The sequence below is a fragment of the Melopsittacus undulatus genome, chromosome 13, assembly GCF_012275295.1.
Source record: "Melopsittacus undulatus isolate bMelUnd1 chromosome 13, bMelUnd1.mat.Z, whole genome shotgun sequence".
NCBI classification, from domain to species: domain Eukaryota; kingdom Metazoa; phylum Chordata; class Aves; order Psittaciformes; family Psittaculidae; genus Melopsittacus; species Melopsittacus undulatus.
In genome coordinates this window covers 11,531,001-11,602,287 of record NC_047539.1, presented here as the reverse complement: position 1 = coordinate 11,602,287, position 71,287 = coordinate 11,531,001, and the positions used below count along the sequence as shown (strand labels likewise).

General features: G+C 48.6%; 2 protein-coding genes across 2 annotated transcripts; both read right to left on the bottom strand.

Annotated features, from left to right (window-relative positions):
- Positions 1 to 43,636: 43,636 nt before the first annotated feature.
- On the bottom strand, positions 43,637 to 66,890 carry LOC117436921 (serine/threonine-protein kinase pim-1-like). Its single transcript, XM_034068995.1, is given in 8 exon segments — positions 43,637 to 43,700; positions 43,702 to 43,792; positions 44,034 to 44,210; positions 44,417 to 44,783; positions 45,093 to 45,143; positions 45,224 to 45,276; positions 45,279 to 45,812; positions 66,881 to 66,890. Coding segments are annotated over 8 exon segments (1,347 nt in total).
- A 1,147-nt stretch (positions 66,891 to 68,037) lies between these two features.
- LOC117436920 (serine/threonine-protein kinase pim-1-like) lies at positions 68,038 to 69,827 on the bottom strand. The gene is given in 6 exon segments (XM_034068994.1): positions 68,038 to 68,103; positions 68,105 to 68,193; positions 68,435 to 68,611; positions 68,818 to 69,184; positions 69,500 to 69,550; positions 69,630 to 69,827. Coding segments are annotated over 6 exon segments (948 nt in total).
- Positions 69,828 to 71,287: the final 1,460 nt, after the last annotated feature.

The following is a 71,287-nucleotide window of genomic DNA, read 5'->3' as shown; positions in this document are numbered from 1 at the left end:
ATCTCTAAGGTGTTTCTATGGTGTCTCTATGGTGCATTATTAGTATCTCTGTGGTGTCTCTACGGTGTCACTATGGTATCTCTATGCGGTCTCTATGGTATCTCTATGGTGTCTCTATAGTGTCTCTATGGTATCTCTATGGTATCCCTATGGTGTCTCTATGGATTCTCTATGGGGTCTTTATGTTGACTCTATGGTATCTCTATGGTGTCTCTATCGCGCCTCTATGGTGTCTCTATGGTGTCACTATGGTATCTGTATGGTGTCTCTAGGATGTCATTATGGTATCGCTATCGTGTCTGTATGGTATCTCTATGGTCTGTCTATGGTGTCTCTATGGTGTCTCTATGGTATCTCTGTGTTGTCTCTATAGGGTCTCTATGGTATCTCTATGATGTCTCTCTGGTGCCTGTACGGTGTCTCTATGATGTCTCTATGGTGTCAGTATGGTATCTCTATGGTGTCTCTATGGTATCGCTATGGTGTCACTATTGTATATCTATGGTGTCTCTATGGAGTCTCTATTCTGTCACTATGAGGTCTCTATGGTGTCTCTATGGTACCTCTATGGTTGTCTCTCTTGTGCCTCTACAGTGTCTCTATGATGCCTCTATGGTGTCTCTATGGTATCTCTATGGTGTCTCTATGGTATCTCTACAGTATCTCTATGGTGTCTCTAAGGTATCTCTATGATGTCTCTATGGTGTCTCTATGGTATCTCTATGGTATATCGATGGTGTCTCTATGCTGCCTCTATGGTGTCCCTATGGTGCCTCTGTTGTGCCTCTATGATGCCTCTATGGTGTCTCTATGGTGTCTCTATGGTGTCTCTATGTTGCCTCTATGGTGTCTCTACGGTGTCATGGTATCACTATGGTGTCTCTATCGGTTCTCTATGGTGTCTCTATGGTGCCTCTATGGTGTCACTATGGTGTCTCTATGGTGTCACTATGGTGTCTCTATGGTATCTCTCTATGGTGTCTCTATGGTGTCTCTCTAGTGCCTCTACGGTGCCTCTATGATATCTGTATGTTGTCAGTATGGTGTCTCTATGGTGTATCTGTGGAGTCTCTATGCTGTCACGATTGTCCATCTATGGTGTCCCTATGGTGTCTCTATGGTGTCTCTATGGTATCTCTCTATGGTGTCTCTATGGTGTCTCTCTGGTGCCTCTACGGTGCCTCTATGATGTCTGTATGGTGTCAGTATGGTGTCTCTATGGTGTCTCTATGGAGTCTCTATACAGTCTCTATGGTATCTCTATGGTGCCTCTATCGTGCCTCTATGGTGTCTCTATGGTATCTCTATGGTGTCTCTATGGTATCTCTCTATGGTGTCTCTATGGTATCTCTATGGTGTCTCTATCTTATGTCTATAGCGTCTCTTTGGTGCCTCTATAGTATCTCTATGGCGTCTCTATGGTGTCTCTATGGTGTCCCTATCGTATCTGTATGGTGTCTCTATGATGTCATTATGGTATCGCTATGGTGTCTGTATGGTATCTCTATGGTGTCTCTACAGTGCCTCTATGATGTCTCTACGGTGTCTCCATGGTGTCTCTAGTGTGTCTCTATTGTGTCTCTATGGTGTCTGTATGGTGCCTCTATGGAGTCTCTATGGTATCTCTATGGTTTCTCTATCGGGTCTCTATGGTGTCTCTATGGGGTCTTTATGGTCTCTCTATGGGGTCTCGATGGTGTCTCAATGCTGTCTATATGTGCTCTCTTTGGGGTCTCTATGGTGTCTCTATGGGGTCTTTGTGGTGTCTGTATGGTGTCTCTATGGTGTCTCTATGGTGCCTCAATAGTATCTCTATGGTGTCACTATGGTATCTCTATGCGGTCTCTATGGTATCTCTATGGGGTCTCTATGGTGTCTCTATGGTATCTCTATGGTATCGCTATGTTGTCTCTATGGTGTCTCTATGGAGTCTCTATGCGGTCCTTATGGTGTCTCTATGGGTTCTCTAGGTGGTCTTTACGGTGTCTCTATGGAGTCTCTATGGTATCCCTATGGTATCTCTATGGTGTCTCTATGGTGCCTCTATGGTGTCTCTATTGTGTCTCTATGGTGTCACTATGGTATCTATATGGTGTCTCTATGATGTCATTATGGTATCGCTATGGTGTCAGTATTGTATCTCTATGGTGTCTCTATGGTGTCTCCATGGTGTCTCTAGTGTGTCTCTATTGTGTCTCTTTGGTGTCTCTATGGTGTCTCTATTGTGCCTCTATATATCTCTATGGTGTCTCTATCGGGTCTCTATGGTGTCTCTATGGTGCCTCAATAGTATCTCTATGGTGTCTCTATGGTGTCACTATGGTATCTCTATGGTGTCTCTATGGTGCTTGTATGGTATCTCTATGGTGTCTCTATCGGGTATCTATGGTGTCCCTATGGGGTCTTTATGGGCTCTATATGGGGTCTTTATGGTGTCTCTATGTTGTCTATATGTGGTCTCTAAGGGGTTTCTATGGTGTCTCTATGGTGTCTCTATGGTATCTCCATGGTGTCTCTATGGTGTCTCTATGATATCTCTATGGTGTCACTATTGTATATCTATGGTGTCTCTATGGAGTCTCTATTGTGTCTGTATGAGGTCTCTATAGTGTCTCTATGGTATGTCTATGGTGCCTCTATTGTATCTCTATGGTGTCTCTATCGGGTCTCTATGGTGCCTCAGTAGTATCTCTATGGTGTCTCTATGGTGTCAGTATGGTATCTCTATGCCGTCTCTATGGTATCTCTATGGTGTCTCTATACTGTCTCTATGGGGTCACTATGGTGTCTCTATCGTATCTCTATGGTGTCACTATTGTATATCTATGGTGTCTCTATGGAGTCTCTATTGTGTCTCTATGGTGTCTCTATGGTATCTCTATGGTGTCTCTCTGGTGCCTCTACGGTGCCTCTATGATGTCTCTATTATGTCTCTATGGTATCTCTATGGTGTCTCTATGGTGTCTCTATGCTGCCTGTATGGTGTCTCTATGGTATCTGTATGGTGTCTCTGTGGTATCTCTACGGTGTCTCTACGGTGCGCCTATAGTATCTCTATGGTGTCTCAATCGGGTCTCAATGGTGTCTCTATGGGGTCTTTATGGTCTCTCTATTGGGTCTCTATGGTGTATCTATGCTGTCTATATATGGTCTCTGTGCGGTTCCTATGGTGTCTCTATGGGGTCTTTGTGGTGTTTGCATGGTGTCTCTATGGTGTCACTATGGTGTCTCTATGGTGCCTAAATAGTATCTCTATGGTGTCTCTATGATGTCACTATTATATCTCTATGCGATCTCTATGGTATCTCTATGGTGTCTCTATGGTGTCTCTATGGTATCTCTCTATGGTGTCTCTATGGTATCTCTATGGTGTCTCTATGCTGCCTCTATGGTGTCTCTATGATGCCTCTATGGTGTCTCTATGGTATCTCTACGGTGTCTCTAAGGTGTCTCTATGGTGTCTCCATAGTATCTCTATCGTGTCTCTATGGTGCCTCTATAGTGGTTCTATGGTGTCTCCATGGTGTCTCTAAAGGATCTCTATGGTGTCTCTATCGTGTCGCTATGCCGTCTCCCTGGGGTCTTTATGGTGTCTCTATTGGGTCTTTATGGTGTCTGTATGGTATCTCTATGGTGTCTCTATGGTGTCTCTATAGTGTCTCTATGGTATCTCTGTTGGGTCTCTATGGGGTCTCAATGGTGTCACTATTGTATGTCTATGGTGTCTGTATGGTGTCTCTGTGGTATCTCTATGGTGTCTCTATGATGTCATTATGGTATCGCTATGGTGTCTGTATGGTATCTCTATGGTGTCTCTATAGCGTCTCTATGGTATCTCTATGAGGTTTCTATGGTGTCACTATTGTATATCTATGGTATCTCTATAGTGTCTCTATGGTTTCTCTATGGTGCCTCTACGGTGCCTCTATGGTCTCTCTATGCAGTCTCTATGGTGTCTCTATGGTTTCTCTATTGTGTCTCTATGGTATCACACTATGCTGTCTCTATGGTGTCTCTCTGATGCCTTTACGGTGCCTCAATGTCGTCTGTATGGTGTCAGTATGGTGATCTCTCTATGGTGTTTCTATAGAGTCTCTATGGTGTCACGATTGTACATCTATGGTATCCCTATGGTGTGTCTATGGAGTCTCTATGGTATCTCTCTATGGTGTCTCTATGGTATCCCTATGGTATCTCTATGTTATGTCTATGGTGTCTCAATGGTGCCTCTATGGTATCTCTGTGGCGTCTCTATGTTGTCTCTATTATGCCTCTATAGTATCTCTATGTTGTCTCTATGTTGCCTCTATGGTTCCTCTATGGTGTCTCTATGTTGCCTCTATGGTGCCTCTATGGTGCCTCTAAGGTGTCTCTATGGTATCTCTATGGTGTCTCTATCGGGTCTCTATGTTGTCTCTATGGGGTCTTTTTGGTCTCTCTATGCGATCTCTATGGTGACTCTATGCTGTCTATATGTGGTCTCTCGGGTCGCTATGGGGTCTCTATGGGGTCTTTTTTGTGTCTGTATGGTGTCTCTATGTTGTCTCTATGGTGCCTCAATTGTATCTCTATGGTGTCTCTATGGTATCACTATGGTATCTCTATGCGGTCTCTATGGTATCTCTATGGTGTCTGTATGGTGTCTCTATGGTATCTCTATGGTATTGCTATGTTGTCTCTATGGTGTCTCTATGGAGTCTCTATGGGGACTGTATGTGGTCTTTATGGTGTCTCTATGGTGCCTGTAAGGTGTCTCTATGGTGCCTCCATGGTGTCTCTATGGTATCTCTACTGTATCTCTATGGTGTCTCTATGGTGTCACTATGGTATCTGTATGGTGTCTCTATGGTGCCTCTAAGGTGTCTCTATGATGTCATTATGGTATCGCTATGGTGTCTTTATGGTATCTCTATGGTGTCTCTATAGCGTCTCTATGGTATCTCTATGGGGTTTCTATGGTGTCACTATTGTATATCTATGGAATCTCTATAGTGTCTCTATGTTTTCTCTATGGTGCCTTTATGGTGACTCTATGGTGTCTCTATGCAGTTTCTATGGGGTCTCTATGGTGTCTCTATGGTATCTCTATGGTGTCACTATTGTATATCTATGGTGTCTCTATGGAGTCTCTATTGTGTCTCTATGAGGTCTCTATGGTGTCTCTATGAGGTCTCTATGGTGTCTCTATGGTATCCCTATAGTGTCTCTCTGGTGTCTCTATGGAGTCTCTATTGTGTCTCTATGGTATCTCTATGGTGTCTCTCTGGTGCGTCTACGGTGCCTCTATGATGTCTCTATGGTGTCACTATGGTATCACTATGGTGTCTCTATGGTGTCTCTATGGTGCCTCTATGGTATCTCTATGGCGCCTCTATAGTATCTCTATGGTGTCTCTATGGTATCTCTATGGTGTCTCTATGGTATCTCTCTATGGTGTCTCTATGTTATGTCTATGGTGTCTCTATGTTATGTCTATGGTGTCTCTATGGTGCATCTATGGTTCCTCTATGGTGTCTCTATGTTGCCTCTATGGTGCCTCTATGGTTCCTCTATGGTGTCTCTATGGTATCTCTATCTTGTCTCAATGGTGCCTCTATGGTGTCTCTATGGTATCTCTATGGCGTCTCTATGGTGTCTCTATGGTGCCTCTATAGTATCTCTATGGTATCTCTATCTTGTCTCTATGGTGCCTATATTTTGTCTCTATGGTGCCTCTATGATGTCTCTATGGTGTCTCCATGGTCTCTCTATTGTGTCTCTATTGTGTCTCTATGCTGTCTCTATGGTGCCTCTAAGGTGTCTCTATGGTATCACTATGGTGTCTCTATGGTATCTCTATTGTGTCTCTATGGTGCATCTATGGTATCTCTATGGTGTCTCTATCGGGTCTCTATGGTTCTCTATGGGGTCTTTTTGCTCTCTCTATGGGGTCTCTATGGTGTCTCTATGCTGTCTATATGTGGTCTCTATGGGGTCTTTGTCGTGTCTGTATGGTGTCTCTATGGTGTCTCTATGCTGCCTCAATAGTATCTCTATGGTGTCTCTATGGTATCACTATGGTATCTCTCTGCGGTCTCTATGGTATCTCTATGGTGTCTGTATGGTGTCTCTATGGTATCTCTATCGTATCCCTATGGTGTCTCTATGGAGTCTCTATGGGGTCCTTATGGTGTCTCTATGGGGTCTCTATGTGGTCTTTATGGTGTCCCTATGGTATCTCTATGGTGTCTCTATGGTGCCTCTAAGGTGTCTCTATGGTGTCACTATGGTATCTTTATGGTGTCTCTATGGTGCCTCTAAGGTGTCTCTATGATGTCATTATGGTATCGCTATGGTGTCTGTATGGTATCTCTATGGTATCTTTGGTGGCTCTATAGCGTCTCTATGGTATCTCTATGGGGTTTCTATGGTGTCACTATTGTATATCTATGGTATATCTATAGTGTCTCTATGGTTTCTCTATGGTGCCTCTATGGTGTCTCTATGGTCTCTATATGCAGTCTCTATGGGGTCTCTATGGTGTCTCTATGGTGCCTCTATGGTGTCTCTAAGGAGTATCTATGGTGTCACAATTGTATATCTATGGTGACTCTATAGTGTCTCTTATGTGTCTCTATGGTATATCTCTATGGTGTCTCTATTTTGTCTCTCTAGTGCCTATACGGTTCCTCTATGATGTCTGTATGACGTCAGTATGGTGTCTCTATGGTATCTCTATGGAGTCTCTATGGTGTCACGAATGTACATCTATGGTGTCCCTATGGTGTCTCTATGGTGTCTCTATGCTATCTCACTATGTTGTCTCTATGGTGTCTCTCTGGGGCCTCTACGGTGCCTCAATGATGTCTGTATGGTGTCAGTATGCTGATGTCTCTATTGTGTCTCTATGGAGTCTCTATGGTGTCACGATTGTACATCTATGGTGTCCCTATGGTATCTCTATGGTGTCTCTATGGTATTTCTCTATGGTGTGTCTATGGTATCTCTATGGTGTCTCTATGGTATCTCTCTATGGTGTCTCTATGGTATCTCTATGGTGTCTCTATGTTATGTCTATGGTGTCTCTATGGTGACTCTATGGTATCTCTATGGCGTCTCTATGTTGTCTCTATTGTGCCTTTATAGTATCTCTATGTTGTCTCTATGGTGCCTCTATGGTTCCTCTATGGTGACTCTATGTTGCCTCTATGGTGCCTCTATGGTTCCTCTATGGTGTCTCTATGGTATCTCTATCTTGTCTCAATCGTGTCCCTATCGTGTCTCTATGGTGACTCTATGGTATCTCTATGGCGTCTCTATGGTGTCTCTATGGTGCCTCTATAGTATGTCTTTAGTGTCTCTATGGTGTCTCTATGGTGCGTCTATGGTGTCTCTATCTTGTCTCTATGGTGCCTTTATGGTGCCTCTATGGTGTCTCTATGGTGTCACTATGGTATCTGTATGGTGTTTCTATGGTGTCTCTAAGGTGTCTCTATGATGTCATTATCGTATCGCTATGGTGTATGTATGGTATCTCTATGGTGTCTCTATGGTGTCTCTATGGAGTCTCTATGGGGTCTTTATTGTGTCTCTATGGGGTCTGTATGGGGTCTTTATGGTGTCTCTATTGTGCCTCTATTGTGTCTCTATGGTGTCTCTATGGTATCTCTACGGTGTCTCAAAGGTGTCTATATGGTGTCTCCATAGTATCTCTATCGTGTCTCTATGGTGCCTCTATGGTGTCTCTATGATGTCATTATGGTATCGCTATGGTGTCTGCATAGTATCTCTATGGTGTCTCTATTGTATCTCCTTAGTGTCTCTATGGTATCTCTATGGGATCTCTATGGGGTCTCTATGGTGTCATTATTGTATATCTATGGTGTCTCTATGGTGTTTCTATTGTATCTCTCTATGGTGTCTCTATGGTATCTCTATGGTGTCTCTATGTTATGTCTATGGTATCTCTATGGTGTCTGTATGGGGTCTTTAAGGTCTCTCTATGTTGTCTCTATGGTGTCTCTATGCTGTCTATATGTGGTCTCTATGGGATCTCTATGGTGTCTCTATGGGGTCTTTCTTGTGCCTGTATGGTCTCTCTATGGTGTCTCTACGGTGCCCAAATAGTATCTCTATGCTGTCTCTATAGTGTCACTGTGGTATCTCTATGCGGTATCTAAGGTATTTCTATGGTGTCTCTATGGTGTCTATCTGGTGCCTCTACAGTGCCTCTATGATGTCTGTATGGTGTCAGTATGGTGTTTCTATGGGGTCTCTATGGTGTCACGATTGTACATCTATAGTGTCCCTATGGTGTCTCTATGGTGTCTCTATGGTATCTCTCTATGGTGTCTCTATGGTGTCTCTCTGGTGCCTCTACGGTGTCTCTATGGTGTCTCTATGGGGTCTCTATGGGGTCTTTATGGTGTCTCTATGGTATCTCTATAGAGTCTCTTTGGTGCCTCTATGGTTCCTCTATGGTGTCTCTATGGTATGTCTATCTTGTCTCGATGGTGTCTCTATGGTGTCTCTTTGGTGTCTCTATGGTATCTCTATGGCGTCTCTATGGTGTCTCTATGGTGCCTCTATAGTATCTCTATGGTGTCTATTTGGTGTCTCGATGTTGTCTTTTTGGTGCCTCTATGATTCCTCTATGGTTTCTCTATGATATCTCTATCTTGTCTCTATGGTGCCTCTATTGTGTCTCTATGGTGCCTCTATGATGTCTCTATGGTGTCTCCATTGTGTTTCTATTGTGTCTCTATGCTGTCTCTATGGTGCCTCTAAGGCGTCTCTGTGGTATCTCTATGGTGTCTCTATGGTGCCTCTATGGTACCTCTATGGTGTCTCTATAGTGTCTCTCTGGTGTCTCTATGGGGTCTTTATGGTCTCTCTATGGGGTCTCTATGCTGTCTATATGTGGTCTCTATGGGGTCTCTATGGTGTCTCTATGGGGTCTTTGTCGTGTCTGTATTGTGTCTCTATGGTGTCTCTATGGTGCCTCAATAGTATCTCTATGGTGTCTCTATGGTATCACTATGGTATCTCTATGCGGTCTCTATGGTATCTCTATGGTGTCTGTATGGTGTCTCTATGGTATCTCTATGGTATCCCTATGGTGTCTCTATGGTGTCTCTATGTAGTCTCTATGGGGTCCTTATGGTGTCTCTATGGGGTCTCTATGTGGTCTTTATGGTGTCTCTGTGTTATCTCTATGGTGTCTCTATGGTGCCTCTAAGGTGTCTCTATGGTGCCTCTATGGTGCTTCTAAGGTGTCTCTATGGTGCCTCCGTGGTGTCTCTATGGTATCTCTACGGTGTCTCTATGGTGTCTCCATAGCATCTCTATCGTGTCTCTATGGTGACTCTATGGTATCTCTATGGCGTCTCTATGGTGTCTCTATGGTGCCTCTATAGTATCTCTTTGGTGTCTCTATGGTGTCTCTATGGTGCGTCTATGGTGTCTCGATTTTGCCTCTTTGGTGCCTCTATGATTCCTCTATGGTGTCTCTATGGTATCTCTATCTTGTCTCTATGGTGCCTCTATTGTGTCTCTATGGTGCCTCTATGATGCCTCTATGGTGTCTCCATTGTGTCTCTATTGTGTCTCTATTGTGTCTCTATGCTGTCTCTATGGTGCCTCTAAGGTGTCTCTATGGTATCACTATGGTGTCTCTATGGTATCTCTATGGTGTCTCTATGGTGCCTCTATTGTATCTCTATGGTGTCTCTATCGGGTCTCTATGGTGTCTCTATGGGGTCTTTTTGGTCTCTCTATGGGGTTTCTACGGTGTCTCTATGCTGTCTATATGTGGTCTCTATGGGGTCTCTATGGTGTCTCTATGGGGTCTTTGTTGTGTCTGTATTGTGTCTCTATGGTGTCTCTATGGTGCCTCAATAGTATCTCTATGGTGTCTCTATGGTATCACTATGGTATCTCTATGCGGTCTCTATGGTATCTCTATGGTATCTCTATGGTATCCCTATGGTGTCTCTATGGTGTCTCTATGTAGTCTCTATGGGGTCCTTATGGTGTCTCTATGGGGTCTCTATGTGGTCTTTATGGTGTCTCTGTGTTATCTCTATGGTGTCTCTATGGTGCCTCTATGGTGCCTCTAAGGTTTCTCTGTGGTTCCTCCGTGGTGTCTCTATGGTCTCTCTACGGTGTCTCTATGGTGTCTCTATGGTGTCTCCATAGCATCTCTATCGTGTCTCTATGGTGACTCTATGGTATCTCTATGGCGTCTCTATGGTGTCTCTATGGTGCCTGTATAGTATCTCTTTGGTGTCTCTATGGTGTCTCTATGGTGCGTCTATGGTGTCTCGATTTTGCCTCTTTGGTGCCTCTATGATTCCTCTATGGTGTCTCTATGGTATCTCTATCTTGTCTCTATGGTGCCTCTATTGTGTCTCTATGGTGCCTCTATGATGTCTCTATGGTGTCTCCATTGTGTCTCTGTTGTGTCTCTATGCTGTCTCTATGGTGCCTGTATAGTATCTCTTTGGTGTCTCTATGGTGTCTCTATGGTGCGTCTATGGTGTCTCGATTTTGCCTCTTTGGTGCCTCTATGATTCCTCTATGGTGTCTCTATGGTATCACTATGGTGTCTCTATGGTATCTCTATGGTGTCTCTATGGTGCCTCTATGGTGTCTCTATGGTGTCTCTATCTGGTATCTATGGTGTCTCTATGGGGTCTTTTTGGTCTCTCTATGGGGTTTCTACGGTGTCTCTATGCTGTCTATATGTGGTCTCTATGGGGTCTCTATGGTGTCTCTATGGGGTCTTTGTCGTATCTGTATGGTGTCTCTTTGGTGCCTCAATAGTATCTCTATGGTGTCTCTATGGTATCACTATGGTATCTCTATGGTGTCTGTATGGTGTCTCTATGGTATCTCTGTAATATCGCTATGTTGTCTCTATGGTGTCTGTATGGAGTCTCTATGGGGTCTCTATGTGGTCTTTATGGTGTCTCTATGGTATCTCTATGGTGTCTCTATGGTGCCTCAAAGGTGTCTCTATGGTGCCTCCACGGTGTCTCTATGATATCTTTACAGTGTCTCTATGGTGTCTCCATTGCATCTCTATCTTGTCTCTATGGTGCCTTTATGGTGCCTCTATGGTGTCTCTATGGTGTCACTATGGTATCTGTATGGTGTTTCTATGGTGCCTCTAAGGTGTCTCTATGATGTCATTATCGTATCGCTATGGTGTATGTATGGTATCTCTATGGTGTCTCTATGGTGTCTCTATGGAGTCTCTATGGGGTCTTTATGGTGTCTCTATGGGGTCTCTATGGGGTCTTTATGGTGTCTCTATGGGGTCTGTATGGGGTCTTTATGGTGTCTCTATTGTACCTCTATTGTGTCTCTATGGTGTCTCTATGGTATCTCTGCGGTGTCACAAAGGTGTCTCTATGGTATCTCTGCGGTGTCTCAAAGGTGTCTCTATGGTGTCTCCATAGTATCTCTATCGTGTCTCTATGGTGCCTCTATGGTGTCTCTATGGTGTCTCTATAGTATCTCTATGGCGCCTCTATAGTATCTCTATGGTGTCTCTATGGTGCCTCTATGGTGTCTCTATGATGTCATTATGGTATCGCTATGGTGTCTGCATAGTATCTCTATGGTGTCTCTATTGTATCTCCATAGTGTCTCTATGGTATCTCTATGGGGTCTCTATGGTGTCATTATTGTATATCTATGGTGTCTCTATGGTGTTTCTATGGTATCTCTCTATCGTGTCTCTATGCTATCTCTATGGTGTCTCTATGTTATGTCTATGGTATCTCTATGGTGTCTGTATGGGGTCTTTAAGGTCTCTCTATGTTGTCTCTATGGTGTCTCTATGCTGTCTATATGTGGTCTCTATGGGATCTCTATGGTGTCTCTATGGGGTCTTTCTGGTGCCTGTATGGTGTCTCTATGTTGTCTCTACGGTGCCTAAATAGTATCTCTATGCTGTCTCTATGGTGTCACTGTGGTATCTCTATGCGGTATCTAAGGTATTTCTTTGGTGTCTCTATGGTGTCTATCTGGTGCCTCTACGGTGCCTCTATGATGTCTGTATGGTGTCAGTATGGTGTCTCTATGGTGTCACGATTGTACATCTATAGTGTCCCTATGGTGTCTCTATGGTGTCTCTATGGTATCTCTCTATGGTGTCTCTATGGTGTCTCTCTGGTGCCTCTACGGTGCCTCTATGGTATCTGTATGTTGTCTCTATGGTGTCTCTATGGGGTCTCTATGGGGTCTTTATGGTGTCTCTATGGTATCTCTATAGAGTCTCTTTGGTGCCTTTATGGTGTCTCTATGTTGCCTCTATGGTTCCTCTATGGTGTCTCTATGGTATCTCTATCTTGTCTCAATGGTGCCTCTATGGTGTCTCTTTGGTGTCTCTGTGGTATCTCTATGGCGTCTCTATGGTGTCTCTATTGTGCCTCTATAGTATCTCTATGGTGTCTCTTTGGTGTCTCGATGTTGCCTCTTTGGTGCCTCTATGATTCCTCTATGGTGTCTCTATGGTGCCTCTATTGTGTCTCTATGGTGCCTCTATGATGTCTCCATTGTGTCTCTATTGTGTCTCTATGCTGTCTCTATGGTGCCTCTAAGGTGTCTCTATGGTATCTCTATGGTGTCTCTATGGTATCTCTATTGTGTCTCTATGGTGCCTCTATGGTACCTCTATGGTGTCTCTATGGGGTCTTTATGGTGTCTCTATGGTATCTCAATGGTGTCACTATGGTATCTCTATAGTGTCTCTATGGTGTCACTACTGTATATCTATGGTGTATCCAAAGCGTCTCTATGGTGTCTCTATTGTGCCTCTACGGCGTCTGTATGGTATATCTATGGTGTTTCTATGGTATCTCTCGATGATGTCACTATGGTATCTCTATGGTGTCTCTATGGTATCTCTATGCTGTCTCTATGGTGCCTCTATGTTATCTCTATTGAATCTCTATGCTGTCTCTATGGTGTCTCTATGGAGTCCCTATGGTGTCTCTATGGTGTCACTATTGTATATCTATGGTGTCTCCCAGGCGTCTCTATGGTATCTCTATGGTGTCTCTATGGTGTCTCTGTGGTGCCTCTACGGCGTCTCTACGGTATCTCTATGGTGTCTCTATGGTATCTCTCTATGATGTCATTATGGTATCTCTATGGTTCCTCTACGGTATCTCTATGGAATCTCTATGGTGTCTCTATGGTTTCTCTATGGAGTCTCTATGGGGTCTTTATCGTGTCTCTATGGGGTCTCTATGGGATCTCTATCGTGTCTCTATGGTGCCTCTATGGTGTCTCTATGGTGGCACTATGGTATATCTATTGTGTCTCTATGGTGCCTCTACGGTGTGTATATGGTGTCATTCTGGTATCGCTATGGTGTCGCTATGGCATCTCTAATGTGTCTCTATGGTGTCTCTATGGTGTTTCTCAGGTGCCTCTACGGTGCCTTTATAATGTCTCTATGGTGTCAGTATGGAATCTCTATGGTGTCTCAATGTATCTCTATGGTGTCTCTATGGTTGTCTCTATGGTATCTCTATGGTGTCTCTATGGTGTCAGTATTGTATATCTATGGTGCCTTTATCGTCTCTCTATGGTATGTCTATGGTTTCTCTATGGTATCACTACGGTGTCTCTCTGGTATCTATGATATCCCTATGCTATGTCTATTGTGTCTCTATGGTATCTCTATGGTGTCTGTATGGTGTCCCTATATCTCTATGGTGTTCTATGTTATCTCTATGGTGTCTCTATGGTGCCTCTATGGTGCCTCTAGGTTATCTCTATGGTGCCTCTATGGTGTCTCTCTGGTGCCTCTATGGTTCTTCTATGGTGCCTCTATGGTGTCTCTATGGTATCTCTATGGTGTCTCTATGGTGTCTCTATGGAGCCTCTATGGTGTCTCTATGCTGTCTCTATGGTATCTCTATGGTGCCTCTATGGTGTCTCTATGGTATCTCTATGGTGTCTCTATGGTATCTCTATGCTGTCTCTATGGTGCCTCTATGGTATCTCTATGGTATCTCTATGTTGTCTCTATGGTATCTCTATGCTGTCTCTATGGTGCCTCTATGGTATCTCTATGGTATCTCTATGTTGTCTCTATGGTGTTTCTATGGGGTCTTTATGGCATCTCTATGGTGTCTCTATAGTGTTGAGGGAAGGACGGCGGAGGGAAAACTGCACCCTCATGTAAGGTTGGCAGAGTTCCGTTTATTTATAAGCATACACATGTTTTTATAATATACTTAATTAGCTCATACATATTGCAAAAGCTGAGCTCCTGATTGGTTAAGCACAGGTGTGAGAACTTGACCTCGTACGCTTGCCAACAGTTCACAGTCCCAGCACTCTGTGAATCCCCAGATTCTTTTTTTCCTGCTTACTGAACATTTTCTCTCTGCTGATCTTGCTAGTAACATTCTTCCAAGGACACCATGTCCTCAATTCCGCGTTCTGCAAGCCACTGCTGAATATGTGGCTCCACATTTCCCCCGTTTTCTTGTGGTACAGCAACCCCTGCTATTTTCGTGATTTGCTTGTTAATACATGTCATAACAATTTTAAAGCCAACAATCATAATAATGATAACAAATAACAAGCGTAATCCTTCTTTAAGCAGTCCTTGAAGCCACCCCGAGATTCAGAAACCTCGTAAAAGAGCAGAAATATCCCATCCATTTTGTTCCTTCAAATCATTTAGATGGTTTCTCAATTCATTAATGTGAGCATATATAGATTGAGAGTGATTGCTCAATTCCATACAGCACATACCTTCAAATTCTTCACACCCATGGCCCTGTGCTAAAAGCAAAAAATCTATGGCAGCTCTATTCTGCAGTACAGCATGTTGCGTGCTAACTGAATCTTGAGATAATAAATCTAAAACTTCTGAAGTTTGATTGATTTCATTTTTTGTCCAACAAGCCATCTGTTTTGCTAAATACAATGCTTTTTGAGCTGCGGCTCTCGGAAGAAGCACCGCAGTTGCTACACTTCGAAATTCTGACCAAAAGACAGGATCGCCTATGCCCTCACATTCCAGGTCATGTAAATCACGTTTGTTTCTTTTGCGAGCCCAATTTTGTAGCATACTTATATTGGGGTGAAATAATACCAATTTCGCTAGATAACATGGTCCTCCCTGTAAATTGCTGGGCACTCCGTTCCAAGCTCTGTCTCCACAAATCAAAAATATTCCTGGTGGCAGAGCATGTGGTCGGGTAATGTTGGTGGCATTACAATTTGAGTATAAAGCTTGATTAACATCGTCCAAGGTTAGAAAAGAATTTAAGGTATGAGGTGTGTTCCATTGATTGTCATTTTTTGATATAAAACTGAACCATCCACCTCCTTGTGTACTATTGGTGGTGTTTAAACTGCCAAAAAGTTCTAATTCCTGTGGTTCCTCATACAATGTTTTGTTCAGATTTAACACTATTTGACATTGCCAGCCACCGTCTTGTTTTGCAGCCGTGTTAGCAGCTGGAGGTAAAAAGGCCTTCACTGTGGTGAAATCGAGGACAGATACATTACTTGCAAACGCTTTAAACTCATTGGGCTCCCATGTAGGGGTCCCTATCAGACAAGTGCGGAATGGAGATGTCACAGACCCTAAGGCTAAACAGATAGATGATTGTCTGGTTACATTAGCTATCGTTACCCAAATGTTTTCCCTGGGGGGCTTCAGAAACAACGGATTCGACATCATTCCCGTCATGAGTGTCATCATCATTCCGATTCTGAACACTGTCACTTTTAGGTGTTGTGGCATGGCTAATCTTGACCCACTTGGCCGGAATCCACCTTGGTCCTGTGGGGGTAGAGACAGCAACATAACCTCGGCCCCAATATAATACTGGAACTGGTCCCTCCCACAGTCCTGTTTTGGGATTCTTATATTGAACTAAAGGTTGTTCAACCTGCTTCTCTTTAGGTTCTTGATGAAAATGTATAACAGCTGGAGGGGTCATTGCATCCCCAGATACACACAAATGGTTCATAACAAACAGAGTTCGTGCTAATTTCTCATAAACATCCTCAACGTCCTGTTTCCTGACATAACTTTTCAATATTTGATGCGCTCTTTCTACAATAGCCTGTCCTGTTGGAGAGTGAGGTATACCTGTAACATGCTTCACTCCCCACTGTTTCAAAAATCTCTGCACCTTCATTCCTACATACGCTGGTCCATTATCCGACTTAATCTGTTGCGGTACTCCCATAACAGCAAAAGCACTTGTCAAGTGTCTAATCACATGCAAAGCCCGTTCTCCAGTTTGTGCAGTTGCCCAAAGAAACTTACTATAAGTACCTATGGTAACATGCACGTATTTTAGTCTCCCAAATTCTGAAATGTGTGTAACATCCATCTGCCAGATTTGGTTTGAGGCTAACCCTCTAGAATTAACTCCTATTCCTATGCCCACGCCATTATTATGCAGACTACATCGTGGACATGCGCGGACAATATTTTCTGCTTCTGTTCTAGAGATGCCAAATTCATATTTTAACCCTTTTGCATTCTGATGGAACAATTCATGTGCTAGTCTTGCTTCCTGAAAGGGGTCTTTTGGTGTCAATGCAGGTAGAGAAACAAGATTATCTGCTTTTCGATTCCCATAACCTAGTCCCCCTATGTTTTGATGACTTCTGATGTGCATAATAAAATAGTCAGCTGTCCTGTTTTGAACTGTTGATCGCAATTGTAAAAACAACATTCCCAACATTTCATTCTTAACTTCCTTGATACACGCATTTTCAATTCTCTGTACCACTCCTACTACATACAATGAGTCAGTAACAATATTAACAGCCTCAACAAATTCACTTAATACCCAAACAACTGCTCTTAGTTCCAACGTTTGAAGGATATCCCCAAAGTGTTAAACTGCTACCCGTTAAAACTTTTACATAAACCTGACAACAAAAAATACACAGAACACTGTCTGTCCTCATCACACACACACACAGACACACACATATATGCACATATGGGATCCCACAAGCACACTCCACACAACTACAATATTTGAAACACAAAATCCATACAATTATTACTCCCTCTATACAGTCTCACATAGAGAGCATAACACAAGGACCTTGTGAAGAGTATCAGGAAATCAGCTCCGAGAAGCATCATTGCAGTGTGGGGTGGCAGGCTCAACCTTAGCAGGCGTCCCCACAGAGGCTCTGCCTCCCTCACATCACATGAGGCTTGGGCTTTTATACTGACTAAAATGCACACTCATTCCGACACAGGTGGCCAGCCTATGTTGGAAGAAGTTGCCTGCAATATCTATAAAGGTCTGCAAGGGTCAATAGAAACATGGACATACTTATATTTACCAACTTCAAGTACATGAGTATCACAGAGAGACTGTATCAAAAGAATTGTATATATGGGAAGCACACACACCACGGGAAACCGTGCAATACATCCACATCCCCCACCCATCTCACTTCTCCCTTTACAGCTACCCATTTATCATGAGGATATGGGGGATATAAATCAGGCTTCTTTTCCGGATGAATAGGCTCCAGGTCAAGAGCACCATCCAGGTCAGCATCAGCATTATCAGGTGTCAGGATCTCAGGAGCAGCAACAGCAAACTGATGAACGTGCACAGGCTCCTTCTCAGGGTCAATAGGGCTCAGGTCGAAAGGATCGTTTTCATCCCCGTCCTCAGTCTTCGCTGCTGCAGCGGCAACCGGTGGAGATTCGGGGGGTGTGCTGGTCTCCATGATCTCATTCTTTGACTTTAACGTCTCTAAAACAGTTCTCCAAATGACTAACAAACTTTTCACAGCATCATTGCCTTTCGTGGCTGCATTCCACAGCTTAACTCCTGCCCCATTCCACAAGGATATCTCAAATCCGGTATACTCATAAATCTCTGCGTAACGTGTCTTCGACCATTTCAACATTAACTTTAAGTCTGTCTCTTTAAGGGTTGCTGCCTTCATCTTAAGAAGGACTGAAAACATCCATAAATCAGAGTTAATCTCTGTAACTCCTCGTTGTTTTAAAAACTGAGTTAGCAGCGTCAGTGCCGCCTGTCGCTCCATCTACCTCAGTACTAATATAAATCTAAATCTACACAAAAGAGTCTTTCAAACCTTGACGCGGCTATCAAGTCTTCTGGCCACGGCATAAATCGCTCGTGGGGTCCGGCACCCGATCAACAAGTGCTTTGACCGACCCCTAGCCAAATTCCAGCTTCAGGGACCCAGGGAACACAAAAAACCGCAAACCTTGATTAGTGTTGTCGGAGGTTACTCCTCTGCAATCAACGGCTGATCAAGTCTTCCGGCCACGGCGTAAGGAGCTCGTGGGGTCTGGCACTCGAAAGTGCTTTGACCGACCCCTAGCCTGATTCCAGCTTCAGGGACCCAGGGACCACAAAGAATTCCACTTTACTTCCTTGTAATTCGAAACCGTCCTGCGGATCACGTCGGGTGCACCATTTGTTGAAGGGAAGGACGGCGGAGGGAAAACTGCATCCCCATATAAGGTCGGCAGAGTTCCGTTTATTGATAAGCATACACATGTTTTTATAATATACTTAATTAGCTCATACATATTGCAAAAGCTGAGCTCACGATTGGTTAAGCACAGGTGTGAGAACTTGACCTCGTACGCTTGCCAACAGTTCACAGTTCCCAGCACTCCGTGAATCCCCAAATTCTTTTTGTCCTGCTTACTGAACATTTTTCTCTCTGCTGATCTTGCTAGTAACATTCTTCCAAGGACACCATGTCCTCAATTCCGCGTTCTGCAAGCCACTGCTGAATATGTGGCTCCACATCTTTCAGTTCTTATCTAATGGAAACGTGACAGCTATTAGCTCCATCTCTTTCCACAAATGCCAGGGACAAGGATTGCCCATAAAGCAGTTAACAGTAAACTAAAGCTGTAAACAAGGAAGATAAACAACTAAATACTAAAAACACCTTTACCTTCTGTTACTTACAGGTTTTGATTTTAATAAAACATGTTCTGTTTTAGCTTTCAAAAGGTGAATACCAGAGCAAGCACAAGCCCCATCCTATGAACTAGCTGGCAAGACAAAAGAGCTCAAAGAATCACCTCCATGTCCTCCCACTCAGCCACTTTCACCTCACTGCTGTTGGTTTTGCTGAGTGTCTCTCACCAGCCCCATCCTGCGCTCTCCCAGCCTGGCAACATCCTCCCTTGGCAGCCCAGTGAGTAAGCACCACTGGAGCTGCTCACCGCTCCCAGCCAGGCAGAGCTCATTGCCTTTAGAGAACTAACAAAGTCATTCCTCTGAGCACTGGGCTCACTTTACTGACTAGAATGGAAAGTCATTTATTAGATACTGCTTTAGGAAGGCAACAGGTACCAAGTCATCACTTGTCCCTCACTGAGATTGCAACTGAATTGGTGGGGATGAAGGTACCTCAAGTCAGAAAAGCTTCTGACTGTCCAATTTCAAACCAAAGATGCTCATGTTGCTTTGCACCTTGGTGGCTTTGCACAAGATGGGTCAGCCCATGTTCTCTAGAGCCCCAGCTGATACCGGGGTTACCAATGTACAGGGGGTTAATACAGAGAAATTGTACAAGGGGGTTAAAGGAATTCATTTGCTTAAACAAAAGTATTGTCTGTCCTAAGTACCTAACATGCCAAGGCATCGACTACTGATGAGGGGGAGAAGCAGATGCTTAGTTCTACTGATGAGGGACAAAAGCAGATGCTCAGCTCTACTGGTCAGGGACAAAAGCAGATGCTCAGCTCTACTGGTAAGACACAAAAGCAGATGTTCAGCTCTACTGGTCAGGGACAAAAGCAGATGCTCAGCTCTACTGGTAAGGGACAAAAGCAGATGCTCAGCTCTACTGGTAAGACACAAAAGCAGATGCTCAGCTCTACTGGTAAGGGACAAAAGCAGATGCTCAGCTCTACTGGTAAGACACAAAAGCAGATGCTCAGCTCTACTGGTAAGGGACAAAAGCAGATGCTCAGCTCTACTGGTAAGGGACATTCAGATGCTCAGCTCTACTGGTAAGGGACACAAGCAGATGCTCAGCTCTACTGGTAAGGGACAAAAGCAGATGCTCAGCTCTACTGGTAAGGGACAAAAGCAGATGCTCAGCTCTACTGGTAAGGGACATTCAGATGCGCAGCTCTACTGGTAAGGGACACAAGCAGATGCTCAGCTCTACTGGTAAGACACAAAAGCAGATGCTCAGCTCTACTGGTCAGGGACAAAAGCAGATGCTCAGCTCTGCTGGTAAGGGACAAAAGCAGATGCTCAGCTCTACTGGTAAGGGACAAAAGCAGATGCTCAGCTCTACTGGTAAGACACAAAAGCAGATGCTCAGCTCTACTGGTAAGGGACATTCAGATGCTCAGCTCTACTGGTAAGGGACACAAGCAGATGCTCAGCTCTACTGGTAAGACACAAAAGCAGATGCTCAGCTCTGCTGGTAAGGGACAAAAGCAGATGCTCAGCTCTACTGGTAAGGGACATTCAGATGCTCAGCTTTACTGGTAAGGGACACAAGCAGATGCTCAGCTCTACTGGTAAGGGACACAAGCAGATGCTCAGCTCTACTGGTAAGGGACAAAAGCAGATGCTCAGCTCTACTGGTAAGGGACAAAAGCAGATGCTCAGCTCTGCTGGTAAGGGACAAAAGCAGATGCTCAGCTCTACTGGTAAGGGACACAAGCAGATGTTTGGTTGTGCTGACAAGTGGGGCAGAAGCAGACGGGACATGGACCAACCCCAGCACAGCCCCAGCCCACAGGTGAGCTCCTCACCTCTCCGGCTCCTGCCCTTCTCCTGCTCCCTCTGGCCTATGGCCAGGGGACGGTGGCCCAGCAGGGCCTGGTAGCAGGAGGAGCGCCCCGGGGCATGCTGGGAGCTGTAGTGCTGGGGCTGCCGGCGGCCATGTTGGTGCTGGGGCTTGCAGGTTGTGCTGAGGGGAGGGCCGGGGCCAGCGCTGAGGTGAGCGAGCCCCTGGGGAGATGGAGACAGCCCCGCTGTGGGCACAGGCACCGGGCACCCCGACTGCCAGAGCGCCGAGAGCTGCCCCAGCCCGGCCTGCGGCCTGCAGCTGGCCCTGGGCCTGCACAGGAGGAAAGGGGAGAGCACAGAGAGGCAGAGAAAGAAGGGCCTGGGCTGAAGAGGTTCCCTGGCAGGACGGAGAGCGGGAGCTGTGGTGAGTGCCCGGCCCTTGGGGCCGTGTCTGCCTCTCATCTCTCCAAGCTCCCGCTCCCTTTCCCCTTGCTGTCATTGTCTCCCTTCCCCAGACCTCTCTTCTATTCCTGTGCTGTCCTCCACGTCCCTCTCTTCTCCAAGTCCTTCTTTCTCTGTCTCTCTACCAGCCCCTTCTCCTGCTTGCAGCTCATTCTGTATCCCACCGTCTCTGTCTTTCTCCCTGCCTACTTCTCCTCTCTCTGGCTGTGTCTGCTGCTCCCAGACCCTTCCTCCATCACTCTGCAGGGCTTCTGATGCTTCTCTTTCTTTCTCGGTCCCTCTGAGCTGCTCCTTGCTCCTGCACTTCTCTTTCTCTTAGTTGTTAGTCTTGTTTGTTGCTGTGGTTTTAGAATCCTAGAATAGTTAGGGTTGGAAAGGACGTTCAGATCATCCAGTTCCAAGCCTGTGCCATGGGCAGGAACACCTCACATTAAACCATGTCACCCAAGGCTCTGTCCAGGCTGGCCTTGAACACTGCCAGGGATGGAGCATTCCCAAGTTCCTTTGGCAGCCTGTGCCAGCCCCTCACCGCCCTCACAGGGAAGAACTTCTTCCTTATATCTAACCTAAACTTCCCCTATTTCAGCTTGAACCCATCACCCCTTATCCTGTCACTCTGGTCCCTGATGAAGAGTTGCTCTCCCACATCCTTATAGACCCCTTCAGACACTGGAAGCTGCTCTGAGGTCTCCATGCAGCCTTCTCTTCTCCAGGCTGAAGACCCCAGTGTTCTCAGCCTGTCTCCATACAGGAGCTGCTCCAGCCCCTGATCGTTCTCGTGTCCTGCTCTGGACTTGTTCCAACAGCTCCGTGTCCTTTTTATGTTGGGAACACCAGAACTGCACCCAGTGCTGCAAGTGGGGTCTCAGAAGAGCAGAGCAGAGGGGCAGGATCACCTCCTTTACCCTGCTGGTCACACTCCTTTTGGTGCAGCCCAGGACACGGTTGCTTTCTGGGCTGTGAGCACACACTCATGTTCATTTTCTCCTTGACTGACACCCTCAAGTCCTTCTGGACAGGGCTGCTCTGAGTCTCCTCTCCGCCCAACCTGTAGCTGGGATTGCTGGGATTGCTCTGACGCAGGTGTAGGAGCTTGCATTTGGCTTGGTTGAACTTCATGAGGTTGGCATTGGCCACCTCTCAGGCGTGTCAGGGTCCCTCTGGATGGCATTCCTTCCCTCCAGTGTATCGACCGAACCACACAGTTTGGTGTTGCTAGCAAGCACTCCCTGCCCCTATTTGGTTTCTACCCACTCGCCTTTCCTCTACCCACCACGTCTTTTGATGATCTCTGTCAATCCCGTAGTCCTTACTTCTCTCTGCCCTGCTCCCTCTCCCACTGTTTGCCTCTCTTCCTCTTTCCCTGCTGCTTCTTTCTCCATCTTTGTGCAGATCCCTACCCTTTTATTCTTCTCATGTCCTTCTTTCCCTTTTTCCTGTCTTTCTTTCTTTCTTTCTCTGTCCCATCCTTTCCTGCTCAGCCTCTCTGTCCAGCTGGCTGTGCCTTCTTTCACTCTGGCTCTGGAATTTTTCTTTCTCCCTCTCTTGACCTGATGCCCAGCAGTTGGTTTTGTCCTCCAGTGCTGCCCTGCTCTCTCTTCCTTCTCTCTCTGTCATTCTGACCTGCTCTCCCCATTTTTTTCATTCCTTCATCTTGAGCCTGAAGCCCATCAGGATTTTCTGTTCCATCACTTTGTCTTGCATTCTGTCCCTGCTCTTTTCTCTCTTTCCCTTAGTTCTGCTGCCTTTCTCTTCTTTCCTTTCTTTCTCCACCTCTGCCCTGCTCCATCCCTCTCATTTTCTCTCTGTTTCTGTCCTGCTCCCTGTCTTTGCCCTGTCCCCCCCATTTTTCTGTCTTACTTCCTCTTAGGGCTCCCCACCACCACTACCCTGTCCTGCTCTCTGTCACTCTTATTTCTCAGTCACAGCACAGTGTGGTTTTTTTCCTTCCATCTCTCTGTCCTCCTGCCCAGCCCTGGCTTTCTTACCTCCAGCTCTGTCCTGCTCCCCATCTCTTATTTTTGCCTGTCTTTGCCTTTGTCCTGCCTTCCTGTCCCATTTTCCCCCTCTCTCACCTGTCCTGCTGCCTTTGTTTTTCTTGGAGAATCGGTGTCCTGCTCCCTTTCCTCATCTTTCCCTCTCTGTCCCCTGCCCAGGGGTGGCGTTGGGATCTGGAGGGTTGCCTGGGACCTGCTGTGAATCGCAGTCAATGTGAAATGGAACGTACCTGAGCTTGAATGAAATCGGACCGATTGCATCTGGTTTTCTTCCCGTTTCCAATTCCAACTGACTTTGTTGGTGCTGATGATCATGAGACCCTGATCTGCAAGCACACTGATGGCATCACTCACTTTGGTAATGGGGCAGGTGGTCTGTGATAAGGATGTATACTTGCATGCTGGTGCTTTCATGAACGTTCTCTGGTCTTGCCACTTCAAAGCTCTTCATCCCTTTCTAGAAACTTGAAAGACTTTGTTTGTTATTCTGGGGTTCACAAGGGAGTTGGACTGAACGTGTGGTAGAATGGGCTCTGTCAAATGGGAGAGAGAGCCCTGCTTTTTTGTTGTTTTCCAGTGTTCTGTGAGCTTCGGTAAGCAAATGGAAGAGTGGTAAAGAGTATTTTGAGAGTAACTTGTTCCTATAGCGTGCCTGTCTTCACCTTCTGGTGAACAGTTCTTTACTATAGTTTATACACAAAGAAGATGAGCTGTCTGTAAGGGAAACTTCACCAGAAGTAAGGCTAATTTTTCTAAATTTGGTACTCTGTTGCAACTGAGAGATGGTTTGGTGGTATTGACATCCCAGCTGTGTGCCAGTGTGTTAACACAGGCCATCAGGGTCTTTTCAGCAGTACTGCTGGACTGCAGGTGATGTGTGTGGGTGGTACCCAGACCCTAGGTGAAGCAGCTCTGCTGGCTGTTAAAGCTCAGAGGATGTGACAGAATGGAAACCATCTTTGTAGTAGACCCTGAACATCAAAGGTGCGGATGTGCTGGCGATATCCCACCAGCCTGGAGATGTGGGGACTTCAGTGAGAGCCCAGTAAGGATCCCGTTTTGTGCTCCGGTAGAGGCTGTTTGTGCACACTGTCCCAGGAGGCATATTAGCATGGCTGCTTCTTTGAGATCTCAGAAGAGACGCTGCAGGATGCAGAGACTGTGGTAGCATTGCTTGTTTAAGGAGTTTGGTGTTACCTTTTGCCCCTTGCCTTCCTGTCCCACAGTACAATGTGCCCTTTCATGCCAGTGCAACTACCTGGAGCAGCACAGTGAGCAGTGAATGTCTTAATCAGGGTGTTAGCACATTCCCATTGCCCTCTGTGGGCTTTTCTGTAGCTCAGGGTGTAAGTGGAGGAGGTTTGTAGTTGCACAGTTTTCTAAAACCTGGATGGAGGTAGTGAGCTGCCTTAGAGCATTTGCAACATGCACTGAAAATAGGTGGCCAGGTCCACAAGTCAGAAGTTCTTGGGCTTGTTGCTGAAGCCTCTGTCTCCTTAAATGATGCATCTGAGGATGCAGTTGATTTTTTTGGGGGAGAAGCCGGAGGGTTCCCTTGTGCACGGGGATGCTTTTGTTAACTGTGTGTTTCTGCTTTAGGCCTCATCACGCAGGCAGATGTTTTGCTGGAAAATGGGCTGTTTTTCTTCTGTATTCATAGTGAATTCCTGAGTTGCAGTACTGTATGGTAACTCAAGTGACAGTCTTCACCCCCACAGTAGTAACTTTATTATCCCAGTGGCAAATAAATGGCAAATGAAGTAGTGCTCTCTTACTTTGATGGCAGCCTCTCTACTTTGTTCCCTTTATTACCGCAATGGAAATCGTCTGGTTTGTAACTTACAAAAATGAGCCTAGAATCAACTTTACACAAACATGGCAAATTTCCATGTATATTTTGATGTTCCATTCCCTTTTTACGGGGCAGATTGGAATATTGAGCTAATAATGAGAATTCCTTACAAGTTCATCATCTCCCAGTAGAAGGCAAAGGGAAAGAGTGAGGCGGATACAGCTGCTGGGGAGGTGACAATCCATAATTCCAGAGTGTTAAGAAGGCTGAAGCTTAGATCAGTGGCAGCAGGAAGAGGGTTTCTGCTCAGTCAGGAAGGGGCTTTGCTGATGGGAAGTTTGAGTGACATGACAGCCAATGCAGCAGCAGACAGCAGTGTACACGAGTCCAGCCACAAGGCACTAAAACTCTTTCTGTTGGCTTTTTTTCCCATTTTTTTTGAAGAGTGCATATATGTATTTCCTAAATTTATATATTATATATTATATTGAATATATAATTACCTATAATGTATATTTAAAGAATGATCTTTCTTTTGGAAGGTGTTTTCAGGGTTTTGAAATGCAGAGCAAGTGAGCAATAGGAGCTACTGTGCTTAGGAGGGGTTAACCACCTGTAGAAGCAGAGGTTGAGGAAAACTGCTTTTCTGCTTTGGGGTTGTAGGTTTGTGGGTTTTTTTCATTTCTATAGAAGTGGGCTTTATTGCTGGCTTATTTCCCTTTGCAGTTCACTTCCTGTGCTTCCGTGAATGAGGGAAACACTGTTTCAGGATGAGTTGTCAGAGGTGTAGCTTGTGGGATGTGCAAATCCTGCTGTGCTGGGTATTGTCCACTTTTGTATGCTGAGTTTCGTAAAAAATGGGAGAGTCCAGAGCAGAGCAAGAATATTCTAGCACCTTGAAAACACAACCTGTGGCCAAGCTCATAGAATCATAGAATAGTTAGGGTTGGAAAGGACCTCATCTTGTTCCAAGCCCCCTGCCATGGGCAGGGACACCTCACACTAAACCATATCTCCCAAGGCTTCATCCAGCCTGGCCTTGAACACTACCAGGGATGGAGCATTCACCATCTCTCTGGGCAACCCATTCCAGTGCCTCACCACCCTAACAGTAAAGAATTTCTTCCTTATATCCAATCTAAACGTCTGCTGTTTGAGTTTCAAGCCGTTACCCCTTGTCCTATCACTGCAGTCCCTAATGAATAAACTTGGCCTTTTTGATGCAGAGAAGAGATTCGTATTTGCAAATAGACAAAAGATGGCTGCAAGGAGGAGTAAAGTAAGTTGTTATCAAATTTGTGGTGGATAGAAAGAGAAATGAGTAGTTTACATTGCAGCAGAGCAGCCTCATGGTATAGAGTGAGTGAGATAAATTCAGCTGCTGAAGGGCTGGTGGAGCTCTGGGCTGCCTCAGTGTGCTGAGGAATTAAACCTAGGGAGATCTGGAGCAGGAGTATGTCAGCAATGACAACAGGGATGTAACTGAGCTTTTCTGGGAGATGGATTAGCTGACCTTTGAGGTTCATGCCAGCCATGTGATTCTGCTGTTACATTGATGATGCTCTTGAGAAAGATGCTGATTTTGTTTTTTCCTGGCACTTATTTTTTATTTATTGCTTAAAATACAGTTTGAGCAATTGAACTGCCTTTTCCCACAACATGGAGTGGAATGATGTTAAGAGTAACAAAACTAAACCCTTAGGCTTCTGCTAACTTGTACTTGAACTGCCATAGGTAAAGTAGTAGTGTAGTGTGTAATAGTCTCTTGCTAATCTCACTTAGGCACAGTGAAAGGATGGTGTTTTGAGCTCTTAGAATTCATTTCACAGCTAGGCAATTGTGAGAGCAAAGCAGGGGTTCATAGAGCGATTGTATCCCAGAAAACAGTCACATCTGTTTCATTCTGAAGGTGTGTGAAGTGCCAGATGCTGTGCTTTGGGGACCTGTAATAGCTCAGCTCAGCATCTGGCTGTGGAGGTCACCTAGTTGTGGTTAAGAAGTAGTGCTTGATAATTATGTAGCGGGCAAAAACAGCAGGAAAAGACTCCTAAAAGGAAAGTGCTGGCTACCTAAGAATCTTCTCTGTGCAGGCCTGGGTTGTGTTTGGTGCTTTTAATGGTTTGGGGCTCTTTTAGGTAAGTGTGCTTCCACTTGGGAAGAAAAGTTGAAGTGTACTGAAACAGCTCAAAACATTTTACTTGTGTGTGCAGTTCTGCATTGGAACGTCCCCATTCTTCAGCTTTAATGTCCTCTTTCTATCACTATTTGATGGAGGGGTTTGGGATGATGGTCGTGGGTGTTTCTCCTTGGATGTTGATCTGTAATTTGATTTAGATTTCAGCTCTCATAGCTGAAGGTGTTGGGAGCTTCTGTAAACTGACAGCCTGAAAAAGTTGGAAGGGGTGAACAGGAATGTTCAGCTGAAGTTCCCAACCACATTTACTTTGCCAACAGCAAATGAACAAGGGCACTCCTGGCATTTGGGAATCTGGCAAAAGGTACTTCAGAAACCCTTTCAAACTGACAATAATCAAAATTTAGAATATTTCACTCTTCTGTCTTTATTTGAAGAATTTTTACAGTTTGGTCTTTGGCATAATGTTGAAGCTTAACAAATGCTGGCATTTGAAAGCAGCCTGTTCCGTGCTCTAATTCTGATAACTACCTACCTGACGTGCTTTCCTTTTCCCATTCCAGGAAAACAGAGGGAAGGGTGTTATATCTAAACCCTTGAATTTCCTGTAAAAAATGCTCAGTAGGGATAAATGAGTGTCTGATTAACCAGTGTAACTTGGTTTTGTCTTCCATAGAACACTTATCTCTGAACTGTGGCAGTATCTCTGTACCAAGATTGTCCTGTCTCCTTGAAAAGTGCAAACCTAGAGTCACATGGCACATGAAAACTGGGTACAATGGAGCAGCCAAACTTTAAAACCTCACCGCTAAACCTAACTCAAACCTGTAATCATAAAATTCATTCTACACCTAACCCTAAAACTCAACCTAAACGAAAACCTAATCCCTAAGTCTAACCTTAACACAAACCGCTAAGCCTATCCCTAACTCCTAAACTTAATCCTAACCAGAACACTAAACATAACCTGAACCCCTGAGACTAAATCTAACACTAACCCAATCCCTGCCCTTAACCCGAGCACTAAACATTACCCCTAAGCCTAAGGCTAAAGCTACCCCTGACCGTAGCCCTACCACCTAACCCAAACCCTAAGCCTAAACCTAACTCTAAAGCCCCTAACCTTAACACTAACTCTAACACTAACCCTAAACTTAACCCCTATCCCTAATGCTAACCCTAACCCAAAATTGCTCGTGTACTGGGACGAGCAGGTTTTAATCCACCTCTATCAGCTGCTGCAGCTGCCTGAGGAGTGGCCACTCAGTCAAGTCCCAGAGAAACTCTTCCTTTATGCACTGGGACCTGCCTGAAACGTCAGGAGCCGATCCACTACCCCTGGAGAGCATCGTGGCCTGACCATTCTTGCTCACTCAGCCTCAGCTTTTCACGGTCCTTTCCCCTTACCCGTTCTCAACGCGCGCCCCTTCTGCTTGGGACATGACTGCTCCTCAAAGCCCACCAACCACTGCTCCTCCCTTGCAGGACTCCTGCTGCTGCTCCTGCCTGCAGCACATTGTGAAGCACAGCTCACATCGGCTGCAAGGGGACACTGAGGAAGAGGCAGCGAGAAAATTTCACACAAACATCATCTCAATGAGAACCGCTCTAGAAAGGATCAAACTTGCTCCTCGTAGGAGTGGACAAAGAGGAGGTTTCTTGCTGCTTACTGCAGAGAGAAATAGCACAAAAAATAGGATCTTTTATTCCTGAACTTCCGTTGAAAATGCTGCAGCAACTCATCACCAATGTGCCACATGATGCTGTCAAATCACACTGGGAACAATTCAGTATTAAATTCACTCCTTTACCAAAGGCTCGAGAACTTTGGGCAGAACTTCAGTTAAACCCCTGAAATCCGTTACCAGTTTAACTGCTTCACTAAGGCAAGAGACTTGAACCCTACCTCTTTGCCTAGGTCCTTCCATTTCTATTCCTAACAAGTATCAGCCTGCTTTTGGGTGGCAGGAAGATGTCCAAGGAGGACATCCTTATTCTTTTCTCACCTATGAGTGTGTCCCCTCCGCTTCTTTTCTCCCACTTATCTGTGCCTATTATCAACATTGTGCAGCAGAATCTTTCCTTAACCACCCATCGCTGCAGCACCAAGCATGAAGCCCCAGGAGACACACAGGCAAGCAGGGTAGCTGTGCAGGACCAGCACTTCCCAATCACCACAGAGGCAAGGCCAGCAAAGTACAACTTGTGTTTTTAAAACCTGATCATTTTTATCTGTTAGATGTGCAGAGATCAAACCTCTCCGTAACTCTTACCAGCAGTGACTCATATCAGCTGCAGTGCCAGCTTGTCTCCGTCTCAATACAGATGAATGCATCTGGATGGTTTGTCAGGCAGGGTGAAAATATGGGCCCTGTGCTCCTTCACACTCCTCTGCAAGCAAGAGCAAAGAACAAATGTTAACAGCACACACCTGAGCGGCTCGTACACCCCATGCCACCACTCTGCTCTGTGCTGTGGCTCCTCTGTCCAGTGCAGAGGATCCTGAGCAGCTCTGACAGTGCTCCAGGTACCTTCAGAAGTGACGGAGCTTTACATTCACTCCAAGGAACAGGAAGCCAGGCCATGCTGCAGGTCAGGCAGAGAGAGGCTGAGATAACTGTAGGTTCTTCATGCCTACAACACAGCTGTCAGCTCCTTCCTCTCACCTCTGAGACCAAGAGACAGAAAAGCCCCTGAACTCTTCAGGAATAGTCTCAGCTCAAAGGTGTTGAGTACATGTCAGCAAACACCCATATGGCTCAACAGCAGGAAGGGTCCCTTTGGGAAAGAAGATGGTCAGTGGTGTCCAAAGGGGTTGGTGGCCCTCTCCCTCAGCGCTCTGGGCAGTGCAGTTGTTCCCCCATGATGGGAACAGGTTCTTACACCAAGCACATGCCACACACTTCCCTCCTACCAGCTCACCATCAGCACCCTGAGAGCTGAGCTCAGGACCAGGCTATGGTGCAGGAAGGGCAGAGCCAAAGCCTGCAGGTAGCCCCACAGGGAAGGGGCTCCCTTGGCAAGAACAGCCTCAGCACATGGATGCAGTGGACTGAGCTGAAGGTGTTGGTGTGCTGGGAGGAGGGAGTGATGGCCTGAGGCTCAGAGCTGTCAGTGCTGCCTATTAACAGGGAACACAGACCCCTCTGGGAGGCAAGTCAAAAGACAGCACAGACTTTTCAAGAGAGCTTTGGTTCACAGCCTGATGACCAAAGCTGCCAGACAAGCAAGAAGAAGCAGAAGCAAATGATCTCCTTGCAGCTCTGCATGTCAGCACACTCTGGGTTGGCTTTCCAAAACTGCTGCTGATTTAGGGGCAGATGAAGCACCCATCACCTCTGCCTGGACACAGCAGATCTACCTTACCCCAGCACTACAGTACTGTGCCTGCAGAGAAGAGGGAGAAGAGTGGTGTTCTTTATTGAAATGACTCATGGTGGAAACCTGACATGAGCAGAGGGGATTCCACAAAAGAAGGGCTCTGAACATGAAAGCAATGCACACCCCATACCTCTGCTCTGGATGCAGAAGCTGATCTTGCTTTCAGAGGGGTGTGTGATGCAGTAGCCACAGAACTCCACATCAGGGCTGCAGGAGGGTGGGGGGAGAAGAGAGCAGTGAAACCCAGGCCAATCCACAGCAAATCTCAGGGAAGTCAGAGGCTTGGGCCACCTCAGACCTGCTGGGGCTCAGGACATCTCTAATATGACTGAGGGTCTTATGGGAGGGATGTGTTCAAAGGACACCCCCTCTAACCTTATTCACACCCTTCCATCTCTCTCTGAGCTGCAGCTGGAGCTTTGCAGGGGAAAGACCTGCCTGGCCCCTGTTCAAACAGGGGATCCTGGCTGCTTGGAATCCTCCCTCCCCACAGACCTGTTGCAGTTCTGCTGGGCAAAGGAGGCAGGTGGGTCTAGGGCACACAAGATGTTTGCAGACTGCACAACATCTGCTTTCACGAGCTGAGGTGGGTGGTAGAACATCTGTACACACAGCAGAAAGCAGAGCCCCTCACAGGAAGGCTGCTCTTTTTCTTGTCCTGATGATCTATCAGAGAATTCCCATGGCATTTGCAGTGCGACTGTCATTTGAGATGATGCATTGAACTTCCTGCTGGAATTCTTCTGAGCCTTCCCAGTGAGTCTTCACAAACCCCCAGTGCCTCCCAGTTCAATAAAATCAGAATGAAGCCATTTTAATGGGGGCAGCAGGATTATTAATTTCCAGCATCAATTCCTGCATCTTGATGCAACCATTACAGATGATCAATTTGCTTAATACTGGCTGTTCCTACCCTCTTTTCTGACAGCACTTGCCCCAGAAGGTGACATAGGTACAGCCTGACCACCTGTACTTACAGAGTTGCACATTGTCTTACCCAGAGCCACATAAGACATTAAGAAGTCTGTCACATGTCTGTCATTCCACTTCCTCTGTAACTAACCATAAGAGCAGTGAGGGCTGCCTGTTCCTTACGGGATGAGGAGCTGGGAGCATGAGCTGTAAGCCAGTCAATAGGGCAGAGAGCTCACTGGCCAGCCCTGTCCCACAGCACCCAAGCAAGGGAGTAAGGTGGGTGCAGAGGTGGTAGCCAGGGCCAGGCAAGGGTCCAGGTCACCACACAGGCTTGTGGGGGTGAAAGAGGTCCGAGGCCAGGCCAGGAGGACAATCTGCAGGTCAGGGGAGGGTAAAGAGGGTCAGACAAAACCTATGACCACCAAGCAGATGTACAATGTACAACAATGAGGAGAGGCTGATGTTGGCTCAGGAGGTCAGTCCATGGCTCAGCATCCAACAGCTCAGGACAGGCTGAGCTGAAGACCCACATTGATACAACAGAGCTCAGGAGGGACTGAAAGCCCTGAGCTGAGCAGCTCCTGAGCCTGGGGGCAGGGTGTGTGTGGAGGCCCCAGGTGAGGCTCTTCAGACTCATCAAGGACGATTAAGTGCTCTCAGGGCTAACAGCACAAGGAGAAAGTGAATCCTGTTAAGAGAGAGGGTAGGTACCAGCTACCTACTATACTAATACTGCCTCTGGCACCAGCTCTGATATTCATACTCCAACAGGCAGGCACAGAGGGAGTTTTGCCTTGTTTCAGCAGCAACTGAGATGCAACTTAGTGAGAAGAAGGGCAGAAGAGGAGACAGAGGAACCCCCAGTGGTACCAGGAGCTGTGGAGACTCCACTTACTTCTTCATGACCATGCAGTGGAGGGCATTGCCAAGCATGTGGTCCTAATCGGGCAACACAAACGTGACTCAGTTTCCATCTGTCCCACCTGCCATGAATGGGGAGAGAAGAGATGCTGTAAGGTTCTCTGAACACCAGCCCCAGGGTGAAGAATCAACAGCTGTGCTCAGCTTCAGCACAGCACCTGTAGCTCTGGCTGGCCCATGGCTGTGGCTCATGGCTCCAGTGCTGCAGTGTGACCAAGAGCAACTTGACAGAGGAGGGAAGGTGGCAAAATGATGGAGCTCAGAGAAACCTCCCCCTGGTTATCCAAGTGCCCGTGCACCCTTGCTCCTCACAGGGGAGAAGAGGAGCCCAAAGCAGCTGCAGCTTCGGGACCCAGGGTGGAAAGAAGCTGGGAGTGAGTGTTGAGGACTTTGTGAGTGCAGGTCCTGCCACCAGCCCAGGCTGGACAGGAATGAGAGGGACAGTAAAGAAGTGGCCAGGGAGGCATGGGGGCTGTCAGCAGGGAAAGCGGATCCCACTTCAACACCAACATCAGCCCAAAGTCCCACCCCTCGGAGGAGCCTGGGAAGGCACCGGCAGCCTCAGGCTGCTGAGCCCACGTGTCATGACCCCCACAATGGCAGCAGCCGCCCCTGCAGTGGCAGAGCCGCTTTCCTGCTGTGCGGCTGCCCTGGAGCTCAGCTCTCCCCCGCTCCCAAAGCCAGAGCCGCGCAGGGAGCACCCGATGCTCCTGGGCAGCTCTCCCTGTCAGGCTCTGTCAGCACAGTCAGGGCAGGACAGAAGATGTGCAGCGTTGGACTTTTCAGTCTCATGCTCTGTCAGCGAGGAGGGGCATGTGAAGCCAGGAGGAAGCAGAGACAAAACACCTTACCCAAACGAGCCAAAGGGGTATCCATCCACAGCACGTCATGCCCAGTATAGAAACTGGGGGGAGTCACCCCGAAGGGGCAGGCTGCAGATAGGGCAGGGTTGTGCTGAGCATCTCTATTGTGCATCACTGCTGACTACTGGTTTTTTCCTTTGCTCTTTTAGTTTTATATTGTCTCTTGTCATCATAGTTATTACCATTATTAGTACTAGTAGAAGTAGTTGTATATTATGCTTGCTATGGGACTGTTCTTACCTCAGTCCATGGGATAGTAGTAGTAAAAGTGGTTTTATATTATACTTCAGTTACGGGTCTGTTCTTAATGTCAACCCGTGGAGAATTCTTTGGATTCTCCTCCTCCCCAACCGCCCCATCTTGCCTGGAGAGAGGCTGGGGAAGGGGGGCTGAGTGAGTGGCTGCCTGGTGCTGAGTTGCCAGCTGGGCTTAAAGCACAACGCACCTAATGCCAGTGAGCTACCAAGGTGTCTGTGACTCGTGTGCTCTGGCTGACACATTGCATCTTCATCTCCTTCCACCTGGGACAGGAATCTGGAAATAAAGGAAAGGCCAAGTAACTCCTGGGTTTCCAACAAGGCCCTGGAACCTTAGGATGCACCCTGCAATTCACGGCATGGGTGAAGACAAGCTGACTGCAGAGAGCGGTGGAGATGGGAGCCTTCCACTGGGCAAAGCTGATCCATCTCCAAAACCAGTTTTGGAGGGGAAGGAAGACAGCAGCACGAAGAGTGGATGTCCGCCTGGACACCCCTTACTTGCAGCTCAGCTCTGCCTCCCTTTGGCTCTATGGTCTCTGTCCAATATTACCTATATTTCAGACTGGGAAATGCTCTGTGTGTTCTGGAAAAGCATGGGAGTTCATTTCAAATCCTCCCTTTGAGGGCATCCTCTCTACAACATGCTATTGATTCATGAATCATGAATCCCAGCTTGGTTTGGACTGGAAGGGACCTTAAAGCTCCTCCACTTCCAGCCCCCTGCCAGGGGCAGGGACATCTTCCACTAGAGCAGTTTGCTCCAAGCCCCATCCAACCTGGTCTTGAACACCTCCAGGAATGGGGCAGCCACAGCTTCTCCGGGTAACGTGTGCCTGTGCTTCAGCCCCCTCACAGGGAAGAACTTCTGCCTAATGTCTAATCTGTATCTCCCTCCAAAGCCCTTCTGTGTGCATTCAGCTGAGATAACACCTGAGGTCCCTACATACACACCAGCTTTAATGGAGCAAATATCCTGAAAATGATCCCCCTCTCACAGTTGGACTCCACCTGAGCCCTGCAGCTCCATGAGAAGTTGAGGTGGGCATTGTGTTACTTAGCAACTTGAAAGAAAAAGAGAGAGAGCAAGAGAGAAAGGGGAGTGTTGGGGATGCAGAGAAATGGAGAGATCACCAGTCTTCCAATGGGGGTGTTTGGTGTGGAGAGGGAGCCCCAGGGGCTCGCACACACCCCTGGTTATTGGCCCCAGTTCCTGGACTTCTGGAAGCTTCTCTCGCCCATGTCCAGGTGTGACTGACACAGCAGTGAGTCAAGAGAAGTTGCTCCAGGCCCGTGCCCATGACTTCCCTTTCCAACTGCTGGGACCTTCTGTTGATGCATTCTGTCTCTGCCTTCACAGCCACAGACCCCGAGTGAGGAAACAGCCGGGCACACGGGGTCAGGAGGGAAGCGAAGGCCATGCGTGTGCTCCTGCTACACTGCAGCTTCCCAGACACAGCCTTTAGAGCTGGTTTCCAGCAAGATCAAGTTGTTCTCCGCTTGCTCCAGTTGCACTGTGGAGCTTCGTGTGCCTGCGTGTGCAGCCGCACACAGGGTGCCCAGGAGTACAAGGTGGTTTCCCAACCCCAAACACAAACCAAGAGCTGTGTGCGCATTCCTGCACAAGTACATCTGCAGTCTTGGGGCCACCTCCCTGTCCTGCTGCTGCTGCTGCAGTTGTGGGGACACAAGGCCATGGCTCGGGGCAGCTGCAAGACCCCCTGCACTCGGTTGATTGGAAGATCTAGGATGGGGAAGCGAGGGATTGATCGGGGTCACCCGTCTGCTGACCATTTACAGTTCTGCTTCTGGAAACACTGCCAGCTTCTCACTGCATTGCTCCAGTGCTTGCGCGTGTAGGACAATCACAGTCTCTTGTCCCTTATCTCTGGCCTGAGCAATTCCAAGCCTTGCTCCTTATTCCTCCCATCCCTTCTACACCCCTCTCACTGTGGGCACCAGGTTGCAGCACACACCGGGCTTCAAAAGCCAGCTGAGGTGGGAACCACTGCATCACACTGTTTCATCCCGTTGGGAAGTTGCTTCTCGTGGTGGGAGGAAGCTGTTAAGGTGGGGAAGGGGAAGCTCAATTTGGCGATGAAGCTTGAGCCCAGGGATATTCAATGACATTTATCCTGCTCTGCTATTAACACTGGTGTAGGTTTTTCCTGTGACTGATTCCAGGAGAAATATTTTCCCTGCAAATAGGACTGAACACCTGAAAAATAACCAGGGTCTGTTGTGTATTACAGCAAAGTAAGAGACTGGTTTGAAATGAATATTCAGATGGGAGGTTTAAAATAAATACATTTCAAATGAAGGCTAGAGTGGGACATGAAAAATCAACAAGCACTTACTGTGTGTTAGCCTGATAATAAACCAACCTCATTTCCCTCTATCATAAAAGTTTATGCTACCACTGTACCAAAAAGAGCTGTAAAACCCCAGCTTTTTGCAATTTATCACACAGAGAAACAGAGCAGATGCCTCAGGATGATGGGAGGAGCTTTGCTCCAGTGCACAAAGCAGTGGTGCAGGTATATGTTAACATGTCTTAGAGGCCTTATTCTTGAAAAGTATTTCATATGCTCTAACTTAAGAGCAGCTGCTTTAGACAATCTACAAATTTCAGGTATCCCCAGGAAGAGAAAAACCCTACATCTGCAGTTATGCAGGAGTTCTTACCCAGCACTATACCCAGGTCATGCTTTAAGATTCTAGATGAACATAAGTTTTTAATCAAGAGCCCTGAAGGTGTGAGAGCAGCAGGCAAGAAGTGAAGCCAAAGGTGAGCCCTGACAAGAGGATGTGCTCAATGCTAAAGGTGAAAAGTAGCACCCTCCATTCCATGCCAATCCATTGCCTCCCATCCCATGCCGTTCCCTACACCCAGCCCGAGCTGAATAACAGTGGCACTGCTATTGCCCTGCAATGCCAGGGTTTTTCAGCTCCAAAACCACTTTCAAGGAGGTGAAACACAAAGCTTACAAGTGGAAAAAAGCTTTTAATTTAGGATTTCATTTGATTTTAGTTTGGTTTCTTATCTTTGACCGAATTTTCCATGATGTTCCATCATGGGGTTTTGCTGTGGGTTGGTTTCAGGGGCGATGCTCACAAGCATCCAGGCCTTGCAAACACAGTGCTGCTGTGCAGAAGGCAGAAGGCCCTGGTATACGGAGCCAAGGGAAGAGCAGCAGTGGCTCCCTCTGCGAGCTTGCAGTGGAGCTGGAGAGTGGGAGGGCAGGAGTGCTGGGCTGCAGGTGCGAGAGCAGCGGGCAAGAAGCGAGCCCAAAGGGGAGCCCTGTCAAGGGGCTGTGCTCAGTGCGACAGAGGAAAGCAGCAACGTCCAGGGGCTACCCCGGGAGTGGTGAAAGCTTCCTCCCCCCACATGCATGGGGGCATGAGGGGCCACCTGCGTGGAGCAGGAGCAGCAGCCCTTGGGCCACAATAGCCCAAAGGAGCCCTGTCAAGGGGCTGGCTCACCGCTGCAGGGGAAGGCAAAAAACCCGCGGGGACACTGGCAGGCCCTTCATGCGGGAACAAAAGCCTTCCCCCCCCAGCTGCAGGACACCAGGGGCCACCTTCATGGTGCACGAGCAGCAGGCAGTAGTGCAGCCAGAATGGAGCAGAGGAGCCCTGACAAGTGGTCCTGCTCCATGCTCAGAGGAAGGCAAAAAACCCCCGGGACCAGTGCCAATGTGGCCCGGGGGAAAATTCCTTCCTGACCCCAGCACTGGCGATCGGCTCTCCCTGAGCATGGGAGCAGGACCGGCTCCTGCTCCACAGGCTGCTCACGCCTCCCCGCAGATGCCCAAGCCCTATTCTCCCTCAGTCTGGAGCCACCTCAGGGGCTGCTGAGAGTGGCCAAAGGCCCCTGGCCTCATGGAGCCTGGGGGCAAGAATCCATCCTTCCTACACGTGGCAGGGCATCAGTGGCTGCTCCAAAGCGCTGGCATCTCTGCAAGCATGTCCGCATCCCATTGCTGATGGCTTCTGCCCCTGGCTGCGTGGGGGATGAGAATGGTGAGCTCTGCGGTGCTCCTCCAAAAGGCATTCCTAGAATCTAGCCCTGCCTATCCAGCTGAAAAGGATTGCTATCCCTGCCGTGTGCTAAGAAGCTGGCCCTGCCAGGAGCTGGCTTTGCAGCGCAGAGCTCTGAATCTCTTCTCTGAAACAAGGGGAACATAAAATCACAAAATGGAATATATAAACCTTTAAAATTAGTTGTAAGTAATGTTAAGTTCGATGGCTTTGTAGCAGTAGCAGTGGAAAGTTACTGAGGTGCTTAGTACATAGAAGAAATAATAGAGTCCAGCTAGAGAACATACTGGCATAAGATAAATCGTTCTTGTTGAGGTAGTTTTAAGAAAAACAGTCTAGAAAAACAGGACGCAGGGATAAGGAGTATCTGGGAATAGCAGGTGTCCAGGATGGGCTATGGGTAAACTAACTGATAAGTAGGAGGACAAGGGGACTCTTATGTCTCTGGTGCTAACGAATTCTGTAGGCATGCGGGGAGCTTTCTGGAAAATGATGTAATCCATATGTAACCTCATGAATATGTATGTGTGCCCAAGGGCTATATAAGGATGGCTTGTGTAGCAATAAGGGAGACACACATTAGGAGGAGTTATCCCCCGTGTCTGCTGGCACCGGAATAAAGAATAGCTGCTTGTGAGCTTGAAAACTGTGTTGGCAAGTTTGTTCCTGGAGTTGTCTCCGTATCCATTTGTCACCCCAGATGGGAGCCTCTCTGCTCGGCTGCAGGACCCGCTGAGGACAGGGCTCCCCTCCACTCATTGGGGTCACTGCAGGAGCAGACAAGGACCATCTTCATCAAAGGTATTCTTTTCTTCTGTATAGTCTGTAAGGTGCAGGGGGCATCTCGGTTTGGTAAATTGGGTTGGTAAGCGTACGCATGGTTTGGAAGCCTTCCATAAATCCAGATAGGAAATCTCGTAGGTAAAGGCGTATACCCGGCTGCTAGCGTCCGTTGGTATACACTCGCAAGAAGCAGGGGGCTTCTTGTGATTTGGGTGAGTCCTACAAGACACAGGGGGTGTCTTGTGGACACGGTTTTGAACCTTATTGGTATAAGTATTCGAATTGGTATTGGTATCCGATTTGTTCCGGTTCGTTCTAGTGCTGATTTTGGTTCTGTGATTTTGGTATCGGTGACAGATTGTTAAAATTGTGTTATTAACTGTGGTCTGTTTGATAGAATTTTAGTCTCTGTATCTGTTCCAAGTGTTGTAATTGTGTGCAGTGTGTCTGTGGGATCCCGTGTGTGTGTGAGAGATTGATAATGGGAAATCAGCAGAGTGAAGAGATCATGCAAAAGAGTCCTTTAGGGTGCATGTTGGCACACTGGAAAGAACTGGGAGGGTCTCCTGGGGGCTCGGTAAATAAAAGAGCATTGGTAAAATATTGTAACCAGTGGTAGCCTTTGTACACCCCAGAAGATCAGGAAAAATGGCCTAAAAATGGAACTCTGAATTATAACACATTGTTACAATTAATGTTGTTTCTGAGGCAGCAAAGAAAATGGGATAAAGTGATGTATGCAGATATGTTTTTCACGTTGAGAAATCACCCGGAGTGGCAAAGAGAACGTGGAATTAATATAGCACCTTCAGATCCCTTAATTTTAGCTTTAGAAAAAGAAAGGAAGCAGGCAGGGAATAAATTGGAAAGATGTTGTTCTGGTTGTGATATTGGGGAAATTTGTTTGAAACTTAAGAAAAGAGCTGAGGATCATAGGGTTGAGGATAGAATGGAGGATTATATATCCCCAAAAGTACCGGATCAGAATCCACCTCCGATTGAGGAGGAAACCCCTGATTCAGATGTAAAACAAGAACAAAGTGTAAAACAAGAACAAGGTGTGAAACAAGAACAAAGTGTGGAACAAGAACAGAGTGTAAAACAAATTCCCTCCCCGCCCGTTGCTGCCCAGATTCGTAGTAAAACTAAGACTGTTCTGCAGGCCCCTCTGAGGGAAGCAATGGGACCGGAGGGATGTACCAAAATAAAAGTGAATTTTTCTTTAGGAGATTTGGATAGATGGAAACAGATTGCAAAAGAGAATCGAAATGACCCTATAGGGGTAGCAAAGAAATTTGAGATCCTGGTAAAAAGTCAAGATCCTGACTGGAAGGATATAGATGTCATCCTGGATGCATTAACAGAGACAGAAAAACAGTTAGTTATAAAAACTGCTTGCACTCAGGTAAATGCCCAGATTTCTGCAGGGGCAATGGATGGGAGGGTTGAAGATCATACTCCCCTTACAGCTCCAGATTGGGATGATGATGATGATGGAGATGATGCATCTTTAAAAAGATACCAGAATACCAGAAGATACCAGAAAAGATACCAGAATCTGCCCAGCTTGTAGCTCTGCTGGGATTTCAGGGCCGTCTGGATGCTCCCCCTGTTGATCGCTGGGCTGGCTGCTGACTCCTTATGGCAGCCGCCTTCCACCGTGTTCTCAGACCCATTGGGGAGAGCACTGAGCAAGGCACTCCTGTCACGGGTGTTGGGGATGGTGTCGTCGTCGTTCCCCTGCCTTGCCACGGCTGCTGGCTCTTTGGATCTGACACCGTTCACCACTTTCTCAGGTACATCAGGGAGAGCACTGAGCAAGACACTCATCCCATGGGTGCTGGGGATGCTGTTCTGACTATTCCCCAGTCCTGCCACAGCTGCTGGCTCCTTGGGGCAGCTGCTCTGCACCGTGTTGTCAGTCAGGTCAGGGAGAGCACAGAACAAGGCAGACAAATCATAGACTGCGGGGACAGTGTCCTCATTGTCTGCCAGCCCTGCCGCTGCTGCTGGTTCCTTGCGGCTGCTGCTCTCCTCTGCATTCTCAGTCAGGTCAGGGAGTGCTTTGAGTAAGTCTGTCAAATCGTACACATCAGGGCCACTGTCCTTGCTGTTCTCCAGCCCTGCCATGGCTGCTGGCTCCTTGCGGCAGCTGCTCTCCACCTTGTTGTCAGTCTGGTCGGGGCGAGCATAGAACAAGGCAGACAAATCATAGACCCCAGGGACAGAGTCCTCATTGTCTGCCAGCCCTGCCACGGCTGCTGGTTCTTTCTGGCTGCTGCCCTCCTCTGCACTCTCAGTCAGGTCAGGGAGTGCATTGAGTAAGTCCATCAAATCACAGACATCAGGGCCACTGTCCTTGCTGTTCTCCAGCACCACCACTGCTGCTGGCTCCTTGGAGCAGCCACTCTCCTCCACATTCTCAGGCACAATAGGGAGACCACTGAGCCAGGCACCCCTATAATGGGTGTTGGGGATGGTGTCCTCGTTGCTGCCCTGCCTTGCCACGGCTGCTGGCTCTTTGGATCTGACACCCTTCACCACTTTCTCAGGCACATCAGGGAGAGCACTGAGCAAGGCACTCATCCCATGGGTGCTGGGGATGCTGTTCTGACTATTCCCCAGCCCTGCCACAGCTGCTGGCTCTTTGCAGGCCTTAGAGTAGTGCCATTGCTGCTTCCCAGAGTTGGAATAGCTGCAGGCCTGAAAACTGGTGGTGGAGTAACTGCAGTGCTTCTGCCTGGGGCTGGATTGGCCAAAGTGCTTGTTGATGGGGCTGGAACAGGCACAGTGCCTGTCCTTTGCATTCAAGTGGCTGATGTGTCTGTCACGGTACTTTGAGTATCCACAGTGCTTGCGGCTTGGTTTGGAAAAGCCTCACTGCTCGTCAATGAGGTTGCAGCAGCGGCAGTGTCTGTCTCAGGCATTGGAGTAGCTGCACAGCTGTTGCTGGCACTGCAGTAGCTGCTATGCTTGTTGCAGTTGACACACACTGCAGGTATTCCAGCCACATCAATCAGCAGTGAGGCTTCTCCAGTGCGAGTCACAAGCACTGTGGCTTCTCACTGCCTGCCAAAGCCCTGTGGCTACGGCAACCCCAGTAACTGGGACAGTGGCTACTACATGGCAATGATAGGCATAAACACTGCAGCTATTCCAGCCACTGCAACAAGCACAGCTGCTGCTGCAGTGCCAGCAACAGCAGTGCAGCTACTTCAATGCCTGAGACAGACACTGCCGCTCCTGCAGCCTCATTCAGGAGCAGTCACATGCAGTGTGGGTACTCAAAGTACCGTGACAGACACACCAGCCACTTGAATGCAAAGGACAGGCACTGTGCCTGTTCCAGCCCCATCAACAAGCACTTTGGCCAATCCAGCCCCAGGCAGAAGCACTGCAGTTACTCCACCACCAGTTTTCAGGCCTGCAGCTATTCCAACTCTGGGAAGCAGCAATGGCACTACTCTAAGGCCTGCTACGTATGCAGTGGCTCCGTCAACCTCCTCTACAAACAGTGCGGCTTCTCCAACACCATTGACACGCGGTGCTGCTTCTCCAGCCCCATTGGCAAGCAGTGAGGCTTCTCCAACCCAAGGCCTAAGAACTGTGTTTGCTGCAACCATGGTGGGGGTCAGTTGGGGGGGCAGTTGTGGGTCTGGGCGGTGACTTGGGGGCAGTTGTGGGTTTGGGAGAATCAGTTGGGGGGCAGTTGTGGGGGGTCTCTTTGGGGGCAGTTGTGTGGCTGTGGAGTTACAGGGGGATGACTTTGGGAACAGTTGTGGGTCTGGGTGATCATTGGGGGGTCACTTGTGGGGCAGTTGTGGGTCTGGGGAGTACCCACACTGCACGTGGCTTTGTTTGGAGAAGCCTCAATGCTCGTCAATGAGGTTGCAGTAGTGGCAGTGTCAGCCTCAGGCATTGGAGCAGCCGCACTGCTGTGACTGGCACTGCAGTAGCTGCTATGCTTGTTGCAGTGGCTGGAATAGCTGCAGTGTTTTTGCCTGTCAGTGCCACATAGTAGCCACTGCCCCAGTAACTGGGGTTGCAGTAGCCACAGGGCTTGTGGCTCGCATTGGAGAAGCATCACTGCTGATTGATGTGGTTGGAATACCTGCAGTGTGTGTGTCATTGGAGCTGTAGCAGCCACAGCACCTGTCCTTGGCATTGGAGTAGCCCGTGTACCTGCTGCCATGGTTGTAGTAGACACAGTTCTTAGGCCTTGGGTTGGAGAAGCCTCACTGCTTGTTGATGGGGCTGGAGGAGCAGCAGTGTGTGTCACTGGCATTGAAGAGGCTGCAGTGTTTGTGACTGGCACTGGAGTAGCTGCAGTGTTTGTGGCTGGGGTTGACGTAGCCACTGTATACATAGCAGGCCTTAGAGTAACACCATTGCTCCTTCCTAGAGATGGAGGAGCTTCAGAGCTGAAAACTGGTGGTGGAGCAACTGCAGTGCTTGTGCCTGGGGCTGCATTAACTGCAGGGCATGTTGAATTGGCTTGTAGTAGCCACATTGACTGTCCTTGGCGTTCGAGTGGCCAATATGTCTGTCTCTGTACTTTTAGTACCTGCAGTACCTGTGGCTTGGGTTTGAGAAGCCTCACTGCTCGTCACTGAGTTTCGAGTAGCCGCACTGCTTTTTTTGCCCTTGTTGGAATAGCAGCAGTGCTTGTCTGTGGAGTCGTATCAGCTGTAGTGACAGTCCTTGCCATTGGAGTAGTCACGGTGCCTGTTGCCATGGTTGGTGTCATCGCAGTGGTTGTGGTTGGTGTTGGAGTAGCTGCAGTTCTTGTGGCTGGTGTTGCAGTAGCCGCATTGTCTGTTGCTTTGCTATTAGGTCTTGCCTGCCCTCACTGCAGAGCATGAGAGACTGAATCAGCCTTGCTCAGGGGAAGTGCTAATCAGAAACCACTATACAATCCGTGTGTTACCAGCGTTATCCTCAGACTAGAGCCGAACCTAACCACTGCCTCAGCTACAAGAGCAGAATGAACTCTTACGAGGTGTCCCTCTGACACCTGTTGCCCTCCAAAGAACCCAGAAACCAATCCCCACAACCCCCCCAATAACTGCAAAAGTCCCCCCAAAACACCCTATCCCCCAATAAACACCCAACCTCACCAAGGTCCCAAAACTGCAAAACACCCAAACCCAACAACTCTCCGCTAAACCCACAAGGTCCCCCCAAGAAACCGACCCCCAAACCCTCAAAGTCTCCAAAAAATCCCCACAGGCCCCAAAACTCCATCCTAACCCTCCAAGAGCCCAAATCCTCGCCAAAAACCCCAACCTCCCAAAACCCCCAAACCCCACAAACCCCACGCTCCCCCCAGAAGGCACCCCGGGCTTACTTGCCTGGCTGCTGGCTCAGGCTGTGAGGGTGGAGTGTGGCTGTCTCCTGGGGCAGTTCATGTTTGCAGCCAAGGGTGGTTGAACACATCCTCCAGGGATGGTCTGGCCCAATCTTTCATGTTCAAGCACCACCTGATGAGCTGCTGGCATTCTGGGGAGAATCCGGGAACCACCACTCAGTTGCAGGAGGCTCCTGCCCACCTTGTGCCACCGTCCGCAGCGCCCAGGCTGGGGTGTGCTCAGAGCTGCACCCAAACCTCCTGCTCCATGATCCGGTTTGGAGGAGAGCAGGATGGCAGGACATGTGCCACCTCCTCCAGCTGACCAAGGGAGATCAGCTGCCACCCTCTAAAACTTGACCTCCCCCTGCTGCCGCCAAGCCGAGTACCTACCAGCAGAGATCTGGCGCTTGAAGAAGAGCTGCCCGCTGGTGATGTCCTCGCAGCACCGGAAGGGGAGGACCCCGCACACCATCTCATACAGCAGCACGCCCAGGGACCAGATGGCCGCCGGACGGCCGTGGTAGCAGTGGTAGAGGAACCACTCCGGCGGGTAGTACAAAGGTGTTCCTACAACAGGATACAGGAACAGCTCATCAGGCGGATGCCGCCTGCTCCCGCATCCTCAGCCGCGCATCCCCAGGGATGCAGGGGCTGCACCGGTGGCCCCATGGACGTGGGGAGACACACTCGGTGTGACCTGCCACTTTGTCACCAGCACGTGACTCTTTTCCCAAACTGCCTGCTGCTGGAAGCACCCTGGGCTGTGCGCTCACCGCTAAATTTGGTGTAGACCATGTTCCTGAGTTGGGTGCTGCAACCAAAGTCAATTAGCTTGATCTTTCCGGTGACCAAGTGGATGATGATGTTGTTGGACTTGATATCCCTGTGCAGGACACCGCGGCTGTGGCAGTGCCGCACGGCCCTCAGCACCTGGAGGAAAATGCCCTGCGCCGGAGACTCGGGCACTAACCCCCGGTTTCTGATTAACTCATAGAGGTCCTGCGATGGCTCCGGACGCTCCAAAACCAGCAGGAAGGAGTCGGGCAGCTCAAACCAATGGAGGAGCTGGATGATGGTGCTGCAGTCGGAGCGCACTTTCCTCATCATGGCTATCTCCATGGGAATGCGGGTGCCGCTGCGCTGCAGGGGGACCATGACACCGTTAGCGGGGCTGATGCTGGCCCGGGGGTCCTGTGCCTCCCTGCCTGGGATGCTCTGATGCCCCCCTGCCCGGCCCCACTGTTCCCAGGTGTCCAAGTCCCCAGGGATGCTCTGGTGCACCCCTAGCCGGCCCAAGGGTACCAGGCACCCTCTGCCCAGGATGCTCCGTGACCCCCGGTGACTCCACAGCCGCTCCCCTCGCGCTGTCCCGCTTTCCCCCCTCCCGGCGCCACCGCCTCACCCCCACCAGCCCTGCCCCACGCTGTGCCGGTGGCCCCGCGCACTCACCCGCTGGCCCCACGAGGAGATGCGCTCCCGAGCCACTTGTTTGATGGCCACCTGCAAGCCGAGAGCAGCGCTGGGCTGAGCCTCGCCTGGCCCCGCCGCCTCCCCGCCCCGCCGCCGGCCCCGCCCCTTACCGGGGTGTTGTCACACAGGCGGACCCCCGAGTACACGGAGCCGAAGCCGCCTCTCCCAGCAGCGGTCCCATTCGGTAGAGCCGCTCGAAGGTCTCCTTGTCATGCCCGACGCGAGAGACGCTGCCGCTGCCGCTGTCGCTGCGCGCGGGGTCCCCGCCGGCCCCCAGCGGCCGCTCCGGGCCGAGCGGAGCCGCATCATTCCCGGCCTTTCCCGGCCGAGGCTCCGCGGCGTGCCGCTCGCCGCCGCTCCCGGGGCGCAGATAGAGCGACGGGTCAATGCGGGTGAGGAGCACCACGGGCACCTTGGCCGAGCGCGCTGCCGGTGCCGGCACCCCCGCAGGGCTCTCGGGGGTCGCGGCTGCCGGGCGGCTGCGGGGCGGGGCCTGGGGGCGGGCCGGGGAGCGCCAGGGGGCGGCGCTGCCTCGCCAGACCCAGCGGCGGCGGCTCGCCCAGCGCCGCCACTGCCAGTACCGGGAGAAGCCGAGCGGCGCCGCGAGCCCCGGCGGGGGGCACCATCGCGGGGAGCGGCGGAGGGAGGGCTCCGGACCGCCGAGAGCTGCCGCCGCCGCGCCGGGTGCTGCTGCCGCTGCTGCCGATGACAAAGTCGCTGCGGCTCAAAAGCCGCTGGAAAAGTCGCTGCCGAAGTCGCTGCCGCTCCAAAGCCGCTCCAAAGCCGCTCCAAAGCCGCTCCAAAGCCGCTGCTGCCGCTGCCGCCGCAGCCTCGCTCTCAACGGCTCTGTCCACGCGGCCGCAGGAGCCCGTGGAACGGCGGAGCGGGCCCTGCCCAGCCCCGCGGCCGGGCTCGTGCACCCCCCGCCCGGCCGCAGCATCCCCGCGGCCGAGCCTTTGTCAACTGAACCTGAGCCTTGGGACCCTGCGAACGAGGCTTTAATAAAGAAGTGAGCCCGGAGGCTTTGGGAAGTCAAAAGGAGGCTTCATTTTACTGCTGATTTTATCCCCTTTTCCCTTTCCTGTCCACAGAGGTGGATTGAGATGAGATCTCAGGAAGCTCTTCCCTGGGAGGTGCTGAGGCGCTGGCACAGGGTGCCCAGAGCAGCTGTGGCTGCCCCATCCCTGGCAGTGCTCAAGGCCAGGTTGGACACAGGGGCTTGGAGCAGCTGCTCCAGTGGAAGGGGTCCCTGCCCGGGGCAGGGGTTGGAGCTGGAGGAGCTTTAAGGCCCCTTCACCGCAGCCCACCCGGTGCCTCTGGGATCCCATGAGGGCGGCTGCTCCGTGAGGAAAGGCCCCGGCCCGTGCTGCCCCTCACGGGGGGCCCGCCGCACCCCCCCCCCCCCCCGACTTATTCTAGAGTTGGAGTTTGTGATCTTAGTGTGTGCATGTGTAGGATACTCCTACTGCAGGTATGAAAAGCAGACTCTAGAAACCTTTGCACTTGTAGCTGTGTGTAACTGGAGGGGCATAAGGACTTTGCTTTCCCTAGGTAATCTGCTGGAGAGAGCTTTGCAGTCAACTCTGTCACAGTCCAGATGTGAGACTGGTGGCCAGTTCCCTCAGCTATCTAAGGCTTGACTTCTCAGGCTTGCTTTAGCAGGAGCCACGCATCTTTTTTCTGGAATGTAGCCTTGACAATGCAAAATGGTCCAGAGCAATGCAGACTTATTCTTGAGGTGGAGGAGAAGCAGTGAAGCTCTCTGTCCTGCAGTGGGCTTTAGGGTTGAACCCTGCTGAGTCTTCCCTTGCCAGGTACCATTACTTGTTGCAAAGTGACTCCTTGGGGTAGTTTAGTTGTGTTTGTCCAGGGGCAAAAGTGTGGGTTTTTTGGGAGATGTGTTTGTTTTGTGCCTGTAAGCAATGGAAGAGACTATTGCATTGTGCCTCTGCTGATGAGATTCAAGGCTGATCGTACCCCAGGCCTTACTGGCAACTCTGAGCCTTTTCTGTCACAAACTTGAAGCGATGGGAAGTGTTGCACTTGTGGAAAAAAATGGAGAAGAAGGATAAGGAAAGCCAGGATTCATTGAAAGAGTAACAAAACATGGCAGTTCAGGTTGTTACTGCTTTGTTTGCTCTACAGCAGTGTTTCAGGTGGTTTGTGGGGGTAAATTTGCATTTTTTGATGAAATGGAGTGAAACCCTGAGATGCTACTTGTTTTTTGCATCCTATAATTTGCCCTAATAGCCAGTGTGACAACACTTACCTTCACAATATTAGATGTAGGGCTCCAGTAGCAAATGAGCATAGAGAGTAATTGCTGCTCCTTTTACTATACTTCTGTGGACAGTATATATTGTGGATGGTATTTTTGATATAATTGGGTTCTTGTTTATGTATATATACTACCTTTCTCAAACGTGATTTTCCAGTATACTCAGGCTTCTCTACAGTGGTAGTTTTTGGCTGCTCTACATGCCTTTCTTGGGGATCAGTTGTCCACATTGACCTTTGTCACTCAGCGGCAAGAGCCGTGGTTGTTTTTCTGTAGTTCTAGTATAGTGGGGGTTTAGGTTTTACTCTCCTTCCCAATATATTGTAATATAAATGGGAGACAAAGCACACCAATTGTAGGACCACCGTCCATTAGCAAAAGTAGGTGTTTGGTATTGTTATACTTCATTACTGTTGCTTTCAAGTTTCACCTTAGGTTACAGAGCTAATAGGTATCTTGGCTACACAAGTGTTAGCAGAAGGAATAAGAGGTTACTGGAACTCCTGAAATATTTTACTGAAGCCTTAGGAAGCCTCTAGGTATGTTTACTTTTAGATAACTTTACAAAGACATGGAAGATGCTACTGTTTCATAAATCATGTTTGTGCTGCTATTAGCAGAAGTATTTGACTATGTTGTAGTTTGTAGTTCTTCATGCTGTCAGCAGGAGTCTTAGCTGTACTATGTACCGTGTAGCTAGTTGTACATCTGGCACTGTTCATTTCGGTGGAACAGACAGTCTGCCTTTGAATCTCATCTTGCAAATGTTTAAGCCCGTGTATACCTCTGTATCTTTCATGTTACCTCACTGAAGACATCCGTACTCCCTACTCACTTGTTTAGAAAACTTTAGATTAAATTCTCTTGTGTCTATGGTTGCTTTATTATATATGTTTTCAACATACTTTTAGGTTCAGAAGGATCTAGTAGTAGATGCTCTGAAACAGAGGAACACGTAACATGCGATTTGCCACGAATGCCGCAGAACATGACACGTATCATTGCATTTCTCAGGCTAAATGAGCTACAAGGACTTGTTACGGCTTTCTGAAAGTTTTAGCTGTACCTCTCCTTTCCCAAACCCCTTCTGTTTCCCCCATTTTCCTGTTCCTCGGTTTCTTTGTGGTTGTGTATCGACCTCGACAGTTTGTTTCCTCCTTTGGCCTTTCCTTCACTAATCATCTGCTCCGATTTTGGTTTTTTTTCCTCTTCAGCAGGTCTGTTGTTGTTCTGTTGCAGCAGTCTGGGTGATCATCATCAGACACTTGGTACAGATTAGAAAGCTCTGCTGGGCAGAAGCGAGGAGCTTCATCCACATGTTGATCACTTGAGCTACTTGTCAAGCAGTATCTTATCTTAAGAAGTGTGCCAAGCTAAGCTCCATTTTGATGCTTTGTTTTATCCAGCTTCAAGGGAAGTGATGCAGGGCCTGGAGCACAAGTGTGCTGGGGAATGGCTGAGGGAGCTGGGGGGTTCAGTCTGGAGAAGAGAGGGCTCAGGGGGATCTTATCGCTCTCTACAGCTGCCTGACAGGAGGATGTAGTAAGGTGGGGTCAGTCTATTCTTGAAAGGAGCAAGCGATAGGACAAGAGGAAATGGCCTCAAGCTGCACCAGGGGAGGTTTAGAGCGGGTATTGGGAAAAATGTCTTTACCAAAAGGGCTGTCATGCACTGAAGAGGCTGCCCAGGGCAGTGGTGCAGTCACCATCCCTGGAGGTATCTGAAGGTGTATAGGAGTGGTACTGAGGGACATGGATTAGTGGTGGCCTTTGCTGTGCTGGGTTAACAGTTGGACTTGATGATCTTAAAGGTGTTTTCCAATCTACATGGTGCTATGTTGCTGATCACGGAGAAGGGAGATGTGCTGAGTATCAGTGTAGCTGAGTACAATCCACAAGCTCAGGGCTCTAAGAAGTTAACTGCAGCCATAAATAAAAGGGGAAATGGCTTCGGAGGTAAATCCTTTCTTAGGCCAAGCAGAGTTAGGCAGGACTGTCCAGGTCCCCACTGCTAATCCCCAGAGACACCCTGTTCCTCTCGCATGCAGAGCTGATGCTTGGAGACCCAGTCACCCCTGCTTGCTCCTAGGGTACTTCACTAGCTTGTTGGCTAGTTCCGCTTGATATTCCATAGGCATCACACACTCACACAGCTCCTCTTGCTCCAGTGGCTGGCACCATGGACACAGGGACCCTCTGGCCTGTGGTCTGCTGCAGCTGCTGGTACCCACACCTCTATCCATACACACATGGGATTGAGAGCCCCTTGCCCAGGAAAGACATAGAAAGGAATTTAATGAGAGAGCAGGACAGACTGTGCTGATGAGCTGAAGGGCACAACCAGGCAAGCATACTGACCAATATTTCCACTTGCCTCTCTTTTTCAGACTTGTGTTCTCCAAATGGCCTAACCATCTCCCTTTCCTGCCTTTGGTTCTGCCCCCAGACATCCTGTAAGTCCTGTGCAATCCTGAGCTATGTTTTGTGTGCATCCTGTGATGTGTCCCACCCCTAAGCAGCAATGCCCTTAGTGTGAAAGATGCTGAGAGAGCTGCTCCCAGTGACCTCCAGTGATGGGCTCCATGCCCAGAGAGTGAAGCTGAGGCTGTGCCAGGGCAGCTGCAGGCAGTTTGGTTGTTGCTTGGGAGAGCTTGACTTGCCCAATCTCTGGGTTTGTGCAGATGGGCCTTTGGGCTGATGGCTCCTGAGATGGACCTGGGAGCAGCCTGCCAGGGTATGGTTTGGGCTTCTCCCCTGCTATTGCATCTCTGGGCTCCTCTGTGGCTGTGCAGATCGGCTTTTCTCACAGAACCTGACCCTTTCACCATACTCTCATCCCCTCAGTAGGTACTCTAAATGAATGTTCTCCAGTGGTCTGAAACACATGCCAAAGAAAGAGTGCATGCCAGCCGGGGCAACCTCCTGGGTACCTGTCTAACACATTACTAATTTCACAGCTCATCCACTATGTGCAAAAGATGTGAAGATGGTAGGTTGCAGGGCACAGTGTTTGGAGAGAAAACATGAAAAAAGGGACATGGAGCAGATGTTTCTGCTGGTATTTCTGTGGCAGTTGGAAAAGTTGGATTGTGTTGGCACTGCAAATTGCTTAGTGATTAATGGAAATGACAGAGATGATGCATTGGTTCTGAATTGGTTTCATGTTGATAGAGGACATCTTGATTGAGATAACGCAAATGAGCTGATAGGAGCATTTGTTTCTGTAATGTTTTAGTTCTCTTCTCAGCTCCTTTGGAAAAGCCTTTTTTGATCAAGTGTTTGTGTGTCTAGCAGTTGTTTTGTAGGTAAGCTGCTGTTTGGTGTGGTTGGTAGCTTTTCAAACATCAGCTTTTCATGTGAGGTTTTAAAAAACAGTCTTATTTTATTTGACATGGGGTTTTCTAATCAGTTAAAGTTTTACTCAATAAAACTTCAATGGAGTAATACACCCAAGTGAGGTACCGTGCTTTTCTTCACAGGATTGCTGGTTGCAGTAGGATCAGATCCAAAAATGGGGGACTGGAATGGAAAGAAAAGGGAAGAGGGGCAGGAAATGGTGACAATTGCAGCTGTAAAAATTAGACTTAGACTTAATTACAGTCTTTGAAATAAGCATGGGAATAATGTCTTTTGAGATGAATAATCATGAATAAGCAAAAATGGTTACTATGAACTTTTAAAGCTCTGTTATATCTTTGTGCAGCTGAGCATTATCTAACATTGAGGAAGGTCAGACAGATCAAATGCTCTGATATGCGAGACAGGAAAGAACTAGCATGAACTTACTTGATGGGGAAGTATCTGTGGGTTTAATCTGTGGCTTTGCTATTTGTAGCCACTTACAGAAATCTTGTATTAAAATAGAATTCCAGATATCTTTTAGCTTTGACCTAAATTTACTGGAGTCATCTCCCCTACTTTGGCCTGTATAGAATTTGCTGAGGTTTTAATTTGTATATCTTGGTCCACTTTAAGAATGCAACCAAGAATTTGTATTATACAGCTGGGAATGTGTAGATCCAGGCTTTTCCCTTGACTCCTCTTTTCCATTGCCCTGGCAATAGGGAGTAAGTGGGAGCAGATAATCATATGTCAGGAGTATGGATTTTTCACGCCTAGTTTTTATAGCAGTCTTGAGGCCTTTTGCATGGGAGAGAGGGATAGGAGAGAAGGGGGTAAGATGTATTGCCAGTGTTGTTCCTGTTGTCTTCCAGCTGGAGAAGACTCAAACAAGCTTCAGGCAGCTTTGAAGCTTCCTGTGGCTGGGAGCAGCGTAAGACCGGCACAAGCGTGGTGAATGTCTAAGTTTCTTTGACAACCTCCCCCTCAGATGCAGTTCCCAGTAAGGTTACACAAACATGCCAAATCACCCAGCTTGAAGATGAAAGTGTGCCTTCATTGGCGATATTTCGCATGGCTTGCAGTTCTCCCTTTCACATGCTTTTACTCTGACCAGTGTTTATTTTGGGCCCAAAGACCCATGCCAGAATGCAGCTGGTTTGGGGTTTTTTAATGTTTTGTGTATCCTTGAATGATTTGATTCTCAGAAGCACCTTGTTAAAAATTGGTGTCTAATTATACTTCTTTCTTGTGGTATCTGTAGGCTGACACTGCTACAGGGATGCTAATTGCCTAATCTATGGCTTCTAATTTAAAATCACTGCTAAATTTGTTTAAAAATCCATTCTGGATTGAAATTAATTTCTCTCTGCCCTCCATTCCCCAGCCCAAAGCAAAGAAAGAGCTAAGAGAGAAAAAAGAAGTATCTCTGCTTTTGCCATAAATGGGCTGTTTTTCTTCTGTATTCATAGTGAATTCCTGAGTTGCAGTACTGTATGGTAACTCAAGTGACAGTCTTCACCCCCACAGTAGTAACTTTATTATCCCAGTGGCAAATAAATGGCAAATAAAGTAGTGCTCTCTTACTTTGATGGCAGCCTCTCTACTTTGTTCCCTTTATTACCGCAATGGTAATCGTCTGGTTTGTAACTTGCAAAAATGAGCCTAGAATCAACTTTACACAAACATGGCAAATTTCCATGTATATTTTGATGTTCCATTCCCTTTTTACGGGGCAGATTGGAATATTGAGCTAATAATGAGAATTCCTTACAAGTTCATCAGCTCCCAGTAGAAGGCAAAGGGAAAGAGTGAGGCGGATACAGCCGCTGGGGAGGTGACAATCCATAATTCCAGAGTGTTAAGAAGGCTGAAGCTTAGATCAGTGGCAGCAGGAAGAGGGTTTCTGCTCAGTCAGGAAGGGGCTTTGCTGATGGGAAGTTTGAGTGACATGACAGCCAATGCAGCAGCAGACAGCAGTGTACACGAGTCCAGCCACAAGGCACTAAAACTCTTTCTGTTGGCTTTTTTTCCCATTTTTTTTGAAGAGTGCATATATGTATTTCCTAAATTTATATATTATATATTATATTGAATATATAATTACCTATAATGTATATTTAAAGAATGATCTTTCTTTTGGAAGGTGTTTTCAGGGTTTTGAAATGCAGAGCAAGTGAGCAATAGGAGCTACTGTGCTTAGGAGGGGTTAACCACCTGTAGAAGCAGAGGCTGAGGAAAACTGATTTTCTGGTTTTGGGTTGTAGGTCTGTGGGTTTTTTTCATTTCTATAGAAGTGGGCTTTATTGCTGGCTTATTTCCCTTTGCAGTTCACTTCCTGTGCTTCCGTGAATGAGGGAAACACTGTTTCAGGATGAGTTGTCAGAGGTGTAGCTTGTGGGATGTGCAAATTCTGCTGTGCTGGGCATTGTCCACTTTTGTATGCTGAGTTTCGTAAAAAATGGGAGAGTCCAGAGCAGAGCAAGAATATTCTAGCACCTTGAAAACACAACCTGTGGCCAAGCTCATAGAATCATAGAATAGTTAGGGTTGGAAAGGACCTCATCTTGTTCCAAGCCCCCTGCCATGGGCAGGGACACCTCACACTAAACCATATCTCCCAAGGCTTCATCCAGCCTGGCCTTGAACACTACCAGGGATGGAGCATTCACAATCTCTCTGGGCAACCCATTCCAGTGCCTCACTACCCTAACAGTAAAGAATTTCTTCCTTATATCCAATCTAAATGTCTGCTGTTTGAGTCTCAACCGTTACCCCTTGTCCTATCACTGCAGTCCCTAATGAATAAACTTGGCCTTTTTGATGTAGAGAAGAGATTCGTATTTGCAAATAGACAAAAGATGGCTGCAAGGAGGAGTAAAGTAAGTTGTTATCAAATTTGTGGTGGATAGAAAGAGAAATGAGTAGTTTAAATTGCAGCAGAGCAGCCTCATGGTATAGAGTGAGTGAGATAAATTCAGCTGCTGAAGGGCTGGTGGAGCTCTAGGCTGCCTCAGTGTGCTGAGGAATTAAACCTAGGGAGATCTGGAGCAGGAGTATGTCAGCAATGACAACAGGGATGTAACTGAGCTTTTCTGGGAGATGGATTAGCTGACCTTTGAGGTTCATGCCAGCCATGTGATTCTGCTGTTACATTGATGATGCTCTTGAGAAAGATGCTGATTTTGTTTTTTCCTGGCACTTATTTTTTATTTATTGCTTAAAATACAGTTTGAGCAATTGAACTGCCTTTTCCCACAACATGGAGTGGAATGATGTTAAGAGTAACAAAACTAAACCCTTAGGCTTCTGTTAACTTGTACTTGAACTGCCATAGGTAAAGTAGTAGCGTAGTGTGTAATAGTCTCTTGCTAATCTCACTTAGGCACAGTGAAAGGATGGTGTTTTGAGCTCTTAGAATTCATTTCACAGCTAGGCAATTGTGAGAGCAAAGCAGGGGTTCATAGAGCGATTGTATCCCAGAAAACAGTCACATCTGTTTCATTCTGAAGGTGTGTGAAGTGCCAGATGCTGTGCTTTGGGGACCTGTAATAGCTCAGCTCAGCATCTGGCTGTGGAGGTCACCTAGTTGTGGTTAAGAAGTAGTGCTTGATAATTATGTAGCGGGCAAAAACAGCAGGAAAAGACTCCTAAAAGGAAAGTGCTGGCTACCTAAGAATCTTCTCTGTGCAGGCCTGGGTTGTGTTTGGTGCTTTTAATGGTCTGGGCTCTTTTAGGTAAGTGTGCTTCCACTTGGGAAGAAAAGTTGAAGTGTACTGAAACAGCTCAAAACATTTTACTTGTATGTGCAGTTCTGCATTGGAACGTCCCCCATTCTTCAGCTTTAATGTCCTCTTTCTATCACTATTTGATGGAGGGGTTTGGGATGATGGTCGTGGGTGTTTCTCCTTGGATTTTGATCTGTAATTTGATTTAGATTTCAGCTCTCATAGCTGAAGGTGTTGGGAGCTTCTGTAAACTGACAGCCTGAAAAAGTTGGAAGGGGTGAACAGGAATGTTCAGCTGAAGTTCCCAACCACATTTACTTTGCCACCAGCAAATGAACAAGGGCACTCTTGGCATTTGGGAATCTGGCAAAAGGTACTTCAGAAACCCTTTCAAACTGACAATAATCAAAATTTAGAATATTTCCCTCTTCTGTCTTTATTTGAAGAATTTTTACAGTTTGGTCTTTGGCATAATGTTGAAGCTTAACAAATGCTGGCATTTGAAAGCAGCCTGTTCCGTGCTCTAATTGTGATAACTACCTACCTAATGTGCTTTCCTTTTCCCATTCCAGGAAACAGAGGGAAGGGTGTTATATCTAAACCCTTGAATTTCCTGTAAAAATGCTCAGTAGGGATAAATGAGTGTCTGATTAACCAGTGTAACTTGGTTTTGTCTTCCATAGAACACTTATCTCTGAACTGTGGCAGTATCTCTGTACCAAGATTGTCCCATCTCCTTGAAAAGAGCAAACCTAGAGTCACATGGCTCCATGTGAAGATGTGCGTACTACAGAGACAAAACTCCCTTGATTTTCTGAAGGAGTTTAGGAAATGAAAGCAGCAGACTTTTGGGAGATCATAAACAGTATTTGTCATCTGGAATGCATCTGTTAACATTTGAGATTTGATATCACTGCAGCTGTACATGAGCAGGGCTGGTATTTAGTGATTGTATTTAGGTGAGAGCATGGGGAGAGAGAAATATTTCAAAAGAAGATTGGTTCTGAATCCCTTAGGAAATCTGCATGAGGTGTCTGAAGACAGGCAAAGAGTTTCCTTGATACTGAAGCAACTTGTTTACCTTAGTCTGGGGAGGAAGGGGAAATGGCTTGGAATATTTCCCAGTTAAACTGTCTAACAGTGTCTATGTAGTGTATAAAAGTGACTTTAGACCCTGTAATGAACATATAAAACCTTCCAGGAAATTCTCCTATAACATCAACAGTTTTAGCTTTGTATTCATGCCACATCCGAATTGGAGACTTTTAGCTCCGCTTTTCCTCCTGCATCTTTATAGTTGGAGGCCTCTGAATGTGTGTTTGTGTGAGATCAGTTACTCATCAGAGCCCAGTGAAACAGCTCATCCTTATGGACATTTGAAATAAAGCCAGTCTTAGCCAGGAGATTGCTTGCAAGAATTGCCAACAAATTAGATGGCTTTTTAGGGTGGATATGAAGTCTTGTTAAACAAACATTGCATTTCCTTTAGCAGCTGATTGATTGATTGCAAACAAAAAAGCTGTACCATCTGTTCCTTGGAAAACAAAGCAGCATTACACATTCCTCCTCTGAAATACTGCACAGAAAAATACTTACATAGTTTACCAGTGATATGTATACAAACACACCAGCTTGCATAAACTACCAGTTTTACTTTTTCTATGCCTGACATGATTTAATTCATTCATGTATAATACACAACTTTGGAATAGTCATCTGTTTCAAGGAGAATATGGGAATTACTAGAAAAGCTTCTACCTATAATGCTTATTATCATGCTGGAGCTATTAATGATAACACAATTTGACAAGCAGTCTTATGACTTGAAATAAAAAACAGTATGGAGAGGTGAAGGAAAACTACCTGCTAAAGCAATGAAGCTTCCAGTAAATAGGGTGAAATTGTAGACCTTGCTGGAACAGAGTATTCTTTATGTAGCTCAGTAAAAGGGGAGCTGCAGAGCTGTGTAGAGACAAGTATTCCATCTAGTGAGAAATTTCAGTTTTGAAACTTGATGTTATTCTGAGTTGTAATAAAACCTGAAAAATCCTAAGATTTACACCAAAAAGCTTCCCAGTTTTCTTTTTGTATCTCCTAAATGTATGTTGTGTTAATGAAAGTGTCGCCGTTCGTGATGTAAATCTTAAACCACTGTATAACCAAGTTCTGAACCACAATATTTTCAAGAATGGTTTAAAGATCCTCTTAAAGTTTGGTTGTTCCTCCCCCTCCCACCCACCCTCTCCCCCAGCCGAGTTATTGGAATTCTCTTCCTATCGTGGCTTTCTGTCACATGCCAACAGAATCAAATTGTGTGCCTCAAGCTTTTAATCCCATGTGTTTCTGTTGGAGAGATCCTTTGTTGCCTGTGAATGTCAGTGACATTACTTTAATCTCAAGGGTATAGTTCTTGTTATATAAATAAGACAGTTTGTTGTCATTATGGATTTTTTACTCCAAGATATGAAGATCCTTATTGTTGTGGTTTAATTCATTCCAGCTACTCATGAACTCTCTTGTGAAGCATGCAAACACTTGGGCAAAACTTCCAATTACTACTGGATAGATCCAGATGACAGTGGGGCACTGAGGCCTTTGAAAGTTTACTGCAACATGACAGGTAAATGCATTTTATTTGCTAAGTCAGTTTTGGGTTTTTTTCTTTAATGCACTTTGGAGAAGAAGTCTGTTCTTAATTCATATTTCTAAGCAAAAGGCAAATAATTGCTAAAAGCTTTTACATGAGAGAGGTCATCGAATCTGTAGTGACCATTCAGTGTAGTCTGAGCAAGGTAGTAGTTCTCCATTCTATAAGCTTTGCAAATCACAGCTATTAATCAGCCTTAACTGGCTTCTGTCCTCAGTGGTGCATCATTGTTTTACAATAAAGAGTAGATATATATATGGCTATTTGGCAAAGTTATATATCGACATATTTTGTGGTTCAGTAATGTCTGTTGTTCATGGAGTCCTGTAGAAGGCAGAAGAGTCAGACTTTCTTTCTGTCCAGGTATTGCCGACTGTCACATAGCACCACAGGCAAGGAAGAGAAATTAATTGCAAGTCAAAAACCAGACCACAGGAGTTACCTGTTTCTTGCCTGTTTTTGTCCTTTTGACTGGTGTTAGAAGAACATGCCTTGTTTAACTTGTGACACCACATATATAACTACATTAGCTTTTGGGGTTGTTGTGTGGATTTCTACGTTTAACACTACTTTTGCATGAAGAGTTTCCCATCGTGGCATACTCATCAAGATGTCTTGGTTGTCTGTGTTGCCTGCTGAGGCAAAAAAAAAAGGATGGCAGTTGAGAAAAGGGGTCAGTTTTCTGCAGTCGAGAGTGTATTATTTCTTTGGTCTGTTAATGCATGACAATTGTCCCAGCACTTTTTCTGATACAAAATACTGAGTAACAGAGACAAGAGACATGTGTTGCGGCTTTCCCCCAAGTGTCTGCATAATGAGTTTGGATTTCAGTCTGTTTGCATTGAAAACTGAGCATCCATACATGTCCTCGAACTTCAGCAACATGAATGCAAAAACACTATCATAAGTAGAAATGGCAGCTCTGCCTCTTTTGGGATCGCAGTTCCTGAAATTCACATACCTCTTGCTGAAAGCAGAAACGTGTCCGTGTCTGTGTCTGTGCATGGGAGAGATTGAGAGGGGCAGAGAGGGGAAAGCTGACTTGAAGTAGGATGAGTGGCATATGCAGCAGACCCCAGGTCAAGAGCTCATAGGTAGACAGCCTGTTGGAGAACAGATGGCCATTGTTTCATGTTGCCATTGATGCCTGCATTTGTATAATAAAAACATATGTAAAAGTAGCCCAATCTAAGATCTAAGTTGTAGATTTCTGGACCATTTTCAAATGTACACCTCTTTAGCTGGAAGACTGACCTCTGCCTTGACTGAAGCCATCTGACTACTGTGTTTTAGGACAGTGCGAAACAACAGTGTCCTGGTCGAGTTGTCTCTACCCCAGGACACACATTACATCTTGGCTTTATTGTTTTTGGTTAACCAGGATTTTTCTAGTTGAGGACCTTGCTACTGAGAGGCAAATGTAGACCACTGCAATGTATCATCTTGCAAGGGCTGAAGATGGTCGTGTCCCAGAAGCAGTAGCTGGGACAGCATGCAGAAGTGTGGGTGGGGAACACCACAGGAAATTTATAATTTCCTTGCTTGTAGATTGCTTTTTCCCCTTTGGTTTTATATGTCTAATCTTACTCCAAGGGCTCTTCTGCCTACCCAGCACATACAATTTATCAGGAATTCTGCAGGGAAAGGTAAAGAATAACAGTCCTTATCAGAGGGATGGATGAGAACTGAGAGCCAGGATCTAAATGCTTGTTCCAGAGAACAACATTTGTTGTGTGCATGTCGTTCTTTGTCTCTGGTGAACCCCTCTGCTGTCAGAAGCTCTTCCTTCACTGTCACAGATACTCCTCCAATTTTTGTAAACTTGATGTAAAACAACTGCTGTCTCATGTACATCAGTATGGAAAGATTATGCAGAGCTTTTCAACTCATTTCATGTAAAAATATTCATTGTGTAATAGTTTTGCAGATTTGGCAGGTAAATTTCGGTGTAAAAAGGGTCAAAATAATTAGAAGATGAAGTAATATTCTAGTGAATAAATGAACGCTCTTCACTTTCTTTCTTCATTTTTATCATCTTAGAAAATAAATAGGTCTTTACAGCACCAAGCCTTAAAAACTTGCTTGCTTTGAAGTGATAGGATAGATATGATAACATTCACCGCTGCTTTTGGGGCTCAGCCATCCAGCCAGTGTCAGATGCCAAAAAGAATACACCTCTCATGACCGTGAGAATACACCTCACAGACCGTTTGGCTGTGTGGCCAAAACACCACAACAGAGGAACAACCCATTGCTGCACCAATCAAGAGGAAAAATGCTAGTGCCACCAAGAAAGAGAAGCAGTGGACAGCAGTAGGAGATTCTGCTTTGAAAGATAGGGACAGTGCAACAGGTTGCCCAAAGAAGTAGTAAATGCTCCGTCCCTTCCAGCGGAAGAGGCCAGGGTTGCAAGGGACCTTAAAGCTTCTCCAGTTCCAACCCCTGGCATGGGCAGGGACACCTTCCACTAGAGCAGGTTGCTCCAAGCCCGTGTCCAACCTGTCTTTGAACACTGCCAGCGATGGGGCAGCCACGGCTTCTCTGGATTAATGAGGGTTAATGTCCCTCACTAAGGTGAACTTGGGGTCCAGTCTGTTGATGTGATCAGTGAGGTGCCAGGTATCTGCTGCTGCAGGTGCGTGCTGTGAAGACAGGGAAGGGTAGGAGGTTGATGGTGACTTTCTCTAGAGGCTGGAGAAGAAAAGCTCTTCCAGAGGATGTAGTGACGTGTATTCCTCTGACAGGAAAAATCAACCCAAACCCAAGGCTAACAACCAAGTATCTGGCCAGGTATACTGCTGCTGTGCTGCTGTCAGGGGACAGGGGCTGCTCTGCCAGGTGTTTGCAGCAGTTTGCATTGCATTTCTGTCCCAGCCAGCCCTCAAGCCATGGGGCCCAGCCCAGCTGACCAAAGCTGCTGTTGCCTGTCCAAGGGCTGCAGGGGCTGAGAGCTTGGATCTCCCAGGGGAAGGAATGGAACTGAAAGCCCATGGAAGCATCAGATAGATGATGAAGGAAGCTGCATCTTTCGGCCCAGGGAAGTTGCTTCTCGTGGTGGGAGGAAGCTGTTAAGGTGGGGAAGGGGAAGCTCAATTTGGCGATGAAGCTTGAGCCCAGGGATATTCAATGACATTTATCCTGCTCTGCTATTAACACTGGTGTAGGTTTTTCCTGTGACTGATTCCAGGAGAAATATTTTCCCTGCAAATAGGACTGAACACCTGAAAAATAACCAGGGTCTGTTGTGTATTACAGCAAAGTAAGAGACTGGTTTGAAATGAATATTCAGATGGGAGGTTTAAAATAAATACATTTCAAATGAAGGCTAGAGTGGGACATGAAAAATCAACAAGCACTTACTGTGTATTAGCCTGATAATAAATCAACCTCATTTCCCTCAATCATAAAAGTTTATGCTACCACTGTACCAAAAAGAGCTGTAAAACCCCAGCTTTTTGCAATTTCACACACAGAGAAACAGAGCAGATGCCTCAGGATGATGGGAGGAGCTTTGCTCCAGTGCACAAAGCAGTGGTGCAGGTATATGTTAACATGTCTTAGAGGCCTTATTCTTGAAAAGTATTTCATATGCTCTAACTTAAGAGCAGCTGCTTTAGACAATCTACAGATTTCAGGTATCCCCAGGAAGAGAAAAACCCTACATCTGCAGTTATGCAGGAGTTCTTACCCAGCACTATACCCAGGTCATGCTTTAAGAGTCTAGATGAACATAAGTTTTTAATCAAGAGCCCTGAAGGTGAGAGCAGCAGGCAAGAAGTGAAGCCAAAGGTGAGCCCTGACAAGAGGATGTGCTCAATGCTAAAGGTGAAAAGTAGCACCCTCCATTCCATGCCAATCCATTGCCTCCCATCCCATGCCGTTCCCTACACCCAGCCCGAGCTGAATAACAGTGGCACTGCTATTGCCCTGCAATGCCAGGGTTTTTCAGCTCCAAAACCACTTTCAAGGAGGTGAAACACAAAGCTTACAAGTGGAAAAAAGCTTTTAATTTAGGATTTCATTTGATTTTAGTTTGGTTTCTTATCTTTGACCGAATTTTCCATGATGTTCCATCATGGGGTTTTGCTGTGGGTTGGTTTCAGGGGTGATGCTCACAAGCATCCAGGCCTTGCAAGCACAGTGCTGCTGTGCAGAAGGCAGAACCCCCGCATACGTATACGGAGCCAAGGGAAGAGCAGCAGTGGCTCCCTCTGCGAGCTTGCAGTGGAGCTGGAGAGTGGGAGGGCAGGAGTGCTGGGCTGCAGGTGCGAGAGCAGCGGGCAAGAAGCGAGCCCAAAGGGGAGCCCTGTCAAGGGGCTGTGCTCAGTGCGACAGAGGAAAGCAGCAACGTCCAGGGGCTACCCCGGGAGTGGTGAAAGCTTCCTCCCCCCACATGCATGGGGGCATGAGGGGCCACCTGCATGGAGCAGGAGCAGCAGCCCTTGGGCCACAATAGCCCAAAGGAGCCCTGTCAGGGGCTGGCTCACCGCTGCAGGGGAAGGCAAAAAACCCGCGGGGACACTGGCAGGCCCTTCATGCGGGAAAAAAAGCCTTCCCCCCCCAGCTGCAGGACACCAGGGGCCACCTTCATGGTGCACGAGCAGCAGGCAGTAGTGCAGCCAGAATGGAGCAGAGGAGCCCTGACAAGTGGTCCTGCTCCATGCTCAGAGGAAGGCAAAAAACCCCCAGGACCAGAGCCAATGTGGCCCGGGGGAAAATTCCTTCCTGACCCCAGCACTGGCGATCGGCTCTCCCTGAGCATGGGAGCAGGACCGGCTCCTGCTCCACAGGCTGCTCACGCCTCCCCGCAGGTGCCCAAGCCCTATTCTCCCTCAGTCTGGAGCCACCTCAGGGGCTGCTGAGAGTGGCCAAAAGCCCCTGGCCTCATGGAGCCTGGGGGCAAGAATCCATCCTTCCTACACGTGGCAGGGCATCAGTGGCTGCTCCAAAGCGCTGGCATCTCTGCAAGCATGTCCGCATCCCATTGCTGATGGCTTCTGCCCCTGGCTGCGTGGGGGATGAGAATGGTGAGCTCTGCGGTGCTCCTCCAAAAGGCATTCCTAGAATCTAGCCCTGCCTATCCAGCTGAAAAGGATTGCTATCCCTGCCGTGTGCTAAGAAGCTGGCCCTGCCAGGAGCTGGCTTTGCAGCGCAGAGCTCTGAATCTCTTCTCTGAAACAAGGGGAACATAAAATCACAAAATGGAATATATAAACCTTTAAAATTAGTTGTAAGTAATGTTAAGTTCGATGGCTTTGTAGCAGTAGCAGTGGAAAGTTACTGAGGTGCTTAGTACATAGAAGAAATAATAGAGTCCAGCTAGAGAAGATACTGGCATAAATAAATCGTTCTTGTTGAGGTAGTTTTAAGAAAAACAGTCTAGAAAAACAGGACGCAGGGATAAGGAGTATCTGGGAATAGCAGGTGTCCAGGATGGGCTATGGGTAAACTAACTGATAAGTAGGAGGACAAGGGACTCTTATGTCTCTGGTGCTAACGAATTCTGTATGCATGCGGGGAGCTTTCTGGAAAATGATGTAATCCATATGTAGCCTCATGAATATGTATGTGTGCCCAAGGGCTATATAAGGATGGCTTGTGTAGCAATATGGGAGACACACATTAGGAGGAGTTATCCCCCGTGTCTTCTGGTGCAGCAATAAAGAATAGCTGCTTGTGAGCTTGAAAACTGTGTTGGCAAGTTTGTTCCTGTAGTTGTCTCTGTATCCATTTGCCACCCCAGGTGGGAGCCTCTCTGCTTGGCTGCAGGACCTGCTGAGGACAGGGCTCCCAGGGCCCTCGGGAATTTTTCCCGGAGGGACCCCTCGACTCATTGGATCAGTGCAGGAGCAGACAAGGACCATCTTCATCAAAGGTATAGTCTGTAAGGTGCAGGGGGCATCTCGGTTTGGTAAATTGGGTTGGTAAGCGTACGCATGGTTTGGAAGCCTTCCATAAATCCAGATAGGAAATCTCGTAGGTAAAGGCGTATACCCGGCTGCTAGCGTCCGTTGGTATACACTCGCAAGAAGCAGGGGGCTTCTTGTGATTTGGGTGAGTCCTACAAGACACAGGGGGTGTCTTGTGGACACGGTTTTGAACCTTATTGGTATAAGTATTCGAATTGGTATTGGTATCCGATTTGTTCCGGTTCGTTCTAGTGCTGATTTTGGTTCTGTGATTTTGGTATCGGTGACAGATTGTTAAAATTGTGTTATTAACTGTGGTCTGTTTGATAGAATTTTAGTCTCTGTATCTGTTCCAAGTGTTGTAATTGTGTGCAGTGTGTCTGTGGGATCCCGTGTGTGTGTGAGAGATTGATAATGGGAAATCAGCAGAGTGAAGAGATCATGCAAAAGAGTCCTTTAGGGTGCATGTTGGCACACTGGAAAGAACTGGGAGGGTCTCCTGGGGGCTCGGTAAATAAAAGAGCATTGGTAAAATATTGTAACCAGTGGTAGCCTTTGTACACCCCAGAAGATCAGGAAAAATGGCCTAAAAATGGAACTCTGAATTATAACACATTGTTACAATTAATGTTGTTTCTGAGGCAGCAAAGAAAATGGAATAAAGTGATGTATGCAGATATGTTTTCACGTTGAGAAATCACCCGGAGTGGCAAAGAGAACGTGGAATTAATATAGCACCTTCAGATCCCTTAATTTTAGCTTTAGAAAAAGAAAGGAAGCAGGCAGGGAATAATTGGAAAGATGTTGTTCTGGTTGTGATATTGGGGAAATTTGTTTGAAACTTAAGAAAAGAGCTGAGGATCATAGGGTTGAGGATAGAATGGAGGATTATATATCCCCAAAAGTACCGGATCAGAATCCACCTCCGATCGAGGAGGAAACCCCTGATTCAGATGTAAAACAAGAACAAAGTGTAAAACAAGAACAAGGTGTGAAACAAGAACAAAGTGTGGAACAAGAACAGAGTGTAAAACAAATTCCCTCCCCGCCCGTTGCTGCCCAGATTCGTAGTAAAACTAAGACTGTTCTGCAAGCCCCTCTGAGGGAAGCAATGGGACCGGAGGGATGTACCAAAATAAAAGTGAATTTTTCTTTAGGAGATTTGGATAGATGGAAACAGATTGCAAAAGAGAATCGAAATGACCCTATAGGGGTAGCAAAGAAATTTGAGATCCTGGTAAAAAGTCAAGATCCTGACTGGAAGGATATAGATGTCATCCTGGATGCATTAACAGAGACAGAAAAACAGTTAGTTATAAAAACTGCTTGCACTCAGGTAAATGCCCAGATTTCTGCAGGGGCAATGGATGGGAGGGTTGAAGATCATACTCCCCTTACAGCTCCAGATTGGGATGATGATGATGATGGAGATGATGCATCTTTAAAAAGATACCAGAATACCAGAAGATACCAGAAAAGATACCAGAATCTGCCCAGCCTGTAGCTCTGCTGGGATTTCAGGGCCGTCTGGATGCTCCCCCTGTTGATCGCTGGGCTGGCTGCTGACTCCTTATGGCAGCCGCCTTCCACCGTGTTCTCAGACCCATTGGGGAGAGCACTGAGCAAGGCACTCCTGTCACGGGTGTTGGGGATGGTGTCGTCGTCGTTCCCCTGCCTTGCCACGGCTGCTGGCTCTTTGGATCTGACACCCGTTCACCACTTTCTCAGGCACATCAGGGAGAGCACTGAGCAAGGCACTCATCCCATGGGTGCTGGGGATGCTGTTCTGACTATTCCCCAGCCCTGCCACAGCTGCTGGCTCCTTGCAGCAGCTGCTCTCCACCGTGTTGTCAGTCATGGTCAGGGCGAGCATAGAACAGGCAGACAAATCATAGACCCCAGGGACAGAGTCCTCATTGTCTGCCAGCCTGCCACGGCTGCTGTTCTTTCTGGCTGCTGCCCTCCTCTGCACTCTCAGTCAGGTCAGGGAGTGCTTTGAGTAAGTCCATCAAATCATAGACATCAGGGCCACTGTCCTTGGTGTTCTCCAGCCCTGCCACTGCTGCTGGCTCCTTGGAGCAGCCACTCTCCTCCACATTCTCAGGCACAATAGGGAGACCACTGAGCCAGGCACCCCTGTAATGGGTGTTGGGGATGGTGTCCTCGTTGCTCCCCTGCCTTGCCACGGCTGCTGGCTCTTTGGATCTGACACCCTTCACCACTTTCTCAGGCACATCAGGGAGAGCACTGAGCAAGGCACTCATCCCATGGGTGCTGGGGATGCTGTTCTGACTATTCCCCAGCCCTGCCACAGCTGCTGGCTCTTTGCAGGCCTTAGAGTAGTGCCATTGCTGCTTCCCAGAGTTGGAATAGCTGCAGGCCTGAAAACTGGTGGTGGAGTAACTGCAGTGCTTCTGCCTGGGGCTGGATTGGCCAAAGTGCTTGTTGATGGGGCTGGAACAGGCACAGTGCCTGTCCTTTGCATTCAAGTGGCTGATGTGTCTGCCATGGTACTTTGAGTATCCACAGTGCTTGTGGATTGGTTTGGAAAAGCCTCACTGCTCGTGAATGAGGTTGCAGCAGCTGCAGTGTCTGTCTCAGGCATTGGAGTAGCTGCACTGCTGTTGCTGGCACTGCAGTAGCTGCTATGCTTGTTGCAGTTGACACACACTGCAGGTATTCCAGCCACATCAATCAGCAGTGAGGCTTCTCCAGTGCCAGCCACAAGCACTGTGGCTTCTCACTGCCTGCCAAAGCCCTGTGGCTACGGCAACCCCAGTAACTGGGACAGTGGCTACTACATGGCAATGATAGGCATAAACACTGCAGCTATTCCAGCCACTGCAACAAGCACAGCTGCTGCTGCAGTGCTAGCCACAGCAGTGCAGCTACTTCAATGCCTGAGACAGACACTGCCACTACTGCAGCCTCATTCAGGAGCAGTCACATGCAGTGTGGGTACTCAAAGTACCGTGACAGACACATCAGCCACTTGAATGCAAAGGACAGGCACTGTGCCTGTTCCAGCCCCATCAACAAGCACTTTGGCCAATCCAGCCCCAGGCACAAGCACTGCAGTTACTCCACCACCAGTTTTCAGGCCTGCAGCTATTCCAACTCTGGGAAGCAGCAATGGCACTACTCTAAGGCCTGCAACGTATGCAGTGGCTACGTCAACCTCCTCTACAAACAGTGCGGCTTCTCCAACACCATTGACACGCACTGCTGCTTCTCCAGCCCCATTGGCAAGCAGTGAGGCTTCTCCAAACCCAAGGCCTAAGAACTGTGTTTGCTGAAACCATGGGGGGGTCAGTTGGGGGGGCAGTTGTGGGTCTGGGCGGTGACTTGGGGGCAGTTGTGGGTTTGGGAGAATCAGTTGGGGGGCAATTGTGGGTGTGGGGGGGGTCTCTTTGGGGCAGTTGTGTGGCTGTGGAGTTACAGGGGGATGACTTTGGGAACAGTTGTGGGTCTGGGTGATCATTGGGGGGTCACTTGTGGGGCAGTTGTGGGTCTGGGGAGTACCCACACTGCACGTGGCTTGGTTTGGAGAAGCCTCACTGCTCGTCAATGAGGTTGCAGTAGTGGCAGTGTCAGCCTCAGGCATTGGAGCAGCCGCACTGCTGTGACTGGCACTGCAGTAGCTGCTATGCTTGTTGCAGTGGCTGGAATAGCTGCAGTGTTTTTGCCTGTCAGTGCCACATAGTAGCCACTGCCCCAGTAACTGGGGTTGCAGTAGCCACAGGGCTTGTGGCTCGCATTGGAGAAGCATCACTGCTGATTGATGTGGTTGGAATACCTGCAGTGTGTGTGTCATTGGAGCTGTAGCAGCCACAGCACCTGTCCTTGGCATTGGAGTAGCCCGTGTACCTGCTGCCATGGTTGTAGTAGACACAGTTCTTAGGCCTTGGGTTGGAGAAGCCTCACTGCTTGTTGATGGGGCTGGAGGAGCAGCAGTGTGTGTCACTGGCATTGAAGAGGCTGCAGTGTTTGTGACTGGCACTGGAGTAGCTGCAGTGTTTGTGGCTGGGGTTGACGTAGCCACTGTATACATAGCAGGCCTTAGAGTAACACCATTGCTCCTTCCTAGAGATGGAGGAGCTTCAGAGCTGAAAACTGGTGGTGGAGCAACTGCAGTGCTTGTGCCTGGGGCTGCATTAACTGCAGGGCATGTTGAATTGGCTTGTAGTAGCCACATTGACTGTCCTTGGCGTTCGAGTGGCCAATATGTCTGTCTCTGTACTTCTAGTACCTGCAGTACCTGTGGCTTGGGTTTGAGAAGCCTCACTGCTCGTCACTGAGTTTCGAGTAGCCGCACTGCTTTTTTGCCCTTGTTGGAATAGCAGCAGTGCTTGTCAGTGGAGTCGTATCAGCTGTAGTGACAGTCCTTGCCATTGGAGTAGTCACGGTGCCTGTTGCCATGGTTGGTGTCATCGCAGTGGTTGTGGTTGGTGTTGGAGTAGCTGCAGTTCTTGTGGCTGGTGTTGCAGTAGCCGCATTGTCTGTTGCTTTGCTATTAGGTCTTGCCTGCCCTCACTGCAGAGCATGAGAGACTGAATCAGCCTTGCTCAGGGGAAGTGCTAATCAGAAACCACTATACAATCTGGTGTTACCAGCGTTATCCTCAGACTAGAGCCGAACCTAACCACTGCCTCAGCTACAAGAGCAGAATGAACTCTTACGAGGTGTCCCTCTGACACCTGTTGCCCTCCAAAGAACCCAGAAACCAATCCCCACAACCCCCCAATAACTGCAAAAGTCCCCCCAAAACACCCTATCCCCCAATAAACACCCAACCTCACCAAGGTCCCAAAACTGCAAAACACCAAACCCACCAACTCTCCGCTAAAACCCACAAGGTCCCCCCAAGAAACCGACCCCCAAACCCTCAAAGTCTCCAAAAAATCCCCACAGGCCCCAAAACTCCATCCTAACCCTCCAAGAGCCCAAATCCTCGCCAAAAACCCCAACCTCCCAAAACCCCCAAACCCCACAAACCCCACGCTCCCCCCAGAAGGCACCCGGGCTTACTTGCCTGGCTGCTGGCTCAGGCTGTGAGGGTGGAGTGTGGCTGTCTCCTGGGGCAGTTCATGTTTGCAGCCAAGGGTGGTTGAACACATCCTCCAGGGATGGTCTGGCCCAATCTTTCATGTTCAAGCACCACCTGATGAGCTGCTGGCATTCTGGGGAGAATCCGGGAACCACCACTCAGTTGCAGGAGGCTCCTGCCCACCTTGTGCCACTGTCCGCAGCGCCCAGGCCGGGGTGTGCTCAGAGCTGCACCCAAACCTCCTGCTCCATGATCCGGTTTGGAGGAGAGCAGGATGGCAGGACATGTGCCACCTCCTCCAGCTGACCAAGGGAGATCAGCTGCCACCCTCTAAAACTTGACCTCCCCCTGCTGCCGCCAAGCCGAGTACCTACCAACAGAGATCTGGCGCTTGAAGAAGAGCTGCCCGCTGGTGATGTCCTCGCAGCACCGGAAGGGGAGGACCCCGCACACCATCTCATACAGCAGCACGCCCAGGGACCAGATCGCCGCCGGACGGCCGTGGTAGCAGTGGTAGAGGAACCACTCCGGCGGGTAGTACAAAGGTGTTCCTACAACAGGATACAGGAACAGCTCATCAGGTGGATGCCGCCTGCTCCCGCATCCTCAGCCGCGCATCCCCAGGGATGCAGGGGCTGCACCGGTGGCCCCATGGACGTGGGGAGACACACTCGGTGTGACCTGCCACTTTGTCACCAGCACGTGACTCTTTTCCCAAACTGCCTGCTGCTGGAAGCACCCTGGGCTGTGCGCTCACCGCTAAATTTGGTGTAGACCATGTTCCTGAGGAGGGTGCTGCAACCAAAGTCAATTAGCTTGATCTTTCCGGTGACCAAGTGGATGATGATGTTGTTGGACTTGATATCCCTGTGCAGGACACCGCGGCTGTGGCAGTGCCGCACGGCCCTCAGCACCTGGAGGAAAATGCCCTGCGCCGGAGACTCGGGCACGAACCCCCGGTTTCTGATTAACTCAAAGAGGTCCTGCGATGGCTCCGGACGCTCCAAAACCAGCAGGAAGGAGTCGGGCAGCTCAAACCAATTGAGGAGCTGGATGATGGTGCTGCAGTCGGAGCGCACTTTCCTCATCATGGCTATCTCCATGGGAATGCGGGTGCCACTGCGCTGCAGGGTGACCGTGGCACCGTTAGCGGGGCTGATGCTGGCCCGGGGGTCCTGTGCCTCCCTGCCTGGGATGCTCTGATGCCCCCCTGCCCGGCCCCACTGTTCCCAGGTGTCCAAGTCCCCAGTCCCAGGGATGCTCTGGTGCACCCCTAGCCGGCCCAAGGGTACCAGGCACCCTCTGCCCAGGATGCTCCGTGACCCCCGGTGACTCCACAGCCGCTCCCCTCGCGCTGTCCCGCTTTCCCCCCTCCCGGCGCCACCGCCTCACCCCCACCAGCCCTGCCCCACGCTGTGCCGGTGGCCCCGCGCACTCACCCGCTGGCCCCACGAGGAGATGCGCTCCCGAGCCACTTGTTTGATGGCCACCTGCAAGCCGAGAGCAGCGCTGGCTGAGCCTCGCCTGGCCCCGCCGCCTCCCCGCCCCGCCGCCGGCCCCGCCCCTTACCGGGGTGTTGTCACACAGGCGGACCCCCGAGTACACGGAGCCGAAGCCGCCTCTCCCCAGCAGCGGTCCCATTCGGTAGAGCCGCTCGAAGGTCTCCTTGTCATGCCCGACGCGAGAGACGCTGGCCGCTGCCGCTGTCGCTGCGCGCGGGGTCCCCGCCGGCCCCCAGCGGCCGCTCCGGGCCGAGCGGAGCCGCATCATTCCCGGCCTTTCCCGGCCGAGGCTCCGCGGCGTGCCGCTCGCCGCCGCTCCCGGGGCGCAGATAGAGCGACGGGTCAATGCGGGTGAGGAGCACCACGGGCACCTTGGCCGAGCGCGCTGCCGGTGCCGGCACCCCCGCAGGGCTCTCGGGGGTCGCGGCTGCCGGGCGGCTGCGGGGCGGGGCCTGGGGGCGGGCCGGGGAGCGCCAGGGGGCGGCGCTGCCTCGCCAGACCCAGCGGCGGCGGCTCGCCCAGCGCCGCCACTGCCAGTACCGGGAGAGCCGAGCGGCGCCGCGAGCCCCGGCGGGGGGCACCATCGCGGGGAGCGGCGGAGGGAGGCTCCGGACCGCCGAGAGCTGCCGCCGCCGCGCCGGGTGCTGCTGCCGCTGCTGCCGATGACAAAGTCGCTGCGGCTCAAAAGCCGCTGGAAAAGTCGCTGCCGAAGTCGCTGCCGCTCCAAAGCCGCTCCAAAGCCGCTCCAAAGAAAGCCGCTCCAAAGCCGCTGCTGCCGCTGCCGCCGCAGCCTCGCTCTCAACGGCTCTGTCCACGCGGCCGCAGGAGCCCGTGGAACGGCGGAGCGGGCCCTGCCCAGCCCCGCGGCCGGGCTCGTGCACCCCCCGCCCGGCCGCAGCATCCCCGCGGCCGAGCCTTTGTAAACTGAACCTGAGCCTTGGGACCCTGCGAACGAGGCTTTAATAAAGAAGTGAGCCGGAGGCTTTGGAAGTCAAAAGGAGGCTTCATTTTACGCTGCTTTTTTATCCCCTTTTTCCTTCCTGTCCACAGAGGTGGATTGAGATGAGATCTCAGGAAGCTCTTCCCTGGGAGGTGCTGAGGCGCTGGCACAGGGTGCCCAGAGCAGCTGTGGCTGCCCCATCCCTGGCAGTGCTCAAGGCCAGGTTGGACACAGGGGCTTGGAGCAGCTGCTCCAGTGGAAGGGGTCCCTGCCCGGGGCAGGGGTTGGAGCTGGAGGAGCTTTAAGGTCCCTTCACCGCAGCCCACCCGGTGCCTCTGGGGATCCCATGAGGGGCGGCTGCTCCGTGAGGAAAGCCCCGGCCCGCGCTGCCCCTCACGGGGGTCCCGCTGCACCCCCCCCCTCCCTCTGACGAGTGCGGCTGCTCCTGCGCATGTGCCGGAGCCCAGACTACAGCTCCCAGCGTGCCCCGCGCGGGGGGGGGAAAAGCCGTGCTCAGATTGGCTGTGGCGAGCCGCCCAGGAGTGAGGCGGGCTGCACCCGGGGTGCATGGCGGGGCGGCAGAGAGGGAAGCAGGAAGTGGGGGTGGAGAGTGGGTTGGGGAAGCGGGACTGGGGGTGCTGAGAGCTGAGGAGCGGGGCTGGGGTGCTGAGAGCTGAGAGCGGGGCTGGGGGTGGCTGAGAGCTGAGGAGCGGGGCTGGGGGTGCTGCAGAGCTGAGGAGCGGGGCTGGGGGTGCTGCAGAGCTGAGGAGCGGGGCTGGGGGTGC